The 72,089-nt window shown below is 38.4% G+C and overlaps 3 protein-coding genes and 2 non-coding genes across 5 annotated transcripts; 2 read left to right on the plus strand and 3 right to left on the minus strand.

Annotated features, from left to right (window-relative positions):
• Positions 1 to 9,597: 9,597 nt before the first annotated feature.
• On the plus strand, positions 9,598 to 16,384 carry LOC124158692 (DNA replication complex GINS protein PSF3). Its single transcript, XM_046533926.1, has 5 exons — positions 9,598 to 9,787; positions 9,870 to 10,014; positions 10,089 to 10,218; positions 11,364 to 11,547; positions 15,405 to 16,384. Exons 1-5 carry the CDS (start codon positions 9,682 to 9,684, stop codon positions 15,479 to 15,481), a joined length of 642 nt encoding a protein of 213 aa, XP_046389882.1. The 5' UTR covers positions 9,598 to 9,681; the 3' UTR covers positions 15,482 to 16,384.
• A 143-nt stretch (positions 16,385 to 16,527) lies between these two features.
• On the minus strand, positions 16,528 to 20,003 carry LOC124158691 (piggyBac transposable element-derived protein 4-like). The gene is made up of 2 exons (XM_046533925.1): positions 19,732 to 20,003; positions 16,528 to 18,775 (listed from the first exon to the last, which is right to left on the minus strand). Exons 1-2 carry the CDS (start codon positions 19,914 to 19,916, stop codon positions 17,170 to 17,172), a joined length of 1,791 nt encoding a protein of 596 aa, XP_046389881.1. The 5' UTR covers positions 19,917 to 20,003; the 3' UTR covers positions 16,528 to 17,169.
• A 1,928-nt stretch (positions 20,004 to 21,931) lies between these two features.
• On the minus strand, positions 21,932 to 27,708 carry LOC124158693 (tRNA methyltransferase 10 homolog A). The gene is made up of 6 exons (XM_046533927.1): positions 27,384 to 27,708; positions 26,932 to 27,097; positions 26,669 to 26,812; positions 25,779 to 25,925; positions 23,329 to 23,434; positions 21,932 to 22,364 (listed from the first exon to the last, which is right to left on the minus strand). The coding sequence occupies exons 1-6, from the start codon at positions 27,575 to 27,577 to the stop codon at positions 22,096 to 22,098; spliced, it is 1,026 nt and encodes a 341-aa protein (XP_046389883.1). The 5' UTR covers positions 27,578 to 27,708; the 3' UTR covers positions 21,932 to 22,095.
• A 39,602-nt stretch (positions 27,709 to 67,310) lies between these two features.
• Trnae-uuc lies at positions 67,311 to 67,382 on the plus strand. Its single transcript has one exon. It is a non-coding gene; the product is annotated as a tRNA-Glu (tRNA).
• A 1,422-nt stretch (positions 67,383 to 68,804) lies between these two features.
• On the minus strand, positions 68,805 to 68,876 carry Trnae-uuc. Its single transcript has one exon. It is a non-coding gene; the product is annotated as a tRNA-Glu (tRNA).
• Positions 68,877 to 72,089: the final 3,213 nt, after the last annotated feature.

A 72,089-nucleotide genomic window follows, 5' to 3' on the forward strand; every position in this document is an offset into this window, starting at 1 on the left:
TATCTTTTAAAATAGCTACGAAATTAAACTTTATGCAAACCACGTTTTTCAGCCAAGCCCAGCCCAAATTTTCCCAGCCGCCCTTTTAAAAATGATCGCAAAAAAAGGATGGCTTTTAAATTTTTCAAATAGTGTTTTGTGAATGTCTACTTTTAGGAAACCAATGATAAAAATATCATAATAATGAAAAATGTCGAGCAATAAATTTTATTTATATTGCGTGATTTGAAATAGAATGACCCTCATATGATATTTGATTTAATACTACCCTTAGGAATGAATCAAAACTTAAACTCCCCATATTTGCGAGTACCCATGATAATTTCCTTGATAATCGCCATTTTATCATCACAAAAACTGGATTAAAGCTTACAAGTGTTCAGAGTTGCAGCGAATTTGATTTATCTCCGGTAGGTATTAGATTAGCGGCTTATAATCGTAAGTGAACCTGTCAACTTTGATGAATACCCATTGGGGTAAGAATGCGCAATTGTTTGAAATGAATATGTGACATCGTCCCTGGAAAAAGCAACCCTAATCAATCTGAATTGCTAATAGATGCTTACATAAGGCCAGCGGAGTAGGCAGAATATTGTTCAGTATTAACACGAGCAGAAAGTAAGTTTTATATCTAATGCATCGCCATTTTACATAGGTAACGGCTATGGTCAAACATACAAAATTTCTTTTCCTTCATTTGGGGGTTCGATTGGGATAATTTTTCCACGATACCGAGCAATTGGACTCCGCAATTACATTTTAATTTAGTTTTTATTTGTTGACACACCACCGCGCTCTTTGACCTTTACATAGTGTTTTTCATAGCATTTAATAATAAAATGTTCAAGAACATCGACGCTCTACATTGGGGCAACTTACCCAGGCGGGACGCGGACCTTCGGATTTCAAAGCGAGGACTTTAACCCGCAGCCACCGAGGCCGGCCGAACTTTTTTAAAAAATTTTCCGACAAAGCGAAATTTTAGAATAACTAAGAAACATAATATTAAGACACAAATTGTTTTAATTATGACGGATTCTATTCCTCGCCACATTTTTAGGATAGTAGGCTACCATTATAAATAAAACTACCAGAGCTGCTGCAAGTTCCACTAACGCAAGATGAGAGAAGACATTCCCGGAACAAAAATGGTGATATGAGAGCACACATTAAAAATTCTTGCCAATTACAAGCGTGATATTTCTTCAAGCCATTGCAATTCATAGTCACGACAATTGGTTTTACCCAAATGATACTGAGATCAACTATCATTTAAAATTAGTTAACGGGGGATATTACTCTCAAGTATCTTACCCAATCCAAGTGCTGATTCATTCCAATGGAGCGCTAGCTTTAATTTAAATTCCTGACATACGCGACTCATATATCTAACATAAATGGAAAGAGAGAGCGAATAGATAGGAGCGATTAACTCGAAAGATAGCCAGTAGATTATATATAATATACGCAGTATATTCCTGTGATTGGGGTCATCAGATTATTTAAGACAGCCGCTCTTTAGGGACAAATCTGAAAGAAAATTATCCGATTTCAAAATTACCCCAAGTTTATTCCGGTTAATTTGGACAGGATGCCATACAAATTGATCACGCGTTGCTGATGTTTACCAAATAATTTTGTGAATATATGTATTACAAACACTAGAAACGTAAATTACATTTGTACTAATACTGAATACCTATCCTCCTTTATCGTTTATCTTACTGCAGCCAAGGTCTGTGACACGGGTTCAACGAATATGTCGATATACGCATTCACTTTTTATTGATTATTATCGATGGATTTTTCATGTAGGATTTGGTGAAAAAAGACATTCAAATCTGCCGAAGTCTGAGGGAAATATGAATTATTTCTTGAAATCGATAATAATTTCAAGATTATGTTCGTTTAGTCACTCACGGCAGAGCATCAGAATTTCACGGGTAAAAAGCCACAACCAATTTTTAAAATATTTCGATAGAGATAGTGTTTGAAAAATAAAGAGACCCGTATTTTTTTTATTTTTTAGATTCCTCTCCTACTGCTCGAATTATTCGAGGTGAAAAATCGACGAGCTTAACCTTTTCGCAGACAAGTTAATGACGTCACTGACTCATGTCTCGCGGCTCACCGCTTCTCTGCTACTCCTTTGTCTCGCGTCTCCGTCTCACGCGGTTCATTTTTGTTATCACTCTGGTGAGCTATTCTTTCTGTCAATGATCGGATATTTTCGAGAGAGTTAATGAGTTTGAACTCCAAATGACGTCACTAACTCACGAAAAGTGGGCCGCAACTTTTTCTCACTTTCAAGTTATGATATTTCATGGCAATGTTCTATTCCGTCCCGGGAAAGCTTGCGTTAACCGCACATTTGAATCGTTTCCAGAGAGATTCCTAGCGCCTAGCGCTTCGAAGAGTGAAGAGCAGCAAGAGAAATAAGTCTCGGTATATTCCGTAGATTATTTACCCTCGCGAGGAGTACTAATGAAAATTAACGATTTCGAGAGTTCATATTCGAATAAATACTTCTGTTTATAAGACGTGACAGAATCGTTCTTTCGAATTCAAAATCGCAATTAAACTTAAATAATAAGTAAATAGAAAGGAAAGATAATTGATATCGAAAAAAAGAGATTTCTTCATTCAGCCATGAAATATCATAACTTGAAAGTGAGAAAAAGTTGCGCAGGGCATAAAGCCGATTCCAACATTAAAACCCTATCGTCATCACAATTAATAGAACTTGGAATAGCAAATGAAATTCTTACCAATAGTGCATTATAGATTTGCTTCTTCTCATTCCTCGCGAGTCTCAAATGAACGGAAAATTTCAAATCAAAGTAAGCAATGAGAAAAAAATTCTTTCTTAGCAGTCAGCTAAACAGATCGATTATAACCCTCTCATGATCTCGTATTGTGCTATTTCAATAATTTATTCTGTGTGCAGCAGCGATTTATGAGCCTGAACTTGGATGACGTCAATAACTTATGAAATGTATGCTGCAACTATCGCATTTTTTTTTCATTTTATAGTTATGCTAAATGGCCCAACGAGGTAGCATCTTTTTTTCGTCGTCATTTATCTTTCCCTTCCATTTGCTGAACTTTTTAAATTAAATTGCGATCGAAAACACTCAAGTATATGTTTATCCTGATACTCCAATTTTCCATCACGTTCTGACAATTCTAAATGTTCTATAATCGTGGTTTCCCCAACCCACTTTCACGCTGGAAAGCGAGTTAAGTTATATGAATATAGTAAGTATATAATTTGTGTACGGTGATGCACTGATGATTCCAATCGTTTTGGAGCAGTGAGTGACGTCAGTAATATATTATCCGCCCCTTTTCGCGGAAGAGTTCGGCACTCAGGGCCGGTTCCAGACATTTTTTAGTGTAAGCGAAGCAAACAGCGTTCGCCCCCCCCCCCCTCAAAAATAACATGAGAGGCAGTAGGATTAGTACTGAACTTTGGACAGAGCGCTTGGGCGCCCTCTTTTGCTTGGCGCACTACGCGGCCGCGTATCGGCACTTAACTCGCTTCGACGACGAATCTGTTAAACCAGCATCGTCATCATCATCATCATTTGTCAACAATCCTAAGATTGGTTTGACACAGCTCTCCATTTCTCTCTCCTATCCGCTAGCCTTTTCATAGAGACGAATTTTTTCTCTTTTATATAACTTTTAACCAGTCCTATGTAACTTATTCGGGGCCGTCCCTTGTCCTTCTTCCCTTCCACCTGTCCTTCTACGATTATCCAACGATTTGAGCGATGGGTCTTTCTTTTAATAGGAAAATCCTCCAAAATCGTTGGCACACTAATGGCTGATGTTTTAGCTACCTCGGTACTAATTTAAACTGTAAGAACTCAATGACAGAAGAGATTAACAAGAGGATAATGGCTGGAAATAGAGCTTACTTTGCTAATATTAAGCTCTTGAAGTCAACTCTTCTATCTAAGGAGATGAAATTCAAGATCTTTAAGACACTTATCAGACCGGCAGTGACATATGGAGCAGAAACGTGGAGCATCTCCGCTGGAAACGAGCAAGCTCTGCGGATATTTGAACGTAAGGTTTTGCGAAAGATATATGGTCCCGTGACAGATGGGGTAACTTGGAGGATAAGAACAAACAAGGAAATAGAAAATATTATCCGAGGCGAAGACACAGTGAGGTTTGTGAAGACCCAACGGCTAGCTTGGCTAGGTCATGTAAAAAGAATGAGTGAAGAAAGGATGCCTAAGAAGATTCTAAATGGAAATATGAATGGAAAGAGAAAAAGAGGAAGACCGAGGAAAAGATGGATGCAGGATGTGGAAGAAGACATAAAGGCTATGAAGATTGTCAGATGGTGGGAGAAAGTGCAGAACAGGAGAGAATGGACAGGCGTCTTGAGGGAGGCCAAAGCCCATACTGGGCTGTAGTGCCAAGGAAGGTAAGGAAGGTACTAATGGCTGATGCCGGGTTTCGCTGTTTAGTCCCTTGATTTGGGCCCCAGTCGCTTCTATAGCGGCGAGGGTGTACCCCATCCCTCCCCTCCAACCCTATCCCTATCCCAGAGGCGTCGTCGGGCTCCTATCACGGCGGCGCCTCTTTCCTTTTTCCTTCCCTTCCAAACCCCTCCCCGGAAGCGCGGGCGTCTCTGACTTGGTTCTTGGCCCCGGTGCGTTGTAACCCTCAGAGAACCCCCCTTGGACCCAGATCTCTGTCTTTCTACGATTTTTTTTTATCAGGCCATCATGTCTTATAATGTGGCCAACTAAGATTTCCGTCTTCAACTTAAGGTTTTTAGGAGGCTTCTCTTTTCTCCAACTCTTCTTAGCACCTCCTCGTTACCTACACAGTTGATTCATTTTACCTTCATCATTCCTCGGTAGCACCATATTTCGGATGCTCCCACTCATGAATTCTCTGCTGCTATCAATGTCCAAGCCTTGCTTTCATGTATGTTGAACCAGCAACGGACCAAAAAGATGGAAAAATACGAATTTTAATTTTTCAAGATTTATGAAAAACGGAAACGGAAAGCATTCGTTGACTCAAAATCATCATCGAACCATTGAGTTCGAGCAGATCCAAACTACAGTCCATTGATCCACAAACCTCAATGAGTCGTTTGGTTGAATTTTTTTCTCAATGATCGACCTATACCACGCATCAAAGATAAGTGATAGCTATCTGAAGATCACATGAAAAGTGGATCCAGAAAGATGCTGAAAAATTCCTTTATCATTCAAGGCAATCAACCGATAAGAGTTGAGAAATATCCATATTTAGCAAGCAGATACCTTCATGAAAACAGTTACAGCAGGTACTTGAGGTGACACTGACAAATATATTTTTCTCCCAGTGACTCCTAATCAAGGCAGCGGCGGATACAGAAAAAACTCAAGGGTGGACGCAAAAAAATCTTGAGCACCTTTACTTTTATCTATCTAGTAAAAAAATAATCAAGTCACATTCAAATTTTAGGAAAGTTGTATTTAAACTTATTATACCCATGTACAAGACAATGCCATCTTATGATATATAAAAGCTAGAATTGTGGTTCTTCAATGTTCGGCAATGTGGGCGGCCCCAAAAGGGGGTCGCGCACCCCCTTATGTATCCGCTAATGAATCAAGCTCATGCCTACCTCTGCGATTCTCTGAAACATGATTTAAATATGTTCTCCGCTAAAACTTTAGCTGCAGGGATAGGGGCCGATGGTAATCGGAGAATGAATGGGGCAATTCCAGGGATGGCAAGTGAAATGAAACGAAATTGTTTCGTTTCGACCCGGAGGGAAACGAAAATACGAGGCCTGAGTTTAGTTTCGTTCCCGCACGAAATTAAAATCACCAAGGAGTTTTGTTTCGACCAAGGACGAAACTTTACTCCCGGGAACGAAACTAAATTAATCGAAACTCCGCTGCTCATTGTTAAGTTTCGATCCCAGAAGTTGAGTGGAGGGGGATGAGAGGCCATAGTTTCGACCCATTACGTGTGACATGAGTGTTGAGAGGTTAAGGCATTGAGCTTAAAAATCGAATGGACAGTTTGCGTTCACCGTTCTCCTGTTAGCGGTAAAAATATTGGTGCCCAATGATCTAATGACGGTAGGCCAAACCCCTACTTCTTTCAACCATTTTTCGTACTCGTTATGTGGGTCGAAACTAAACTTTTCGAAGGCGAAGCAGTTGGTCCCTCCGGTGCGAAACATTATCTGTGTTTCGTTTCGTTCCAGAGTTTCAATTTAGTTTCGACCCGAATTAGTTTTGACTCCGATTTAGTTTCCACCCCGAGTTTAGCTCATCATCATCATCACTGGTCAACAATCCTAGGATTGGTTTGACGCAGCTCTCCACTCAGTTCTCCTATCAGCTAATCTTTTCACTCCTACGTATTTCTTCTCTTTCACATCTCTCATTAATTGTTCCATATATTTTGTTCGAGGTCTTCCTTTTCCATTCTTGCCTTCCACTTGTCCTTCGACGATTGTCTTCATCAGGCCATCATGTCTCAAGATGTGGCCTATAAGGTTGTTCCGTCTTCTTATTAAGGTTTTCATGAGGCTTCTCTTCTCTCCTACCCTTCTTAGCACTTCCTCGTTACTAACTCGGTCGCCCGCGTTTAAATCCATTTCGTTTCGTTTCTACATTTCGCTGCCGGGAACGAAACTATTGAAATTTTACTAATTTTGACTTTCGTTTCCTTTCACTTGCCATCCCTGGGAAATTCATTTCCCTCCGTGTCTCTAAGATAGTATGCAATATCTCTCATCAATAATGATGCTGTGGTCTGACAGGCGTAGACAAGTTAGATATTCTCATATTATGTGGAACATTTTTATAGTGGTGAAATAAAAACTTCATTTGGATATCTACCTTAAATGTTACGATTCCTTCAAAACTTCCGAAAATTAAGGCCACCCCTCCATCTGTGTAGAACCGGTTATTGGAGTTTGAGAAAAGGGAGAGGGAGTATTAAGATCCAGAGGAACTTGGGACTTACAGCAAGGTCAAAACATATTTATCTATTTATAAATATTCCAACCATTTATATTTGCACTTCAGTGCATGCCATAACAATGAATAATACGTAATTTTAAACTAAATTTTATTCTCAATTATGATTTATTTTTTGTTTTATGAAAAATCAAGGCACGCGAGTGCAATAAATTACTCCGCACACCATAAAATTAGCTGTTTTGTCAAGTTCATGAACTTTGTGACTCGACCTAGGGAAAATTATTACGTCTACAACATTTATCATACACAATAAGTTGCAAACATTAATGCATATTAATAAAATGGCTTTTGCGTATTTTTAGAACGAATATTTTGTTGTAAAATAACGAAAATGTTTAAACACTATCTATTCCTACAGTTTACCCTAAAATAAAAAATTATATTGATAGAAACACTTCTTAATTTATTTGCAATTTTTCTATGATCCGAAAAAACATGATTTTTATGCATTATAACTTATATACGGACATTAAAAAACATCATAGCGAACGAATGCTGCGTTGCCACGTATTTCGCGCGAAACTTTGCTTCCTGGTATCCCGCAGCATAGAGGTATCTACCTCTATGTCCCGCAGTGGCCCCGAGCGGCCCCGTTTGGCAACATGACATTAATAGAAGTTATTAACATTCACAAATATCAATATTTTTATAAATTATGTGGTAATCAACCTTATTTAAGCCAAGCGCTACCTACTAACTGGGTAGTCTGCTACCTGCTAGCAGCCTCCATCGTAGCGGCGCACATAGCCTCGCACCAAGGTGGCCTCATACGGCGCCAGCCGGAACCAGAATGACGTCACAATGACTTTTCCCGGCATTTATACTTAGCCGTCGTGTTGTCGTGAGGCGAGAGATCCATCGTTCAAGGTCGTTCTTGTTCTCTAGCTTCTCCCGCTTCCTTCCCTCCCTACCCTCTTCCTAACCTAACGTCCTAACTCCCGATAAGTCTCCATCGCCTCCGTCTGAGGGAAGACGATCTTCGCCTCGGGCTGACAGAATAGTCTCTCTCCTACCAGCATGCGGAATAGGGACAAAATGCGGCAGGGTCTTAAGAGAGGGATTTCTTTCTCCACGAATCCTATCCACGAAAGCTTCTTTCAACACGAATCCTTAGCTACCCTTTCTGCTTCAGAATATATGTTGAGGCTTGTGGAACGAGCAAGTTAAAAAAAAAAAATGCAAAAACAATTCTTCCTCGCCATCTGGTTAATTCTTACAGAACTACATCAAAAAAATATACGATTTTTGTACGTGTGGTGAGCCTTCTACATATGCACTTACTCCATGGCAAAACTCAGACTCGGCACGCTGAGAAATAAAAGGTGTTTGCGCAGCATGGGGTCTACCGCTGCGTCCACGATCTTCTACATTGGCGTGCCCATTCTTACCAGATACTCGTTGTGCCCACTGACTCGACACCGCGTTGCTTTTGACGGACATCAAGTGCATCCACCACGATACGATCTGCATTGCGTTTGATTAAATTTTAATGGAAGCGGGAAGGATGCTTCTATGCACTATATTAATTTGACGTTCCTAGAGTAACAATTGTTGTGTCAGGAAATTATTACGCATTAGTATTATGGATCGGCTCACTGCCGAATTATAGATTCAACGCGAGTTCGGAAACTGGAAGGCAAATGAGAAATCACACTTCAAACGCATGAAGCGAATCTTGAATAAGACTGGAGGGAAGGAAAAACTTCTACGCTATTAATGGATCCAGACGATCTGGTAATTGGAAGCACCTTTGAAATTTGATACCATATATTTTTTTCTTAGGGCACGATCCGTCTATTTACGATTTTTTGCTGTATACATCGCAATGCCAATTTTAATGACTGTGGCCGTTTTTTCTAATCCTTCTTATTCGCTGTTGTGGGTCCATCAGTTGGGATTAATGACTTTAAAAATTCACGAGTAAAATTAATCGTTAAAAATGCTGTCAACTATTTACTTTAATCGTTACTTTGCATAAAATGTAACTTTTTATCTTTAATCCGTTAAAATTTTACATTAACCTCTTCAGACCTGAAAAAGCATTTTCCGAAGAAAATTTGAGTTTGCCTCGCTTTTCTACAGAAATAGAATTGAAAAATAATTAATCCACTTAAAAAAATGCAATAGTAGTTATAGTAACCCCTTGTACCAACCAAGATAGGTGAAAATATTGTAACAATCACAAGAAAACCGTTGTATGCTAAAATAAAAAAAATGCATATATGCAGAGTACTGATGTTATATAAGGTCATGTTATTGAAATAATATCAATAAATAATGAAATAGTACAAATGGTACTACCCTTTCTTAATGCCACTCGTTGTAGATTAACAACATAACTGGAATCTTTCGTCATTAACCACGCCTGAGATAACTGAGAAGAGCAATTTTAGTTTCAAAGACATAGTTTCTTACGCTTTAAATTTAGAGGTACACATTTTACATTCCCATATTGATGAATATGAGTGACAAATATAATTTTGACTCAACGAGTGACGTTAACACATAATTTTCAAATTTACGCCCTGTGAGCCCGCGGAAATTAAGACAGTTGAGAACCAAAAATCTTTTACGAATGTCTCTTTTTTTACCCAACATTCACGACGAAAGTAGCCATTCCTTCAAAAGTTTTTGGCGGGTTTTACTTGTTGATATTATTACTAAAATGCCTTTGTGTCGAAGCTATTATCCCAATTATTTTTCAATTGATGATATCATGGCAACCCAAGAACGACTTCCGTGCAAGTTTGAAGTTGATGTTCTTCGTTTAGGTGATTATTTCTCGTTAAGTATGGTTGGTGACGAAATCGTTTCTTTCATGGCTTTGGCATTTACTTCCTGATTTTTCTTCAGGCTTCTTGGACCCATCATCCGACAGTGAGGATATTCCTAGTGGAACAACTCTCGAGTTACCGTATTGGCTAGCTAGGTCATTGTGCAACAGAAGTCAGTCGGTTATCAGTGTAAACATTCCACGTATATACAAAGAAGCATACAGGTGATGCATTTTCCTCTTTGAAGATATTACTCTGAATCCATGTCCCTCTCATCAGTTAATTATTTTATTTTTAGGGAAATACTCAAAGCGGACGCATCGGTGGTAGACTTGCATAGGCTGAGCGTGTATTTTTACGAATTTGGTTCATATTTATCTGGTTTCAATCATCGAGATTCTGCCGAAATTGGGTCACTTTTACTGCAGGTAAGTGAAAGTAGATGGGCTCTGTGTGATTATTTCCCTTGTTTTTAAAATAATTTATTTCTTTTTCTCTTGTCTAGTGAAGTCGAAGTATTTGGACTCGAATATCTTTCCTTTCACATGGTATCAACTATTTGAGCCTCACAAATCAACCACTTATGCTACTTTAAATTATGTAAACAATTGCTCAATTTGCTTAGGTTTAATGTTAAGTATTGCATACAAAGCTCACAAAAGAGATTTGCTGCTAACTGACTTTTTTGTCACATTGTCCGTGCGAATAATTCACCTCGTAGTTAAATAAGCGATGAATTAGCGCTACTCGTGATATGGCATTAATGAACTTCACAGTTTTGCTATGCCAGTAGTCAAGGTGTAAACTCACATTGAGCACTGTCTTAGTTTTGGTGTGAGTACCGTGTCATCGCCTTGAGTATTCAGTTTGTCTCTGTAGAGTGGGCATCACACTTTGCCATTGCATTGATAAGCTCTCTGTGATTGTTTGCCAAGAATGTGGCCAATTTCTTGAGTCTCTGACATGTTCTTGATGCATTGTATACATGCTGCTGTCACACTGTCATGGACTATATTTTCGCCATTGACTATAAACCCATGGGATGCACTCATGGCAGTAACTAGTGTATTTACTGACTGAAATATCTTTGACTTGGATTGTAAGCATTAGTATCCTTGCGCTACTGTGTGTGTTTCATGCCTTTTAATTTAAGTAGGCATATTTTGTTCAATCGTAAGAAAGTATTAAAAGAAAAGAGTTGCTGTTATGGTCAGATATGGAAAAGCCCTTGGAATAATTTCTATTTACCTTATAGTGTTAATATCTTAAAGCAAGCAAATGATACCTTATTTGAATTTGGAATGATAGGTATTTGTTTTAAGTTCAATAAAGCGTATTCATATTGGTTTTTGAGTCCTAAAAAATGTCCGTTTTATTCTTTTGTATATTTCCTCGAAATATCTTGGTATGTAAATGTCAAGCAGTTGTTTAAGGTGGAATAATTTCTTCTCCAAATTTTGCCTTCATATGGACTAATATAATTGTATGAATTATTCTTTGGTGATGTCTGTATTTATCAAATATGATCCTTGACTGACATGAGTGAAACATATTCTTTTTCTATTGGGCAAAGACATTCAAGGACCGTTTTCGCCTCATTATTGACTGGTCTCAGAACTCCTCTGGTGACATGAGCATAAGGAGCACTGGAGAGTTAGGAATGGACCCCACTAGTCGCCTTGACTCGTTAGAACGTGGACTGCTGAATACTGGAAGAGCTGCCTGGATGGCTCTTGAATCTTGGCTGGCACAAGGAGGTATGAAGAAAACTGAACTAATACATCAATTCAACACAAAAGCTTTTTGTAGTGCTATTTTGTTTTTAATAGAAAGTACTTTCTAGTTTTGAGTTCATCCCTTCTTTGCTGCCATTCACCCTAGATTTACCAACGCCAATTATATTTACAGTCAGTTGAGTGAAATCCCAGTAAGGAAAATAACTAAGATCCAATATTTAAGCCAGATTTCTGCTGACATATTAAATAACTAAGTTTATGCATCTACAAGGCTATTGGTTGTCCCTCCAATTTTTGTGAGGCTAAATGCTGCATATTTGAGTTGTTAACTTATGGTTATTTAGCTGTAATTATCTGATGTTTATAGTGCCATTTATTTGTTGAATTCTTCCCAGGATTCCCTCCCTGTTATTGCTCTGTTTAAATTTTTATGGTTTTCTCTTTTTTTAAGTGGTGCATGTTCTAAGCAGGGATGGCAGTATTGAAAATAGATTGTATAATATAACCGGAATCCTACTTCTGGTTTAAATTAGAAGTATTTTGAATGAGCTACGTCTGCACTGATTTTATTAAAAATCTATGAATAGGGATTAATTTTAATGCAATTACAAATGACTAAATATCAACGGAGAAAAAAATGGGAAATCAGAGATTGAACAATATTTCCTGTTGTCATAAGTCAGCAATCCTAAGATTGGTGCTATGCAGCTCTCCATTCTGCTTTCGTATCTGCTATCCTTTTCATAGCGACTTCTTCTTTCACGTCCTGAATAATCTTTCTGACATAAGTCACTCTGGTTTGCCCTTCTTCCCATCCCTTGACAATTGTCTTCATCAGACTGTCTCAATCTGTGGCCGATAAAGTTGTCCTGTCTTCTAAGAATTTGTAGAAGGCTTCACTTTTCACCCACTGTTGATCCATTTTATGCTGTCAATGTCCAAGCCTCACTTCCATCGAGTAACTTGCTCTATGTGTAGCATCTGATGAATTGTTTCCATACTTCTATGCTTGAATTTTCAGTTGTAAGTAGGTTCTCCTTTTTGTAGAAAGCCCTCCTTGCCTGTGCTATTCTATTGATGATTTCTTTCTTGCTTCATTCATCGTTGGTTATTTGGCATTCTATGTAACAAAACTCTTTCCCCTCTTCAAGCTTTTTTTTTTTTAGTGTAATGTTTATCCCAGTCTCCTATTTTTGCTGCAAATTAATATCTTAGTTTTCTTTTTGTTTATTTACAGCTGATATCTAGCCAATGTCCTTTCCATATTTTTCCTAGTTTTGTCCAAATTATTCCGTCTCGACTACGTCTGCTATATTGTCTGCAAATTGCAGCATACTAATTCTTTCTCTGTGGATTCCCAAAGCCTTCTCTTTTATTTCTGTGACTTCTTTCTTGATGTAAGCATTACAAATTAAGGGAGACAGTGCACACCCTCATCTTACTCCTTTGACTATTCTTGCTTCTTTACAGTTCAGATTTTATCACAGCTGTTTGGTTTTTATGTGAACTGTGCACAATTCTGCAATCAATGTGGAGAATCCAAATTATTGAATGCCATACCACGGTGTCAAACCATCTCTCAGACCACAAATACTATGGAAGTATGTTTGTTTTACTCCATTCGCTTCTTTATGTGTTAGGGCCAAAATTGCTTCTGTTGTGCCCTTATTTTTCATATGACCAAATTGGTCCTCATGTAGGAATTCTTCTGCTATTCGTTCTATTCTCTTGTAGATGATTCTTGTCAGTATCTTCAACACATGTTTCATCAGACTTATGGTTCTAAAATCTTTACACTTCTCTGCACTCTTCTTTTTGGGAATAGGAATGATGATGTTCTTCTTAAAATCACTTGGTATTTATCCTGTTGAGTACATTTCGCTGATGGTTTTTATAGCTGAGTTAAAGCCTTCTCTCCTTGTTGTTTTATCAGATCTGCTAGAACGTTATCTATACCTGGTGCTTTATTCTTTCGCTGGTCTCAAATTGCAGAGTCAAATTATGATCCAAGATGCTCTCTCCCATATCATCATTTTCTACTTTACTTTCTTCTTCAATGATTTTTGTGCTAAGTTTGCTTCTGTTTTATTCCTCAACCAGGTATTATTTCCATCTCTTCAATATGTCTTAATTTTCTATCAGAATATTTCCATTCTTGTTCCTTATGATGTGTTCCTTATCTTGCACTCTGTTCCTTGATATTATTTCCTGCTATTTTATAGGCCGCTTCCACTTTCCCTTGCACAATGTAATTTTGCACATCCTCACTAAAGTTCATCATCCACTCCTCTTGAACTTTCCTCCTCCATTGATTTCTCAGTCCTTCTGACTTGTTTAATTGCAGATGGTATATCATCATCGCGAGATTATGATTACTCTTGATATCTGCCTTGCAGGTAGCTTTTGTAGTCCTTAACCTGTTTCCTAAACCTTTGCTTCACTAAAATATGGATGAATTGAAATCTTATATCTCTTGGCATTTTCCATTTTTGTCTTCTTCGCATGTCATTTTTTAACAGTGTAGTGGTAACCACTAATTCATCCTCTACACAGAATTACAGTTCCCTTTTTCCTCTTTCATTTCGATTGCCTGATCTATTTTTTGCCAGTTATTCTTCCTTCCTGTCCTTTTTCCAATCTCCTGAAACAGTAAAGTATTCCTCACCTCTTAAAGGATTGATTACTTCCTTGATATTTTTGTTGATTTCTCAATTTTGTGATCACTTTAGTGTCATTGGAAGGTAAACCTGTACTACAAGGGTATCTACCGGTTTGGTCCCTAACTTGGCCATAACTATTTTTTCATTCTACTACAGGAAGTTTTTCTCATACATTCTGGGGCTCTTTCTGAGCATTATCCCAACTCCAATGCAGTGGGGGATACAGAAAAATCTGAAAGCGGGGGTGCAAAAGATATCATGAGCTATCTTTGCTTTTATCGTAATAAAAAATAATCAAGTCACATTCAAAGTTTATGTAGGTTTTATTTGAACTGATTAAAATCATATTCAATACGATGTCATCCTATGGTATTAAAAAATTTTAATTGTGCATCTACAATGGTCGGCCATGCAGGTGGCCCTGCAAGGGGAGAGAGCATGCCCCCTGCACCACCATATGTATATACTACTGCTCCAGCATTACCATTGATAGATTCTGTGTGTATAATCCAAAGCTTCCACTCCAAAATTCTCCCTCTTCAGGCAACTTCATTTCACTGATTCCCAGCTCAGCAAGGTTCAATTTTTGCATTTCTACCTTAAGGTTTTCTAGCTTACCACAGGTCCTTAGTGATCTCTTGTTCCACATTCCCAGCCTCATAACTTAATCACAGTTGGCCGATGTACTCTCACGAATAGTCCCCACCCGGAGACTAGTTTACCTCCGTAATGTTTAACCTGAGAGTATGCCATCATGTCTGATTTATAAAAATTGGAGTGGTTGTAACTCCTCAAGAGAGAACTGTGGTGGCTAACCCTGCCTTCCACATCACAGACCTAGACCCATTAAAGTAAATGGTACCATGCCTGCAGTGAAAAGAATATTTCTATATTGACCACTGTGGTCTCCACCTTCATTCATATGAAGAGGGACTGTTGCAATATTTCCCTTGAAAACACTTCATAAAGTTTGAAATAGAACAGAAATAATTCTGTTTGCACTTGAAGGATTTCTATGTTCATATGTTTACCTTAGTAAGTTTAAATTGATACCATAAATAGAGCTTTTTCCAATAACATGTCATGATCTAAGGGTTCTTACCTTTACTGGAGTTCTTGAAGAATACAGCAGGACTGGAAAAAATTATTCTTGTCTATTTTTATGCACTATGTTTTCCATTAGGAGTATTTAGTGAACTAATTTTTTTAATATTCTAGGTGGGAGACCTATTGGCCCAGCAAATATGGTTGTGAATCATCAAAAAAGGCAACTTGCTCATGCTTCTACTTCTTGAAAAAATGATGGACAGTTTCATATTAGTTGGATCCAAGGGAAATATTGCATTTATGTGAAGATATATGGACTATGAAACATGTGAAGTTGCACTTGAATGTGCAAAGCAAAGGTATCTTGCTTGAATATTTATAACCCAGACAATATTGAAATGAATTTGGGACGTTCCTGATTATATTATCCTGAGAAGTCTCGTCTTTCTGTTTGTTAGAAGTTGCTTACCTTCAATGCAAGTAGTGATACCATCAGACCTAACTTTTTAGTGTGTTAGTTTGTAATGGTTCCTTCTCTGCTGTTTAGTGTACTGTGTAAGATGTCTTTTTCTTTTTTACTATACCATTAACATTAAAAAGCTTGGCTATGGTGTAGAATTGTGTTAGGGCAAACTCACACGATGACCACCATCCATTATAGGCATGGGACACATCCCCTCCCACAGAGTGCACCTTATGCACTGCATACTTCATAGACATAGCGTCTCAAGAGAATCCTTAAAAACTACATTTTCTCTACTCTTCCACAACTAATATCTTCCCAAAATGCCCCATTGGCATTTGTTACCCTCCGAATTCATCTTCCATTCTTGAGACCAGCTGTAAAAATTGCCATTCAATATTACTACCTCCAGTGAGGCGCAGCTGCTTTTAGGGTTAGTGAAAAGGAGAAAGAAATCCTTTGACTGGTAATTCTGAAATAAATGAAAGATTTGGGAAATGTAGGTACTTACTTATAAATGTGGCATGGCAGAAGGAGGAGCTGATCCTTCCTCCATGACATTGCTTTAAACCTATTCAAGTTGAGTTCCAAAGAAGACCTTATTTCATTCTATCTATCTATTCTATATATCCTACAATTTCTAGTTTTATTAATAAAATGATAACTTGAAGTGCTTTTCACATGATATCCTAAATTGAAAAATGATCCCTCAGGAAAATCTCATCTTATGCATCCAGCTGAGTGAGATACTGGTTCACCAGAAACTGCACAACTTCCAGGTCATTGAATCGTTATTTGGTCGCCAAAAGTAGTGGCCCCATTTTGTTAACCCTTTCATTGCGTAAAGTTTTCTAAGAAATGTTTCACGCTGGCGGATATTTGTTTTTTACTGCATTCGCTTTGTTTTGTGAAAATATGAAAGTATTTGTCACAAAAAAAAATTTTTTCTATTGATTTGTTTATTTATTAAATAATTTGTTCATGGCATCACAGTGATGCCATCCGCACCAGTGCGATACATTCCTCGGATAATTATGCAACCCGCCATACAAAAGACGCCCAATATTTTTTTGACGAAGCAAATAAGTAGCTCGGGATAATTTCTGAGATGTTGGCAGAATTGATTGGTACTATTGAATTATAAACTAAGATTAATATTTCAGCAAACGTCATCGAATACACATACGTCAAGTTTTGGGTGAATAAAAGATTTCGAATTTCAATTTTCACAATGAAATTTATTTGCTAGAAACATAGATTTCCTTTCACACATATGAAAAATATTTCGTCTTTTTGACATTTTATACAATGTAAATGCAACAAAAATCAATTAATATTGATGAAATTCTTTGAAACAAGGGTTCAAACATAGTCCTGGAACTTCTACACAACTTGTACAAACAGTTCTAACCATTTTCCTTATTCCCTTTGTATAACAAACTCGGCACCTTTTTTGCTTAGCCCCTTCTTTGCTCATGATATCAGGAAGGTGAACAGTATCTTTGGGGATATTAGACTGTGGTGGTTGAATCTTTTTATTTTTTTTATTAGTGATCTTATGACAGAAATTCTGAAATCCTTTAGTGTCATTTTCTTGCCTGAATAAATGTTGTACAAAATGTAACTGTTAATTTGCATTAGGTGAAAAACATGTAAAGCAACCTTTAAATACCACCTCAAAGATTTTCTCTCCAAGGGATAATATGCCATTAATTGGTCAGCCCTATCCACGCCCCCCATGTAAGTGTTGTATTTGACAACCATTTTCGGTCTGCTTACGGTTTTTCCTCCTCTCAAATTGACCTCTTGTAGATCACCATTAAATTCCGAGGACACCATAAGAACATCTCGTTTGTCGTTCCACTTGAGCACACATATTCCATCAGAGGTATATTGTTGCATTGATTCGCCTCTTTTCAGTTTCTTTCTTAGCACTTGAGGAGGATTATATTTTCTGTTTGACCTTAGAGTTCCAGTTGTATACGTGTCCTTTTTCAGCAAGTCACAAGATAATTCAACAGAATTATAATAGTTGTTCATGTACAAACTGTGCCCACTGAAAAAAAATCTATCCATCAATTTCCGTACAACTTTGTTGGAATGTCCCCTCCCTCCAACATCAGGATCCTTCGCCCCAGTGTAAACTATAATATCTTGGATGAGACCATTAGGCTCAGAAAGCATGTATAGTTTTATACCATGTTGGTGACGCTTGTTTTGAATGTACTGGCGAAAAGATAACCTTCCTCGCCAAAGCAACATGGACTCGTCAAGGCACAGTTCTTTACCTGGATAATAAATTTCTTTCATTCTTTCAGTGAAAAGATTTAAAAGAGGTCTAATTTTATATAAGGGGTCACTTGGTAGCGGATCACCTACACCAGGGTTCCTGCCAAAATGCATGCACCGTAAAATAATTTGAAATCTGTCCCTGGAAATAGTGCTACGAAAGCACGGAAAATCAAAGATATATTCCAACCTTTTCCAATAATCTGGGATGGATGGCAATCTCACAATCCCCATTAGGTATATCAAACCCAAAAATGTCTCAAATTCCCCTCGAGTGAGATTACGATACTCAGTAATTCTAGCTCTTGGGTATCGGTTTTTTTTAAGCAATTCATTGGCATAAAAGTTAGTCTCTTGGATGACAAGGTCGAAAAAATCATCGTTTGCTAATAGACAGAAATAATCAAATGGATCACTTCCAGGATTGCCCACCTTTAGCCCTGGATTTTTTGTGAAGGGGATTTCACGACGATCAGGAATGTGGCCCACGTACGTAATAGGGGTTCGTGTCGCTGAAGCTGGAAGAGCACTCTCAGGATCCTCTTCAGCAGGCAGATTTTCGGCTGGAGTCTCCCAACCAGCTTCATCCCCACTGTCTTCAGACGAATCGGTCTCAGCATCTTCACCACGAATATTCCAGCTTTCGTCATCAGTGCTATCAAAATTTTCCTCATCCGATTCTAGCAAATGCCTCAGCAGCTGATCTTCCGTTAATGGTTTTCTGCTAAAATCGTCTAGTTTTCTCTTTTTCTGAGTCCCAGAAGTGGAGGGAATTTGTTCATCAGACATTCTGCAATAATAAGTGATGATTTTGGAGGTTATTCATTGTAAAATTAAAGAATAAATTGTAATTAAAAATCACTCATCATCAAAACCACTGAACCGATAATCCTCATTTGCACGAGTCTTTTTACGTAAAGTAACCAGAAATATTCAACCACACAATGCGTTCACAAATATTATTTTTGATTTATCAAATAATCATTCCATACATGCAAATTGGTGCTATGAAGGTATTCTATCAGAAAAAAGACAATTGAAATGCATGTGGAGACACTTTGACAATGTGGACCAAAATATTTCAGGAAATAACTATTCCTTCAGTTACCACATACTTGCGTCATCAACGTAAACTTAAGTTAACGCCTATAAAATATATTAAAATAAATACATAACGCCAACAAAATACACAACACTGATGAGGGAGCTCTTTTGCAGTCGGAAAAAGCTGTAAGATTTAACCTTTAGAACCGACGTACAGGAAATATGTGAACGTGTACGTTCCAGATATAACAGCAACATGAAATAATCCAAAAATAATTGTTACTCTGTGGATACAAAGTTTGCTGACATTATTATCTGATTATAATAGCTGATTTGGTCGAAGTAAAATATGTGAATTGCCTCAAAGTTCAAAAAAACCATCTCGGAGAAGAAACAATTCAATTTACGCAAATACAACACTAGAGTAAATTTTTAGGCAGAGTTAGTTTCATTGCTAGGAGATATTCAAAGCACAGTTTATCAAATGCTGATACAAAAACGGTACATGGGGTATAAAATAGGAGTAAAATTTTAAATTTTTCCCACATGCCACCTAAGTGGCTAAAAATGTAAAAAAAACTTAAATAGTGAATGAAACATGGCCCTTTGGTAATATCAGAAAAATAAAATCTTGATTGAGGAGAGAAAAATCACGCAAATTCAAAATTTTATACTAAAAATAAAATTGATGAAAGCACCTACCTTGATAGTGCAGAAGATCTGGGGATGTATACAACACCAGTAGGAACGTGTACAGATGCAATCGAAAGACGCCCGCAGGAGAGACTGTGCCAAGGGGGAGATTCGCCAAAACTGCGAAGGAAGAGCTGTCCTTCTGTCCTTCTCCACGACATGCACGCAACTGAATACTTGCATGCATTTCTCATAAGAATGGCGAAAATTCTTCCAAAGATAGCGAAAGCAGGTGACACAGAGCGACTCGCAGTCTATTCCTCGGTGTCATAAAACGACCCTTTTAGCATGTCTTACCACTTGGAACAGGGGGCGACGAAGCAATAAAACAGCTGGGTCCGAACGTGTACCATGGGGTGGGATTTCGGAAATGCACGTGCCTAAAAGTGGAAACCTGCCTATTAGTTTCCTATAGCCACAATCCCTTAGCCCATGTCCCTTAGCCCTATGGAAAAATTCCTTTCAAAAGGACCGCCCTACCAATGGGTTGGCATGGTCACACCATCCTTATTGTTCCAAGGGTTGCTGAAGATGCCACGTTCAGCTGGAAACCGTAGTATGTGCCTTTGAAGCTCGAAAGATTAACTGCATTAGTTATGCACTAGTCTAAATACTCTACTGCACTCTCTCATTAACTATAATTTAAAAAGAAGACTAATGAAGTCACAGAAATAATAGCCCCAAAATCCGGTAATTATTTTTGCCAAGGATTTTCCTAATTCCACTTTCTCATTCAAAATAAAAATTGAAAGGCTTCCTGAGGAACTCCACCACTTTTGCCCGTGAATAACGAAATGGTGGTCGTAATTATTCCAACCTAGTATCATTATCAAACATACGGTAATAATGAGAAAAATGAGAAAAAAAGTATTTCCATTTCTGTAAACAATATACTCAATCCCCTGTGGAAAAACTCGTTTAGAAAATAAGTTGCAAGCATATTCTGGAAGAATATTCTGAAATATAACGGTGATTTGTAAATATTTAGTTTAAAATTGATAAAAAGAGTGATTATTCAACGGTGTTTAGCGTGTATATAGTGACCGTATTTTGTAACACGAATATTTTTTTCTTCGATGAAATGGAAGGAACATTATGACTAAACGTTGATTTCAAAATTATTAATAGGATTAAAACAGAAATTTCCTTCAAATATCATAACATTTAGTAGAAATATATAGGAGAGTAAAGAAGAAATCACATTTAAATTGTTTTGAAACGGCCAAACATCTTACATAGCAAAAAGTATATATTTATAAATATAAATAAATGAAATCAAAGTACTCTAAAAATTTAAACTAATATTCGGAAACGGAAGGTATGTCAAGGTAGCGTAATCCAGTGCGTGTGCGGGAAACCATCGTTAGAGTAAAGAGAATAGAGCGGAGGAGCGTAGGGAGCGATTGAAAGACATAGACTGGTGTGGCATCACAGTGATGCCACCCGCCTGTCGGCGGGGCCTGCGCTTGGCATCAATGCTATGCCATCCGCACTCAAAGGGTTAATAAACATAGGTGTCCTACGGGGGAGAGGGGGCACAAAGACATGATCCTTAAGGGGTGCAGAGGTTGAAAACCCAATCAATATAGATTAAAATTTTGACCTAAATGATGAGCACCCTAGATAACATAGTCTATTATCATTCATATAAGGCATTACATGTATTTATAGGGAGGTTTCTCATTTAAAAAAACTTGGAACACAAGCAAAAATCCAAAAACCTAAATATGCTAATGTATGTGATATAAAAAAGAAACAAAATAAAAAATTTCCTGGCTGTATGAGCGTATGTTGGTTGCTTTTCTAAGCTACTGAATGTGAATGCACGTTTAATGAGTTTCACATTGATATGTTTCTTTGAATAAAGAGGCATTGTATTGAAGATACTCTGAGTTACTACTTGTCAAATGTCGTTGGTTTCTTCCTGGGCATTAAAAAAAAAGGTTTTAAATATAAAAATCTACTTGTCACAGATATTACATCACTAAGATGCTTCCAAGAATTTTGAGGACATATTAATGATGAAGAGAAACACAATATTTTATTCCCTCTGATGGGAAGTCAATGCCTTAGACTATTTATCATGCATTTATGAGAAAAAAAAATATCAATTGATTACTATTAATCAGATGTAAGGGTTAATTTCTCGGCTCCATCTAATTTTTATAGCATGTGGAAGTTTAATTTCAAAGAAAAGAAACTTAAATCATTATTTTTTAATAATTAATTTAATGTAGAATAAAAAAAACACTTATAGTCTCCAACAGAGTAACAAAAACAAGGAGTTCCACAGGTTTCCACCTCAACATTGAATCGTGGAATGCAAAGCTGTTCAGTATCCATAGTATCTTCTGAAAGTCAGACCTGTTCTAATCAGCTTCCCTCACCATTTTCTATGTCAAAATGTTTGTCATCGCTATCAAGACTATTCAATCCCGGAACACTGACTTTGCTCTCTTCTTCATTTGATACAATGCTGCTCTTACTTCCTGTTGAAGCTCCCTCTTCAGGACTTCTTGGGGATTCTGTATCTTCTAAAATACTTTTATTTTTCACCTGTGCTCCTTTCCTGGGTGGAATTACTTGGAGAAGAGCCTCTTCCCATGTTTTCCCATGGCAAACACCATGCATTATCTCGAACACTGTTAAAAAACAAAAACATCTAAGAATGCATAATGGCAGATAAAATGAGTGACCATTATTTATTCACCAAACATACCCAGCTTTGGCATAGGTAAAGAAGTTAAAATGGGCAAAAATTATTGCCGCGGCAGTCTTTACAACAGTGCTATGCTTAAAATCTGAGATTATATAAGGAAAACTGATGATTATCATTCATATTTCATACATATATATTTTTAGTTTTGCATGTCATCTTGCATATTTACTGGTTAGTACTTCAAGGACCATTAAGTGTATATCCAAATAAAAGGTCATAGTTCGAAGCCTATGTCACACTGACTAACACCATGAGAAGCATACCAATATGCCCATAAAAATTCTTGGAATAAATATTTAGATGCATCAATACATTCCAGCTTTTAAAACCATTTCCCCAGTTAGGATATTCAATAGTGCAAGTTGCCTACCTTCACTACCCAGCTCCAAACGCCCCAAAAATGTTTAAAATATTACACTCAGGTATTTTCCACATGTATGTATAGCAACAATCTCAACCAGTTTGTCTTTCCAGGCCATTATCAAGGGTAAAGTTTATCAATGTAATGGTAAAAAAGCAGGTTTCATTTGAAATATGTAATTACTCTCTTCCACAAAGCACACTTACCAACGATTGACTTTAATCCACCTAAAACTTCTTCTAGCCATTACCTTGTCAACAAGGTTACCATAGAGGTAATCGACTAAATTCACACTTTCAAACAACATAGCAAATCTAACAGAAGGCCTATCATTTAACTGTCAGCCATTATTCCACACTGATAACATGTATACCCTGAATACATTTATGAAGGGTCTTAATGGAAATATAAGTAAGTAAAAATATGCCACAGCAATAACTGTAGAAAACCTTATAAATTTACTTCCACATCAATTTAAAGTTTTAATTGAATTGAATTTAGGTATTCAATGGAAGTAGTCACTTACCATGGTCAATGGTAAGTGTTTTTCTTGAGGCCATTTGTATGAATTCTCCGATGGGAAGCTGTCCATGGCTAATACCAACATCATTAGCCACTTTTAAACACAGTCCCTAGAAATAATAAGAGCAAAAAATTTTAATTGACCACATGGAATTACATTTAAACTATCCAATCTCACTGCATTTAAGGTTAAAAAAGGAATAATAGTATTAGAGTACAGTTCCTAGGGATGTGCGAGTAGTGCTTTTCGATCTCAAGTCGAGTATCGAGTCGTTGAAAACTACCCGCGAGTATCGAGTGGAGTCTGGTCATTTCTAGAACTGGTATTATGAATGTATATATATGCGACAACATATTCTAATTTTCAAATCCCTTTGTGAATTTTATTTTCTGAATGCTTAGTTCATGTAAAAAGGAAAAGATTATGAGGACTGTTGATGGTAATTGTGTCAGTATTAAGAGATGAATTAAAATTAAAGTGTCTTTAACAGTTCCATAAGCACTATTGGAATGAATTAACCTATAGTAATATGTGGTCAATTTAATTAATATATATACCTATATACGTATCCAAACTGCCAGAAACAGCCCTGAGTAAAATCATTTGCGCAATTTGATAATGCTTCATGATAGCGCTGTGGGCAGATTTCTGAACTTACTGGCCACGACAACACTGTAAGTGAAACTACTCGACTCAACATTTGTAATGCTACTCGAATCACTGGAGTCGAGTACCAACTACTCGACTCGAATTTTCGAGTACTCGCACATCCCTAACAGTTCCCCAAGTGAGTGTTTTAAAAGACACTTGCTAAAAATTGTGGCATACAACCCTTTGTCAGGCACATTATTGGGATTGCTGAGTCCAGGCGCAATGTGCCGAATAGGCAGATATGTGAAAAAACATTAATTACTCTTAGCTTGGCCCAGTAGTCCACCTTTAAAGTTTAAAGCACCATTATTAGTGTATTCGAACACTTACATGATGTCTTTCGATCTATGCATAGGACCTTTACATGCTGTCATACAGCCCCGGACCGATCCAGCAAGGTGCTCTTTAAACTATTAAGTACAGTTGAGGACCTCAAATCCAGAAACCCGAAATCCAGAACATTTGAAAATTCCTCTGCATAGTGTCACTGCACCAGTGGCGCCGACTCCATGGGGCCTGAGGAGGCCCGAGCCCCCTCAAAGATTCGTTTGGGGGGGCGGAGCCCCCTCAATAATTCAAGAAAATAATTAAGTAATATAATGCTTTGTGAAATCACAAAAATATATTGGTGATTTTAATTTCCCATGTTTGACAATAGTTACCTTTTAAAATAAATTCAACAACGTGTGCTGAAACAAATAATTATAAGGTTAACCCATTATAACCCAATGTTGCTTCAAAGCAACGTCGAAAATGTATAAATTTTCAGCTCTATTTAGGAAATATCTAAACTACGTATTATTTTGGGGTGTAAATTTTGATGACGAAATATTTATCTGCCTCAACAATTATGATCGAGTGCAAAATTTTCATCTATTCAGAATAAAAAATCTTGAAATTTGATTTCTACCTTAAGCAGCTCTGGGTTCTAAAGGGTTAACTGAATCAAGTGGAGTGAATCATAATAGTGTTTCGGTGCTGCGACACACTTTGAATTTAACCTCTTCCCGGGGCAAGACCTCCGATATGGGCCCCCCCAATATTTTTTATAAGTCGGCGCCCCTGCACTGCACTTGCCACCTCGTGGCACCACTCTCCAAGCCTTGTTCTGGGATGAGTAGGAATTTAGCACATTCAATGGACATACGCTAAGAACCTTGTCAGGGACACATAAGGATATCAAATATCAAGTACAAGAGCCTGAGCACATGTGCAAATTAATTAATTTACTAAATATGCTATGAAGACCAGAAATCCAGAAGCCCTTCGGTCCCAAGCTTTCTGGATTTGAGGACCTCAACTGTATTTTAATAAGTGATGTATTTTAGCATGTGAATTCTATAAGATCAATGTTTTTTATTTTGCTATCTTATTTGCCTACTAATGCCTTTATTTTGCTTTATCATGCTAAATAATCCGCCAATGATCTGTCGTCATAAATGCTAAGAAGTGAATGGCTGCATAGAGTACGTCAAAACAAAAAGCTACTATAAGCGTCAAGGGTCTATGCCACTTAGTGACGTGGAGAAACGAAAAAAAAACTTGTCCTGCACCTGTCAGATCAATTGCGCCCAATAAAAGGTTTAACTCACTGAAAGGATGACTTCAAGAAGTGGTGATGAAGACAGTTACTATGTATCACATTAAATAACAAAATTTTATTCACCACAATCAAAAGTACCAATATCTACAATGGTCTCAACATTTGATTTTTTTATGCTGATATAAATGAAATTTGCTTCATTACTAATCAATATGCACAAAGTGAAATATTTATTATATTTATGTAAAAACATAATTACCTTCTGAGAGTTATGGTCCACTAACCCTCCAATAATATAAACCTTTTCTTCTTCCAAAGTGGTGAGCACATTTTCAGAATCACTTGTAAGGTACACCAACTCGCTTGGTTTGAAGAGTTCAGTGAAGTGCTCTGATGAAAAATTCACCTGTAAGAATATATATTTTTAGAAGTTAAATCTCTGTACATAATTCTACCCCAGCCCTGATAAAATTTATCAGCTATAAATTGGTCAACACTTAATACAAAATTCCAGCTGAACACAATTGATTTCCAGGGATATTAAGAATGGTTCAGAAATTATTGACCCTTGCCTGTTCTTCAGTTAAAGTCAATCTCAATGCATTTTCTTTTATAAAGTTTCTAAAATGAGTATGAACTCAATCAAAATACAGTTACAGCAGACCTAGAATTCCTCATTATCATCACCTCAGCTTTTAGCCAGACTTTTCGTTTCTGGGATGTTATACTTCTAGGGAAATTTCTCCCTCACCAGAAGGCGAAAAGCAACTTTATTATGATTTACATCATTCCCATAAAAATTTAGGGATTGCAATAAATTGGTGTATATATAATTAATCTTGGATCCTCAAGAGTTCCTAGTTTGGTGAATAAATAAATACATTTTACCGTAGTAATGACTGTGGTCATTTATAGCCAAAAATGGTGCAAAGTAACTTCAATGCTTGAGAGTAGAGGTTCATTCATTACGCAAATATCACAGCAGATAAAAATGAGTAGTTAGAGACATTTTCAAGAGAAAATGTTTTTAGCATACCAAGCTACTTACATTTTCGAGCATGAAATTAAACCAAAAAAAACGTCTCAAATTCGAATATGGTTAAACAATTTAGTTTTAGCGCTAATGCCATTGGATGAATGCTTACTAACATCCCAATTCCGGAAACCGTCATGCTTTTCCATGTCTTTCTCCAATCGGCCACTGAAGCTTGTAAGGTATAGCTGCATAGGGTCAGAATACCGTCTGTTTACACTGTAGCAGTGATGAATTTGTTTCACACATTTTCCTATGTCCTATTGAAGAGAGTGAAAATTGATGCTGAAATTAATATTACTTAAATTTAGCTCAATAGCTATAACTCAGGTTACACCCCATGTGTAATTAAACAAATTATTTGTAGCAACTGACGTACTTTATCATTCATAATGTCGTTGAAAGATAAGTCGATAACTACTCTGACTTTGCACTTACTGCCAGACATTTTATTGCATTTGAGTTTTTTCCGAGATGGACCAAGCGTTACATTGTTTTCTTGAGCAATTTTTTTCTTCTCTTTCAACCGCTGTTTTTCTTTCGCCCTGAAATAATAATAATAATTCATCAATCCCAGGTCTTGTTAATTCAAACACTTAGGCTTCTACAATGAATTCATTCGTATACATCGTAACAAAAGATACTGGTCACATTTCAACCAAATGCAAATTAGGTTATGAGAATGGAAAGAGTGAAAACAGGTATCTAGAAGTAATATCAAAGTATTTGTTCTACAATTTCGCGGTTCTATACGATGCATTACCAAGTGGGTGTTACACATAATTAAGTTTGACATCCTTAATGAAAAAGAGGATAAAATTTTCAACTAACCTCTTCAATTTGCGCACTTCTAGCCATTTTTCTCGCCTGAGAAGTCTCTTCCTTTGCTTTTTAGACAGACCGTCGGCTAAATGGGGTGACCTGTCGTTTACCTGAGAGTCAGTCTCAGCACTATTTTCAAGCTCTGAATGCATATCGTTAGTTTTGTCATCACTTGTGCTCTTGCAAGCGTCGTCCTCTTCCATCTTTAGTTATTCCTATCGCTTAAAAACAAGCTTATAAAACATCACACGCCAAAACCCGCCACAAATAATGAAGTTATCCCAATACTTCCATCCCTTCCGTGAATGCACCAACTTCACGTCAGTTACTCGCAATCGAAACCTATCGAATCAGTTTCGACCTTCGAGATGTCTTTCTTCAATCGATCATTTTGTAGCGCTACAGTTAAAATTGGGTTAAATTTTCTCTGTATCAAATAACTAGCATATTTCTGTTGGAATTTCCCTAATTTGGCATCTCAATGATATTTAAATTTATATAGTGAATTGCTTTTGTCTATATCAAGAATTTAGTTGTATTTTTTGGTCGTACTGAATTTCATTATCTTTGACAAATCGTTAGACGATCTACACGGGAGTTTCTTTTTCTCGAATTACCTACATGCTGAAGTGTAATGTGAGGTAGTGAGAGTTATTTCGGAATATGTTTATTTACCTGTCTGTGCATGAATATGATTTGTAATGCTAGTAATGAATCCTGTCGTAAAAGCTCCCACTTAATTTGGAAGGTGATTCAATTGATGTTAAGTTGCTCTTCGCTAAGCCCCTGTTTTTCGAGTTGTCGCCGCTGTTTGTGGCTAGAGACCTAGCCTGTAAATATCAAGTTACGGGGTGAATACAAGAGGTCAATAATATTCACTGGTGTGATTTAATACCTGCTACCTTTTTTAAATTTTTTTGTACTTTTACCTTTGAAATTAATTTGTCTTTTCTACTCATGAACATATATAGGTACGTAGCACTATCTGGGGGTATGTATGGGTTTTATTAAATAATGGCAAGATTGTAGATTTCGTAACAAGTTTCTTTTTCAAATGATGATTTAGAAGATATGTGGTAATGCATTAGATGCAAAGTGGTAGCGTCCAAAAATTTTGATGTCGACCCAATGGGTCTTCCTCTTATTGTCCTCCTCTCAATAGTCAGCTTAGCCCCCCTTATAGGTCAGCCACTACCAAGTATAACTCTCTGTATTGGTGAAGATTGAGAGGATAATTCTGGTGCAGGCTCATTAGGGTGTATGTTCAAGTTTGCTTTGACATCCCAAATACCTTGGTTGGCCCCTGTTGCGGTGCATAACCAATATTTGCATGACAGAGATCCTCTCCTCTTGATGCAAGCATACCTTAGTGATTCTGTCTAGCCACCTTCACCTCACCAGCCTCAAACGAGTCACTTGGTTTCTTTTGTAGCATCTTTTTCTGACATAAAATGAAAATTTATGTTCCATAGATTTTGTATGGCTCAGGACCTGAATGAGCACCAAAGTTATCTGCCAGGATACATTCATCAGACCGAAGTTCACAAAAACAGGAAAACCCATCTTTTTTTCTGGATATTTCTCCTTGAATGCATTGTAGATTTCTTTCAGTTTCCCCAATACCAGTACCTTTTTATTCAACAGTCTCACCCCATTTGCACCTTTGACTTTTTTATAGTATTTTGTCTCAGGAAGCTCTCAACTTATGTCTGACTCTCAGTAAAAGTTTGCCACAGCATTGATAATCTTATCTTTTGATAATTTTTTGCCATCAACTTGATTAGTGTATGATGAAATGACCTCCAATTCGACACATTTGTGCATCTAGTTGACCATTTGGTGGGACGTACCAAAATAATCCATGATTTGTCCCTAAACCAGCTAGGTGGACGCAAAGTGATAATCATAATTTTATCCGCTATTGACTGAATTTCCATACACTTATCTCTCATTTTCTCTAATATTTGCCAACTAGCTTTCTCAATATCTATATCATTTTCATCAGACTCATCAGGTTTAGCGAAGAGAATCTCAGTGCTTTGAAAATTTGAAATTGTTACACATGAAGAAAACAATGATAAAAAAAAAGTTTGTCACTGTGTTCTACTTGTAACTTTCCAAGGTTTGAACTGCAGAAGCTGTATTTACTGTTACTTGTTTGTAGAGATGTCTTAATGTCTGGTTGGATCTTGATTGTAATAGAAATAATGATCGGGAATAATATTTTTCTGCTTTTAAAACTAGAACGACAGAGTGAGTCAGGGAAATTCATTCCTTCACTCTATTCAAAAAATTTCTTTAAATGATTTTGGCCTTTCCTAATTTTTCATCCACTTTAAAGATCTTTAGGTTAGTATATGTAGTCAGGTTATACTTAGTATATCAGTTGTGCGAATGTTTTATGGAAGCAAGTGATATTTTGTCTAGAACGGCAGTATGCCACAGCCAAAATGGCTCTCTCAGTCATTCTAGTGTTAAGTAGTTAAAGTGAAGTACTATTGTGAATCAATTCACAACTATTTAGTGGAAAACAATTATGTGGGGGAAAAAAACACGAAATGAGCAAAATATTAATCAATTTTCTTGTTGGATGCATTTGAAAAACAAACATTTAAATAGCATTTAAACACTCTTTAATATTTCATGATATTTTATCAGAGCAAAATAATGGACCGATAATTCATTTTCCTGGAATTTAGTGGTCACTCGTTACTAACGGCTTCCGGGTGCAGCTGCGTGTTGCGCGTTGTCGTGCAAGCTTTCGCGACCGTTGCAGGACGCATCATCAGGCGATGAATGAAATTACGGAAATTGGTGGTCAATTAATATACTCGTCCAACCTCCCCCATCCACCGGAGTAGTGGGGGAGGAGGGCGGAGCTGACGTCAGCAGAACTCTCACCCCTGTCCTTACCAACAAGGTTATTCGCTAGATAAGAAGAGTCCGCTCGCCGCCAAGGACAGGGGTGAGAGTTCTGCTGACGTCAGCTCCGCCCTCCTCCCCCACTACTCCGGTGGATGGGGGAGGTTGGACGAGTATATTAATTGACCACCAATTTCTGTAATTTCATTCATCGCCTGATGATGCGTCCTGCAACGGTCGCGAAAGCTTGCACGACAAAGCCCCACACGCAGCTGCACCCGGAAGCCGTTAGTAACGATGCCGCTCGCTGTGAAAACCTACGTTCAAAGCTTAGTGGTCACTCGTTTACCATTTATTGCTCTCACTCCTGTGGCCTCCCTAGTCTTAGCTGATTTTTGGCCTCGTCAGCAAAATACCTCCCTGTTTTTTTTTTCCTTCTTTCTTATCTCAATGCCACCTTCAATTTTCGGACATCATTTTTGACTTGATAGTAATCTTAAAAATTTTATGCATACGTATTTACTTTTCAGCTTTTGTGGATGATGTGGTGCTAAATTATGTTTCAAACAGCTTGGAGATGGTTGAGAGTGACATTTATTTGGTTCTAAAATTTTTAAGTCAGTGGTTTATGTTTATAATGGACTACTCTTAAGCTAATTTTAGTCATGATCTTTGCAACTCGTGCAACTGTAATTGGAATATAGGGTATCACTATTTAGACTACCTTGAATCTAATTGTGACTGTGCAGAAATCAAAAGAGTTAGTGAAGTAGAATTGCATTTTTATTGCACTTTTTCTTTAGAGGAACATGGCACAAAATGCTTGATTATTCCCTGTTTCTTTAGAATTCTGTCACAAATTATTTTAAAATGAATCAGTAATCATATTTTGTAACAAGCACATTCTGCAGAACCAGAGTAATGGAGGGTATAATTTCTATAGAGATAACTTTTACTAGTTGCATGCATGTGAAATGAATAAGTTTGTGTGTCTCTTATCATAATTTCAGTAAGAGTGAGTGATTAAATGAGATAGGCTCACTGCGCCGATAATATTCTATTTTCCAGCTGTGAGCACTCAATTCTTTCTTTCAGTCAATGGCTCACTCTTTCTGTCCCTTTTTTTGCCCTCTTTTTTTTGTCCTTCTGACACTTTTTTAGTTCCATGAAATAATTATCTGCTATATATATTTTGTTATATTTTTACTTTTAAGTATTACCTTGTGGCTATAAATCCATCCTATATGATGAAGATAAAATGGATTGACTGAGTAAATAATGAGAAAGTGCTAAGAAGAGTAGTTAAAAAGAGAATTTTTTGAGAAACCTTAAGGAGAAATGGAACGACTTGGTTTTCAAGGCATAATGACGTGATGAAAACAATCATAGGAGGATAGTTGGAAGGGAAGAAGGGCAAGGGTTGGCCCTGAATGAGTTACATAGGACAGGTATATAGGTTTTAAAAGAGAAGAAATACGTCACTATGAAAATGCTAGCGTTTAGGAGTGAGGACTGAAGAGCTGTGTCAAACCAATCTTAGGATTGTTGTCTGATGATGATGAATTAGCTGCATTTTTGTATCTCTAATCATTATTTGTTAAATATCTATTTTATGAAGTAACTCACCAAAATTATTCTATTTTTTGGTAGGCTTAGATGATTATTTGGAGAGTCAGAAGCAGGGGCAGTTTTTAATTGTTTGAGGGAGGGATGTGGAAGGTTATAGCCATGTAAGCTTAAAAATGGCCAGTGCAAAAAAAATGAGTAAAAAATAGGAGCACCATGGTATATATATCCTGATGGGTGCATTTTAGGACTTTTTTTATGACTAACACCCTGGATGGAATTTTGATACTGGCTCCCTGGTTACAGTCTTACAATCCTATCGCTTTCCTATGCCTTGCGTATAAAGGTTGCATAATTCAATCAAAATAATTTTCAGTACACGTGTAATCGAGACTAAATAGTAGTAGGTATGTCAAGAATGTGTATTGGGAATTTGAATAATTTTGTAACGATAATTTGGGATATCAGCAGTATGTATCTGGTGTGTTGTGTACACATGCGCATGATGGTTGTGGCTGTAATGCAAGTGAGCTGTCACAGGCAGTCACTCACTAGCCATCGGTGAGTAAACTTGTTGAAAGATCAAAGTGATCTTAAGTGTTGTGCAAGGCATTTTTCTTTCATTAAGGAAAGGCAATCTTTAGCTGAATTTTTTCTGTTATTAGTCCCAAACCATACCCTTACCAGCATGTTTACTACTCTTTTTTTATAATTTTTAATTCAGTAAATTGCTAATGTAAAATTTACTATCTGTCTTCTGTGCATCTGTACTAAATGATGATGTGCCATGCCGACACCTACGTTTTACTTAAAATATTTATGTGGAATTTTAAAGTTTTCTTTACTTTTCATTATAATCTAAATTTGTTCAAATTGCTAAACCCATGAAGCCCCTGGCAGCCTCAGTGTTTGCTATGTGTTAGAATTGACCCTGTGTTATTACACCTTTTCTCATTGCTGGATCCCCACTAAAAAGTGATAGGAATACCTGCTGAGAAATAGTTGATAATTGATTTCTGATAGTTCATTGTGTCATTGTATTTATATGCTATTGTTCTAGTAGTTGAAGTAGCGAATCATTAATGAATACTTTCATTAGCAAGGATATTGTCACAAGCAAAGCTATTAAAAACACAACCCCCAAAATCAATATTTTGACAGTTTCGTCGTTTAAAATAGCGAATTTGTGCATTTTTTTGGTTGAGAAAAATGAATATCTAAATGAAATTTTTTTATCAGCTTTTGCTTTTAAAATACACTACTACTCATCCAAGACCAAGCCATTATAACTACGACCGTTTCATTGAAAACACAGCGATGGCTATAACTTTTAGCATCATGTAAATGAAATTCATAGTTTAAACAATGAAATTTATGATTTTCTGATGTGTATGAAATGTCCATGCTGAAATTGACAAAAATAACTACTGTAGGCAACCCGAAAAGGCAATTGCTTCAGCGGGAGCTGAAGCAAAGGCATTTTTGCTCCTGCTGAAGAAGATTTTTCTGGCTACGTGCCTGCTCACGATAAGTGGTTATAGGATTGATATTCTGAAAGTGGGTTTACTGGATTTAATCTTAATTCTTAATTTAAGTCTAAATTTTATGGAAGGCTATTTAGAGCGATAAAAATCCAAAGATCAAGGGTAGAGTAGGAGAAATTTCCCCAAATTCAAGGGAAAAAGTTTTTTGATGACATCGGGATCTCTTTTGAGTTTTTAATTTCTTAGTGCATTAAGATCTTGCAAGATTAAGTGCAGATCATGCTTGAGATGCTTTAGAGCTTAAGTTCGGCCGTTTCAGGGAAGGGAAAACTGGGTATTATAATTCAGCGCAGCGCCGGCATTTTAAAAGTGTCATTGTTCTTTCATATTTTATAAAACATGATTTCTCATGGTGACTTTTATTACAAATTTTAAAAAAACGAAAGTTTTTGGTTGGGATATGGAAGACTTATATTTGAAGTGTGGGTATGCATTAGGGTACCTAAAATTTTAGAAATTAACCCTCTGAGTGCGGCGAGCCAATATATTGGCTCTTACATTTTCCATTATGTAATTTGCTATAACTCATAACAATGTTATAATCTATTTCAGTAAACGTAAAATATTTTTATCACTATTAACCAGTTTAACCTCATCAATTTAAACAAAAACCTCATATGGATGTGTAATAAAATAGCTTTGTATGTTTTTTTTGTAGTTGCTACATTTTATTAAAGTACCCTCCTCATTTCTTGTCAGTACCCCAGGGAGAAGGATAGCACTAATTGTAAGAGCTGCTTTTGCGCCAATTAACTAGGGGACGGGTTTCTTTCCCCAACCAATGACCACGGGTGCCAAACAGTACTCCTATAGGCGGATTTAGGGAGGAGGGGGGAAGAGAGGGACGGGCACCCCCCCTGACGCATAATAAATAGACAAGAATTTTTAAAAACTTAATTTCTTTAGGTAGATCTGCTGTTGATGTAAGAACAGATTTTTGACAAAAAATTTTCTTTTTCATTTCGTCACGCGTTCACCGGTTATCCAAAAAAAAAATCGCGACACTAACCGCCCGTGTGAAAACTTCGTGGTGTCATCAGGAGAGCGATTGATTGAGATGGGCACCTATATAACGGTAGGAAGCGAGCCCCTTCACCCCTACCCTCCCAGAAATGAGGAAAAATTGCCTATAGTGGTTTGAATTAGTTTAATGAACCGTGAATGGAGAGGCCTGCCTTTCCCCTTTCTCCCGAAATGGGGTTTGATCCCAGATCTACGTACTCCAGTGGATTGGGAGTGCTGATCCAGGATTTTTTCAAGGGGGGCACAAGCATAGGCGGATCCAGGGGGAGGGCACGGGGGCACGTGCCCCCCCAGACCCCCCCAGACCCTTAAAAATATGCTAGATTTTTAATACGGTCCCATTATCATTTCGTTCGTTTTGTATGACGAGGTATCCTTGTGCCCCCCCCTGATCAAAATCCTGGATACGGCCTTGCTTGTGCCCCTCCCAGAAAGAAATCCTGGATCCGCCCCTGGGCACAAGGGTCTGACGGGCAAACGATCTTCTCGTATTTGAGATTAAAAACAGCGTACAATAATTACTTTACGAAATATTCCCTTTATTTTAGTATGAAAGTTATGAATATGATATTAAAAAATTGAGACTCCTTAATACATAAAACAATACGAATGTAATAATAACCGTATAAAAAATCTTGTCTTATTATTAAGCCTCTGGGGGGGGAGGGTGCCCGTCCCTCTCTTCCCCCCTCCCTAAACCCGCTTATGGGAGTACTGTTTGCCACCCGTGGTCATTGAATGGAAGCATCGAGTGACGTCATTAATCCCTTTCCATCAAACGATAAAGACGCGTCTCCAATCACTCGCGAAGTGATCTTTTTCATTCTTCAAACCGTAGTAGAGTCGTCAGTGAAATATTTCTGACAAGCACAGGATGATTTTATTTCCCATCCCGTCAGGAAAGCTTTCCAGGGGCTGTAAATTGCTGGAATTAACCAATCCAGTAGAAAATTTGTCGTGGACTCTGGAGAATAGATAAGGGAAAAGTTTGTAATTGGCGCAAGAAATCTTTATAAGAAAGAGGCCATTTTCAACTTTCTGTGAACAACTGGGATCTGTCGTCATAAATCTTACCATTATCGCCGCCTCCTGCGATATATCTGGTGAATGCTGCTGTCTTTGGCGATAAATTTTCGTCTCCTTAGATTTATCTCGTGTCTTTTTTTTTTGTGTTTTCTTGCCGGCGTAGTTTTGGGGTTATCATCTCTTCCAATCCTTCTGTAAGTTATTGGATGACCTGCCATTCTACTGGTCCATTATTAGATTTCAGCCGTATATTTTTCTTTTTTTCGTCAGTAGCGAGCGAAAACATGGTAAGTATGTATCCTATTGACACGGGTATTAATGGGGGCCACAAGGCTCTTAGCGTAGTTTCAGATGGAAATTGTGTGAGAGGAGGAGGAGAGACTTAAAATATATCCAAGGAGGCTTCTCCATAATTAAAGTAATTAATTTAATTATTTCATATAATTTAGTGGATACATATCCATGCAGCTGTATTGAAATCCTACGACATCCTAAGGGGTCTTATGACCCTTCCATGAGGTTTAAATTAAGCCACTTTCACTAATTGTAAGTCAGAGCTATCTCCGTCCAAAATAACTCTTTGCTCACGATCGTTCAATAAATCTATAATCCATCTTAATAGGATCGTATCTATTCCATAAGTTTCCAATTTTACCATAAGTAAAATTGAAGATGTTACAACTTTGACGTGAAGACGCCTGCTGGAATCCTGGCGAGATTTGTCGTCAACATCTGACAAACAACGCGGTGAAAACCCGGAAGATGGAGAGATCCAAGAATCAAGAAAGCCACGGAAGACTACGAGAGAACACCTCAGAGGTGGCTCGGATTGTATCAAGCAGGTGTAGGTATTTGATCATGAAAAACTTGTCGAAAGAATGAGATCCAAGCTGTGGTCCTCCGGGGGATTTTCGAAGGCCCACTCAGTCGTCAAGGCTACAGATGGACACTCGGCGGATGATTATGAAACTCGGGGGTCCGTGGAGACCGCTCCCTCCCCTCGTGGACCTCTCCCTCTCTCCGCCTTCGGTACGCGACAGTGACGTCGTCGACTCATCCACCACTCGTCCTATGGCTGCGGAAGATTGGTGGATGCCTCATCGACATACCCTTTGAATGTCTTTCCTCTCCTCCCACAAATGATGCAATTACGTCTCCCCATCTCATGCGATCGAGGCCGTCTCGTTTGAGTAGAGATATTGTCATTGTCCCATGGGAGAGTAATGCCCGGGACGGGCCTGGACCGCTGGATTCCGGTCCATTGGTGATCAAAGCGTGTATGGAGAGGCCCAGATCAGGCCTTCATTTTAAATTTTGGATGCAATTTCGATGAACGATAGGGGAGAGCGGGGTAATACCGTACGGCGGGGCAATACCGTGCACTATAATTTTAGATCCACTGGAGTATGTAGTGAGCGCTGGGAAGTACTGCTGCATAGCGGAAGGAAAGCGAAACCGATTAAGGTAATCTGGGAGCTTCTGCCTTAACGCACGTGCATGTGACGAAAGTTTTTCTGTTTTGTCAACTTTTCTTACAATTTTAAAGATTAACTCGAACTGAGGTAAGGCAAACGTGTTATTAGTGACTATATTCAAGCTAGTGGTTTTTAATAGTTCATAGCATGGGCTATTTTTTATACCAAAAACAAGTCCTCTATTGTTCTTATTTTAGGTTAGGGTTGAAAATGCTGCGTCATGTCGTTTCGGGGCAATTCCGTACACCTTGAATGGGGCAATACCGTACCAGGCGCAAAGTATACGGTATTGCCCCGTGTTGAACGACAATGCCCCTTATAGTATTATAACTTTTCTGGGGCCGTATTCTGTATTTCGTCGGTACCGCACCGGTCGGTTTCCCTTCCCAGCCCACCGACAGCACATCATTCCGTACCGACGACGGTTTCCATACCGACGATGGCTAATTCAGCGATTCAGTATGGTCGTCGGTATCAAACCAGTCGGTACGGTTCCCCCTCCTTCTCAAACAGGGAAAATCCGAATATATCCGAAGTTAGAAGTCATCTAACGTGTTTCCACCAATGAAAGAAGGGTAAAAATAAGTGAAGACTCATTGGCACAGTTTGTTGTCGTCATTCTCAATCTTTTTATTTGCGGAACTTACGACTTATTGCTAGATTAAGATAAACGATATTGCATAAGTTGTTAACAATGCTAATATAATGTGTGGTAGTAATGCTGTACCTACAGAATCGAAGGAAACAATATTACAACATCACAATAAAGTTTGTATGTGATGGAGATTGTTGTTGCTGGAATGAATTATTGAAACTATCCTTGAGATCGTAGTTTCTTTTTTTAAATATTGGTTCCGTATATTGCTATTTATTCATGATTTGGTAATATAGTTGTCATTAAGTAAGTTCCGTCTAAATGTTATCAACAGAAGGTTATGCCATTGGCACCGTAGCAGACGAAAATAACATACCATGGAACGTGAACGTAGGATTCAAAAGCAAATGTAAATGTCATACTAGAGGAACAAGTTAGGAAATTGTTATAAAAATATGGAGCTGGGTGTAATTAAAAGAAGTGTAATGACGAGGAAGTAAATAAATTGTGATTGGGTGAATTACATATGTATAAGTGCGCATTCCAAGTGAGAGAGATAATATTGCGGTAAACCTCATACTTATTAACAAATATCTTCTTTTATCGTCAAGGGAATCAATGGCTGACGATGAAATGAAATATAGTTGCCTGTTACAAATGAAAGAAACTGATACCGTTGTGGCAAACTTCATACTTAAATAAAAAGATCTTATTTCTATACCGAGAGAAACGCCAAATGATGATTGAGTGAAATAATAGTTGCCTATTCAGAGTGAGATAAAGTGATAACATTGCGGAAAAACTCATATTTAATCAAAATTATCTTTTTTATGTCAAAGGAGCAAATAAATGATGATAGAGTGAAAGAAATCCTATTACAAGCGAGTGAAAGTGGTAGCATAAATGAGAGATAGTCATTATATAGTGGCAAACCAAGTGGTTTATTAACCAATATCTTATATTTATGTCAAGGTAATCAATATAGATGATGATACAGTGAATTATAGTGGCCTATTCGAAGGGGCAGAAAAAGATAACATTGCAGCAAACCTCATTATTTACTCGGTGATGAGATAAAAACAAAATAAAACGCACAATGCGCACCGGGGAGTTGATGAAACCCACTAGTCGGTGGCCGCACCGACACCTTTTTGCTGTCGGTACGGGTACCGACGATCTCCCGTCCTCTCGTCGGTGCCGCACCGACCGGGTTCGTACAGAATCGCACGACTTCTTACCGGGAGTCGGTGTGACGTCGCACCCGACGAATCGGTGCCGCACCGATCGGTTTGGAGTTACAGAATACGGCCCCTGAGCAACTTGAACATTAAAATGCGTATGTGAATTATGAAGAACCTTTAAATGTGTGAGCTGCTAATCCTCCCAAGTATAGGCGAACCTCGATAGTCCGAACACACGATAGTCGGAGCACCTCAATAATACAAACGACCTTCATCCGTCGTGTCGTCAGTTTGTCTGTAATAATTATGGATTTTCATACTTTAATGCTACATAAAACATTTAATATTAACTAGAAAATTATTTTTATATTTTTAGGTTTTTGTTAGCTCGCTTTTATTACAACTAAGTTGGTATTATTTTAATTTTAATGTAAGCTATTAAGCAATGTTTTACTTTACTTCGATGATGGAATAAAACTTTAAATTGCATTCTCCATATTTGTTTTCCCCCCACAGTCTTTGCAATATCGTTCATCATCGTTATCGTTTGGGTCAATACCGCACAGAGCGTTATTGCCCCGCCACTCGGGACAACACCGAGCAGTGTAAGGATTTTGTAAAATAGGTGTAGCACTCAAAAGTAAGTTAAATTTTCCAAATATGAAGCACAGAATTGGTGGGATATCGAAATTACTTCAAAATAATATTTTTGCTGATTGTCTCTTTAGTTGAAGTTTTCAATTGAAAGATATAAAATAAAAATGCTCAAGTGTACGCTATTACCCCGCTCCCTCCCACAGGCGTCTCCATCTGTTTTTGACTCGCTCATTTTCACATGGGGATGACTCGTACTCAGGAGCATTATCGCTTTTTCACGATTTCAGGCTAGGATGAACGAATCTTATTACACATCAAAACTAGTAGTAGTATTTTTAGCAATGGTAAGATTGGTTTGACGCAGCTCTCCTCTCAATAGGGTAATTTCCTTCATCAAAGAAAACGAAAGGCATTTATTGCGATTCGTTACCCACCATTAGTGTATTCATAATATACATATTATTTGGTTTTAGAAATACCTGTTTAGACGGATGGCAATGGTCAATTTTATCCTCATTTGAAAAAGGCCAGATTGGCGCTCATGCGATACCACTAAACGTGACGTCACAGGGACCTAGTTTCTATACGAGTAGATGGGAGTTTTACATCGTCTGACATTACCCATGCATGCATGAGGCACAGAGCTCAGGGAAACATGTCTTAATAATCACCTATTAAAACTGGCTAAGGTCGGAAAGTTTTCTTTGTTTGATAAGGTATTAACAATCCTTATTTAAGCCAAGCGCTACCAGCTAGCATGGTACTCTGCTACCTGCTAGCATCCTGCGTCGTATCAGTGCTCAGGGCCTCGCCCCAAGGTCACCTCACTTGCGGCAGCGGGAACCAGAACGACGTCACACGGAGTGTTCCCGGCATTCATACTTAGCCGTCGTGTTTCCGCGCGCTTGAAAATTTTCACTTTTCATTTAATCGCGAAAAATAGATATCGTCATTTAAAAATCTAAAAGCGTGAAATACGTACTCCAGGAGTAATAATCTTTCGATTTAGGCAATAAAAAAATAATAGGAAACCACCCTATTCTCCTGTCAACTAATCTTTTCACATCTACGGATCTCTTCTCTTCCTCATCCTTCTTTGCCTGTTCCATATATTTCATTCGAGGTCCTCCTTTTCCGTTCTTGCCATCCACTTTTCCCGGGACGATCGTCTTCACCAGGCCAATCATGTTTCAAGATATGGCCTTTAGGGTTATTTCGTCTTCTTATCAAGATTTTCATGTGGTTTCTCTTCTCACCTACTTCTCAGGATTTCTCCATTATTTAAATCGATTCGATCCCCCTCATTCTTCTTAAATCGAATCTCGGAATCCTCCACTCTTGAAATGTGAGTACTGATAAATTGTTGACTTACTTCTATGCTTAAATTTCCCGATATATGTAGATCTTTCTTTTGGCGGAATGCTCTCTTCACCTAGAATATTCTGCTGATTATTTCTATCTTGCTCCTGCCATCGCTAGCTATCCTGCTTCCCAAATAACAGTATCAATCCACCTCAACCAGTTTTTGTTTTCCTATTTTAGTGTCAGCCTTGATTCTTCTCTTCTATTTCATACGAATATATTAGTTTTCTTAATGCTTATTTTCATTTGGTATCTAACCTTTATCATTGTAATATTTACCAAAATCTTACTCTATTCCTTCTCTGCTATGACTGCTATTTCATCGGCCAATCATATAATTCCTGTCCGTACCTGCGACGGCCGATTGATCGCATTGAGCCACAGTCATAAATGTTGAATGAAAAATTAATGCCACAATTCTGGTAAAAGATAATAGCAGTGCAGTGTTACGCAAAGCAATAATATTTCATATTTTTTTCGATTTCAATCATTTCTTACTACCAAGTAGTTTTTGGGGCTTAACCATACTTTTGTGGCTTTTTCGACGATGCAGGAAATGCAATCTCGACAAGGCGTTGCAGAACGCACCCGTTTTGATGATGAGTGGTGTCAAATTTTTACGGCCATTGGAGATACTTTCTTTAACTGTTACGGTTAACTTATCGCTGTGTTTTTTCTTTAATCCGGCCTCGAGACTGTAACACTTACATCGTTACATTGACTGGAAGCATGTCAATCAATTCATCCCTCATTTTCATTAGTCATCGCTGCACAATGGCGGATAAAGATAAGGGGCGCTCAGGGGGCGCGCGACCCCCCCTTGCGGGGCCACCCATATTGTGAAACATTGCAGAACCACAATTGTAACTTTTTCATATCATAAGATTGCAATATCTTGAATATATGTTTAATCACTTTAATTAAAAATTTCCGAAGCTCTGCATGTGACTTGATTATTTTTTTATTACGACAAAAGTAAAGGTTACCCAAGATATTTGCGCCCCCCCCCCCTTTGAGTTTTCTCTGTATCCGCAACTGTCGCAACAATATGTATTCGTCCCCTTTGAGTCAATGGTGTGCTCTTCATATTCCACGAGCGAGCGTTGGGTCCGAAGTGGAAAGTTCATTTGGAGAGGGCGTCGCAGTGACTCAGCTTATTCGTCCTCAAGCGGATTCGAATGCTTCCTTCATATTCACGTGGCTTGCTCGAATATTTGCCGACGTGACTTTGGTGGTGGTTGTGAAATTGTAAGCGGTCGGAATCGCGCAAATCACGGCATTCGTGGTCCGACTACAGCGTAGCTTCTGAAGCCTTGCCTGTTAAATTTCCCAATCAACGGTGGTAAATGCTAAGTGGAATTTAATTCAATGACGGTGGAAGTTTTTAGTGAACGCTGATGGAATGTATTGGAACAAACAATTCGTGCGATGTTGGTATGTAAACGCAAATAAGAGACCTCGTAGGCAGTGACGTCATGGCAAAATTAGCAGTGCCGGAACGCACTTTCCTTAACTTTTTTAGAAGTGATCTTAATAATTTAAATTTAATAATTTAACTCTTGTTTGTTTTGTTTATTACAAGTTATTATTTACATTTTATTACAAAATTTTTGTTTTGGTGACGAAAATATTAGAATTTTGAATCAACAAAATTTATTAAAGCGTTCTTTGACTATTATGTCTTTTATTAACCAGTGCCGGAACATCGTCCCGGCACCATGACACCACTGCTTGTCGATTTATCATGAGGTTTTCTGCTTCAAATATTCAAATCAGGTCGCGCCCTTCAGAGCATGATGATAACATTGTGTAACATTTAAATCTAGTCGTATAATAGTATGTAAATGTAAGTGGGCTCAAGTTGATCAATCAATCTAGAAACTTGCTAAATAATGCGAATAATGAAATGCTCTGTTTTTATGGCGATATCGTTCTCAACGTATAGCAAAATTTCATTCCCATTTTACTTTATTTCATTTTCCCTACCATCTTCATCTACAAGTTAACGTGAAAGCCACCACTAGGGTGTATGGCACTGGGTGATTCCACACCCGCCATGCAGCACTCATCCTTAATCAGAAACGCGCTCGCTTGCCGGACACAAGCCAAGCACTCAGGACAGCAAGATGCGGTCAGACCAGAAACAGGGAGAGTGCTAAGGACACAATCGTGCTACCATGCTAATAAAGCTTAAAGTTGGTAATAGAAAACGAAAATTTAGCGTAGTAACTCATTCATGCACGAGTTACAGCATGCCATGAAATGCATATGGATGGCTAGTACTTACAAATGTAGTCAGTTATTCCAGTGCTGTAGTTGGGAAAAAAATTTAGGCGTTACCAAAATTTACCACCAGCTGAACGTGTATCATACATCCGGCCGCGATTGAAATGTCAAACTCCAACTCTTATTTTAGTTCCAAGTTGTACCATGAGATAACTCTGAACAAGTAAATAATCATTTCCGATTTTCCTTTCTGAAATCTATCGGACAATTTACAGTCTACATTTTACAGACTTAAAAAGGTAGTTTAACCGGTACGCTTATAACGAGTTAGAATTTAAGGGGGTGCGCCGTACCGACCCAACTACGGCACTGAGTTATTCACTTTACATGCGGAGCCTATCATACCTATTCCGAGCCAAGCTATCATTGAGCTTAAACTATCGATGGTATTGTCAGGGGCGTACCCAGGATCAAAACTAGAGGGGGGAAGCCGTGGTCCTTCGAGTTATAGCACAGAAAAGCTTAGGGAAACCAAAATTTGTAACAGAGCCTTATTGGTTTTTAAAATTATTAGCCCGAAAAAAAATATTTTTGTTTTACACTAATATCACTTTTATTGGATTTGATGAAAATTTGTTCAAAACTTTCGTTTTGAACTAAATTTACTTGTTCTTGTAGAAGGGGGCAGCTGCCCCGCTTGCCCCCCGCTGGGTACGCCCATGGGTATTGTGGTCCCTTATTTTACGCGGAAAAAACGATAGGTATCTTAAATCTAGCGGTTCTACCCCTGGAAACAATCGAATAAGGCCAATCCCTATGGAAGGGTGGCTTTAATGTTTGAAAAATCGAGTGGAAATAAATTATTCTGGCCTTATGTTGGCATGAAAGTGTTGTCAGACCTTTTGTTGCAATTCGCTGATTTAAACCGGTGTTTCATGTAGCACCTGCGTTAATTGCTCAGAATCGTTTTTGGAGGCCTTGAGCTCTGAGATATAAATTATTTTGAGACCGCGAAGATAAATCAGTTTGGCTTAAGAATTCCTCGGTCCAGAAGCTGATCTTGAAGCGTCCGTCTTTAGAAGTAAATTTTTCAATGTTTTAAACGTAATATTTCCAGTTTTTTTAGTGTTCTCAAATTAATTGTCGTTATTAGAGATTATAAAAGTAGGGTTTGGAGAATGATTTTAATTTTTATTTCAGTTTTGACTCTATTAATATCATGTAGATAAAAACTATGAGAAAATGTTCATGGGTAGGAATTGGTAATTCAGCGTACACATTGCGAGTTACTTATTTAATAAATAAATAAAGTCTATTGACCTGCGGAAAAAAATTAAGAACCTAGAAACATGGAATGTAATGAAAGAATCTTTTCTTCAAAATTTGCATTGTGCACGTTTAAATAAAATGAATTAAATACCTGTCTGAAATTTAAGGTGTAGATACATGCACAAAATAGGAGCCTTAATCAACGGGGAACGTAGTACATTTTTTATACCGCTTTGAATTGAAAATGAATTTTGTATAGGTAGATATACCTATTCAATATCTTAAGAAAATTTCCTAATTGAATGACTTAAATGTTCGGAGATTTAGCGCTTTAAAATTTGCACGTTTGCAGCTGCTTAAGGCCGTTTTACACGGGGCACGGAATTGCGCAGGTTAGAGCTGCATTAATTTCTAAAATGGCGCGGAATTGCACGAATGCATGAACGAAATTAGAACGGGCTATTTTGACGTCTCGCATCCACGCATTCTCGCATGTGTTTTAGCAATTCACCGCTTTACACGACGCAATTTTGATTGCATGCCTTCGCACGTACGTCAGATTGCACAATTCCGTGTACCGTGTAAAACGGCCTTTAAAAACTTAAGTGAGCTGAAAGTCCGTTAATAATTGCATATCAATAAAATTATTCATCGATAACTATTCAAGCCTATTCATCTCTTCGTTCTTTCCATTTATGCGATCTTGCTTTTCGTCCGTCATCCTGAGCGGACGTATCGTAAGATGGTATGTCCATAAAATTTATTACGCCCTGGATGATGGATTCATATCTGACTTAAGTGGAGCGGCAAAAGGCAAGTTTGAACGTCCAAACCAGTTTATATTTCACCGTAACGAGGTTCATTTATTTTATCCGGCATTAAGCTGCTCGCTTCCTTGCTGATAATCGCGCCACCTTGTTCTCCAACCGTGCTGTTCGTCTTGGTGTCCGAACTTGAGCTGGCTTGAAACCGCACCATCAACTTGGTTTGCCATCTTACTGTTACTTCATGTCGTGTCAGTCGATTCCGTTAGAAAAAGTCGATATTTTTGCCCCAAAAATCTGTAATTGCATTACATGTGCATCGCATGTTCCTCTGTCTCTTTTTTCAGCGGAGTTGTTGTGCTTGTAAAGTATTATTCGCTTTCTAATTTTTCATAATCTTTGTCGTAGTTCAACATTCAGTTGTGTGAATAGAGTATGCGTAAGGTAGGGAAAAATATAGGACTCAGTATCAGAAAATTTTCATATGGAGTAATGAAAAGCTTGCTTGTTATTTCGGGATGCGCATGCGCAGTCGGAAACAGCTAGCTGAAAACTACGGCATGAATGGGCTCTTCAAATGAAAGCATTTTTTGTGACCTCAGAGGTTCGGATTGTCTTTGAGGCCGGCAGCATCAGTGCTTAAGTGCATTAAGGCTAATCTATATCTGTTTACGTTTATAATCGAAGGGTTCAACCGAGACATCAAAGCTTAAAGTTTAAATTAACTAATTACTCGGGATCATATGATTATTGTATTTTCCTTTGTGCGGTAAATCCAGTGGAAATGCAATAGCCCAGAGTTGAAGAATTTTCCCATAGTGTAGATGAACGGAAAAATTAAAGGAGCACATTGGAGTTTAGGAATGAAGGCATTATGTATTTGGAAAAATAAACTGACCTGACATTTAATGGCGCATATTTGGCGCTAAGAAATCCTATAGCCTATGTAAATGGATGAAAATTCTAATGGAAAAAAAATATTTAAAAAAATGATCCATTGCACTAGAGAATAGGTTTTTTGAGCAGTTGCCTGAGTCATTTTTGATGTAGCCTCAGAGGATACGTAACTATTGACGTATAATTTATCTCTCGTTGCCACTTGGAATATTTCTCTCGATATGCATTGGTATGCAGATAATTCAAAAAGCAGATGACTCAACGAGGAAAGTTCGAAAATGGCCGAATAATTAATTGAAAATCGTTTCAATGACGCATATTCCGACGCGCATGAGTCCAAAGCGTATTTCGTTGCACGCATAAGTATGTAATTTGTCACGCTGCAAATTGCTGAGTCAAGAGGGGAAGTTTCTGTCCGAATCGGCATAGGACATTAAGAATGAGTCTTTCCGAAGATAAATGAGAATCACTTTATTTGTTCCCTATTCCAATAACATGTTACATTATTAAATAGGAAGACGTAATATGCACGCATTTCAGAAAATGAAAAGTTATTCGGTTTTTTCATTATCGATGAGCCTTCAAGCCGTAGTTTATTATATTTGTTCTTATGGATTTTTCCTGAGCAATAAATATTTTTTATTCATCTATCTGTTCTATCTACTTGGAATGATACATATTGGCGAGCATCATGCGCGAGGTTATTGGCCCAGATGAGGTCTTGGAGAAGAGACGTAGGCTTGTTTTATAATTGGCGCGGGAAAACCCTAAATTGCTCATTCTCGGAAGTATTAAACAAGATGGGGAAGCTTCGCTCTCATATTTCGCTACAAATAGTTCTTTCCTTCAATAGGCCAGCCAATAGTTTGCACATTCACCTTTCTTAGGTAATTGTATCAAAACAACTGCGACTCATAACTAACCTTTTCCAAATCATCATCATCACTGGTCAGCAATCCTAAGATTGGTTTGACGCAGCTATCCACTCGATTCTCCCATCAGCTTATCTTTTCACACCTACGTATTTCTTCTCTTTCACATCCTTCTTTACCTGTTCCATACATTTCATTCGTGGTATTCCTTTTCTGTTCTTGCCATCTACTTGTCCCTCGACGATATTCATCAGGTCATCTTATCTCAAGATATGGCCTATATGGTTTTTCCGTCTTCTTATCAAGGTTTTATGAGGCTTCTTCCTCTCCTACTCTTCTAAGGAATTCCTCATCACTTACTCGGTCGATCCATTTGATACTCATCATTATTCTGTAGCACCACATTTCGAAGGCCTCTACCCTTTTTTCCTCCGCGGTTGTCATTGTCCATGTCCCACTTACGTAGAGATGCATTCTCCAAGTATAAGTTCTGATTAATTGTTTTCTTACTTATATTTTTTAATAACCTGCTGAAGTATATTTCTTTTGGTGGAATTCTCTCTTCGCCTCGGCTATTCTGCTGATTATTTTTTTTCTTTCTTTCTACTCCCATCGCTAGTTATCCTGCTTCCTAAATAACAGAATTCAACCACCTCCACCAGTTTTTGTTTCCCTACTTCTGGATGGCTTCCGATGCCGAAGAAAATTCCATGACTTTTCGGGGTAAGCGCTTTGGCATCGCGCTGTTTCTACGTTTTATGATTCTTGTCAAAACGGCTTCATCAATATTATGCTTTATGAATGTATTAACTTTTAAGCTCTGGGCAATTATTTATAATTGGTAGTCAAGATAAGATACTCAATTACAATCAAATACCAAATCTTGGACCCTGTGACTTAGCCAAGAATTTCGTTCGTGGGAGTGGGGTTCCAAAACCAGGGGTAGCGGGGGAAATTTTTGAGAAAGAGGGTACGAATTGTAAGTAGAAGATTTTAAACTAATTTTAACACTTATCATAATCGAGAAAATTTCAATTTTCAAAATCTCTAGTAAATTCTTGATTTTTCAATATTTTTTTGTGTTATGTAGAAGCAAAGTGATTGTGTTTTTATACTTCCGGGGGGAGGTGTGGTCCGAACCCCCCTCGCTAAAGCACTGCCTGGGTCCTTCCTATTCCATGACCTCCTCTGTTCACCCTTGGACAAATACTTAATACTTTTCCAAATGTATGCCACAATACTGCGATACCTCTCCGGCCTGTATGCACTTCGTATCCAGGGATGGCAAGTTAAACGAAACGAAAATGTTTCGTTTCGTCCCGGAGGGAAACGAAAATACGAGGCCTGAGTTTAGTTTCGTTCCCGCACGAAATTAAAATCATCAAGGAGTTTTGTTTCGACCAAGGACGAAACTTTAGTCCCGGGAACGAAACTTAATTAATCGAAACTCCGCTTCTAATGGTTAAGTTTCGATCGCAAAAGTTGAGTGGAGGGGGATAAGGGGGAATAGTTTCAACCCATTACGTTTGACAAACGTGTGGAGAGGTTAAAACATTGAGCTTAAAAATCGAATTGCCGGTTTGCGTTCACCGCTCTCCTGCTACTGGTAAAAATATGAGTGTCCCATACATCTAATGGCAGTAGGCCGAACCTCTACTTCATTCAATCATGCTTCGTGCTCGGGACATGGGTCGAAACTAAACCGTTCGAAGGTGAAGCACGTGGTCTTTCCGGTGCAAAAAATTATCTGCGTTTCGTTTCGTGCCAGAATTTTAGTTTAGTTTCGACCAGGGGTGCCGGCATGCAAAAAATATTGGGGGGGCTCAAACCAGGGATCTTGCTCCGGAAAATTTTATAAGTAGTGAGTTTTAAGTTTTTTTAATGATTTTAGAAGAGTCATATGATCAACATTAGAACCCTGATAACTCGAATCTCGATATCTGGACATTCCGGGGAAAATCGACAAACCTGACACATTTTTTCCTCACACTCATAACAAATTTTTGAGGGGGCTCACGCCCCATGGAGTCGGCGCCACTGATTTAGACCAGAAGTAGTTTCGACTCCGATTTCGTTTCGGCCCTGAGTTTAGCTCCCTGCGTTTAAATCCATTTCGTTTCGTTTCTTCATTTCACTCCCGGGAACGGAACTGCATATTCAAATGTTACTGGTTTTGACTTTCGTTTAGTTTCCCTTGCCATCCCTGTTCGTATCTCGGACCAAGCTTCTTCAGGTCATTCTGTTTCATTAAGGCAGTCTCCCGGCTGCCGTGTCCTGTCTTTTTATTTCCCCTTGTCTCTTGTGTACATACTGCTCTCACTCCTCCGAACTCCTCTTTGCCTTGTTGGCCCCCATGGCTCTCTCAACGGTACAGTTCAAAGCTTCGGAGGCAAGGCCCAGCTACCCCCTCCTTTCCCCTCCCCCTTTTAATCTACCCCAACGCCCCACCCTCCACCCACTCGTAAGCACACACTTCGCTAGCTCCCTCTCCCCACCGATCTCCCCCGTTGACTTTCGGTGGCTCGGAGACACAAACTCACATGCACATAAGACCCTCCGACCAACCCCACCTAAACCAACCACCGCCCCAATCCTCCCCCTACCGCCCCCTCCATTTTCCCCTCCCCTCCTCCACCCACCCAGCCATGCCCTCTCTCCAAAATGGCTAGACAGGATGTGACGTCACAATCATTGCCAACACATCGCCCCGTGCTTCTCTTCCGCTCTCCTCTCCCCCCCCCTCCCTTACAATCGCGTCGTATGTATGTCCCCCTTTGAAAGCCCGAATCTACGAGCTGGACACAAACCGTAAGACGTGTGTGGCTTCGTGGAGTCAACTCCGCGTATACTTTGAGGCTACCATAAAATTTCCTGGAGTTAACCCCTTGCGCTGTAATGACGAGTCTAGCTCGTCATGAACTTGCGATGCCAAACCGAGCAATGACGAGTGTATCTCGTCATCGAATTTTCATAATTTTATCACTATTTAGAGGAACAATGTAATTATTTTGAAATCTGAACGATGTTAAAACATGCATAGTATACATAAATAATTCATATTTAATGAAACATGATGCATTTGAAGGATTAACATGATTTTATTCGAGTAGCGATAGCTGTGTTCTCCATGTTTTATAATAACATTTTATTTCACGCTTCTTCGTTGATTACAAATTACAAAATTATCATTTCACTACCTACAATTTGAAAAAGAACCACGGAAAAAATAAAAAGAGAAGAGGAGTACGATATTCGGAAAATAAATCGAAGTGGAAGGGGATAATTGCTTGTATTGGTGAACTTTGTTTCGTGGGGATCTTTATAAATTACAGGCGATAATCATTCCCAAACAGTCGAAAATTTGCTGTCTAGTGTTGTAACCCAAATCAGGCATTAATAATCTACTCCTCCAACGTGTGAGTTGGTTGATCATCGAGTTAGTACCTCCCCAAATTTCAGCTAATGTAGTAGCATGTGGTATTTTTTTAATGCTGTAAAAATCGACGACATCTTACACAATGTTAAATAAAAACTTTTGGGCTATGTCGCCGCGTCAATTTTCGGATTTCCCCCAAAAATTGACGCAGGCCACCCAAAAATTGACGTGGCGCCATAGCCCAAAAGTTTTTATTTAACATTGTGGAAGATGTCGTCGATTTTTACAGGTTGCTAATGTCGCCACGTCAATTTTTGGGTGGCCCGGCGCCCGAAGCAGGCCACATAAAAATTGACGCGGCGACCTAGCCCAAAAGTTTTCATTTAACGTAACGAGTACCCGCGAAAGTTTTAACGAAGACATATCCCACAAATTATTAACGAAATATCAATTTTTATACTGACTTACAGGATATTATAGAGATATGCGTAAGAATGCCGAAACCTAAAAAAAGTTTTCCCGCATATTTCACGTACGTGGGAATCACGTGCATTAAGGAATACATAAGTTCGTTAGCTGCAATACCTGTCAACTAACCTATTTGTAATTTTAAGTCCTAACATTGCCGCTATAGTATAGTCTCTTGGTGATCGCGGAAAAAAACAACAAATGAATAAGTATGGTATGGTATTTGGAGGAGGCGACCGACAGCTGAGGTCATTTGCGCCATGAGGGAAGGGTTAGGAAGGAAGTGTGGAGAGAAACCCGGCGTCGGCATTAGCCTGCTCCTGACGAAAGCTGCCAAAGGGACCAAGGCTTAACGTCCCATCCGACGGACGGAGTGTTGCGCTTGAATTGTCCTCCACACAACACTCAAGCAGGGATAGGGCAGTCTCTGAAAATTCTCTGCCACTGCCGGGATTTGAATCCGAGCCCGCCGGGTGGGAAGCCAACACTCTAGCCACCACACCAACCCAATTCCCCACAAATGAATAAAAAAACTAGGCGTTTTCTGCTATGAAGTCGTCAAAAACTGATTTTCCGAGATTAAAAACTGGCAACAAAGTTTCTTTAGCGCGTATGCATAGTTATTGCATATACCTATGTTGTGGGTTTTCTTGCTAGACTGGGAATCCTTATCTTGAACCGCTGCATTGTTTTTAATTTTTTTAATTTTGCCATTCCCTCTGCATGAATCACCTACCTTTGTTGCTTGAAATTTTTCTCCTACATTTCCTTGTGCCTATGTTAATCACCGTGGTGCAATCTCTGTGGAGTTCTAACGCTCTCAGGCCTCTTTCTCGATGCTTTCAACCGGGTGACAATAACAGAATAGTCCCGAATATGAATATGAAAATCATCATATCATGCGTGGCTGCTGCATATATCGCACCGGAAGCGCTATACGGGTGCATCGTTATCCGTGTCAACAGACATCTTTTCTCGTACGCTTGAATGGCTTAAAGAGTTCATATAAAAGATTTGAGCACTATAAATAAAATGAGCGTACAAGACGGTTTGGTACACTCTTGCATCAGCAAATTTAAGAGCTTCAATGTTTACGAGGAATTTCTGAAGAGTTCCTGCTCCGTTTTAAATGCGAAAATTATCTATCTACCTATGAATGAAGACTTCCGAATATATTGGTAGGCCTCACAATTTATTGACCTTCTTTCCGAACTCAATAATTTAAATTAACTTCTTAAACCCTGTCGAAATAATTTAACGTTGACAAAGAATGCTACATTAACGTTTCATTGTGTATCAGTCATTTGTTAAATTAAATAATATAACTATCCTGTGCGTAATCAAGCCTTGATGAGACAGTTCAACTGAAGGAGGTTAATATTGAAAATTGCAAAATATTACGATAGCAGTTCTCAGTGTATGTAGTAAATACGTGAACTGCTACTTATTATTATTAAAATGCCGGCCATGAGACTGTAAAGAGCTTGATAACTGCAGTCATTCTGCAATAGAAACAACATTTTGTTTCTTTCGTCTCAGGATTGTATCATTTTCATGCTTAGAATTTGCATGGGTTGAGTAGTTGAACGGTGCATCTGAATTTTATTTATGGTTCCAAAATTTAATAAAATAGGTAATCGGAGAAGAAAATCCTCTTGTTGACAACACCTACCGTACTGATTTTTCACCTCAGTTTGAAGTCACAAGTTATTGAGGAATTATCTTATGGTAGGTCTCGGAAAAATGGTAACATTTTTATTTTCTCTTATGATCCATGTAAAAATTGAGTCTTTGTGTAGTGTTTCTCGGAAGTTTTACCGATCGACCTATCAAGCTTTTGTCATTTATAATGGCTCCAAACGAAATCTTTTAATTGCTCAAGTAATTAAACTTTGATGGATGTTGACCATTGGTATTTAATTTTGATATGAACATAGTCAAATTCCACCAAATTCAATCCAAAGATGTTAAATTTGATATGTTTATACCTCTCGCGATGACTGCGATATTAATATCTTTTGGTTGAAACCAGACTGAGTATTATTACTCACACCAACTTACCGATCATCTTTGTACTCCCGGAGTATGGATTACTGCTCTCCATTGCTAGATGTCGATGAAGATAACGAGACGGAAGATATCATTCCGTTCCCACAGAGATTCAAATCCTGGAAAGGAATTAAGAATCGACCTAAGGTTGCCAACTTTTGTGTGTGTGTTTTTGATTATATAAATAGCATCGGAACAGTGCCTGGGAAAAGAGTTCGTCCTATGGCCGCCGCAGCGTGCCGAAAAACCTCGTGAAAAAAAAGGTCCTCCATTAATTTTCCATCGTCCGTTCCTATAAGCCCTCATGGGACTAAAAACGGTCTGGTTCGGTCTTCAGCCGATGCGTCACGCCACCCTCATAATCTTCATTCCATTAGCTGAGTGGTTTGGACCTCATAGACCCTTCTCCGTCTATCATTAAATAGTTGACCGTGCAATTTACACCCCCACGATCCTTTTCACTCCTCCCTGATTCTCGCTAACCCGCATGGAGGATGGATATGGGCTATATAAGTCCGGCGGTTCCCGTCCTATTGAGAGCATTTCGCCGCCGACAAGAAAGGCGAATTTTTTTTTTAATCCCGACACGTGCTAGGGGATGCGGTCATGCCGTGTTTTCCTTTGCAGTGGGTGAGCTTCTGAAAAAAAATATTAGCCACCTCACTTAACCGATTAAAAGAGTCCTTCATTCTGGAGCCGTACGGCAAAATATCATCAATTACTTGTATGAAAGATTTTAATTTTTTCTGGCGAATAATATGGAAGCATTCTTATCGGGTTCTAAACCGGGTTAATTCAGTCGTATTGACTGACGTTTCGGAAAACGACTTTTCTCCCATTTTTCAAGGCATGTTACTCAATAAATGTCCGATTTCACACACAATTTGAGAGTTAAATTGGACATTCATTGAGTTGCACGTCTTGAAAATGGAAGACAAGTAGTTTTCCAAAACGTCGACCAATGCGATTAAATTAACCTGGTGTAGATCCCGAGAAGAATTTCTCAATTACTTATGCGTCTGCCCGAGGGTATGAAGCTCAGGGATTATCTATTTGTTTATTTATTTAACACCAAAAACAGCGCTAAGGCATTGAGTTACATAAAAATAATGAATTATGAAAATATGGTGAAATCAAGTATATAAAAATAATCTCATAAATAACGATGATGTTTGGCAAATGCAACATACGAACCATCTACTCAGAGCGAACTTCAGAATGAATTTTACAGAACAAGGTGTTGACGCCATAAATCCTCTCATTGGAACATGGGACTAAGAGAAGATGGACCTGGTGGTGCAATTGGCTAGCACAGTGCACACCTTACCGGCAATCGGGAGATCCGGGCTAGATTCCCGGCTAAGCCAAATCCATTTTCAAGGTGAACTACATCCTTGGTGTATATAAATATGCACCCGTCGCGTGACTGCGCACAAAGTCATTTGTTTCATGCATATCATTGAATTTAATAACTTATGATGAAAGTATATTTTGGTAGTATTCGTAACATTTTTATGACCGCATGGTGTTCATGTGGGAATCCTCTTCTATGCTAGGGATTGATTACCCCCTGCCAAAAACCCTAGAGGTGTCTCGCAGGGTATTATGTAGATGTAGACCCTGGCCGTGTGGCTGTCGTGGCATGGGCGTACCCAGCGAGGGGAGGAGGGGGCAGCTGACCCCCCTCCCCTCCAAGCAAAAATCGCAAAAGTCTTTAAGGAAAATCAGGACTGTATTGAAACGAAAGTTTTCGGCAAATTTTCTTTAAAACCTCGAAAAATGATGTTAGTACTTATAAGGCATGTAACTAAAATACTTTAGTTCAAGCAAATAATATTAAAACTAATAAAGCGTTGTTATAGTTCCCTTAAAATATTGCTTTCATTCACCTTTACAATGCCATGTTTAAACTTGAACAACCATGACTGCCCCCCCTCCCCCTAGTTTTGATCCTGGGTGCGCCCTTGTGCCGTGGCAGCGGATTCGTGGGTCGGGTAGTCAACGGGACCGAAAGGAGGCAACCCCAGCATTGGATGCGCCATTTGACTCGACTGGCCGTTTCCAGAACATTCGATACGCCATAGAATCGGCCTACCACGTACAGTATATATGCAGGAGCTGTGAGAGAGCTCAGGAGAGCATAGCGAATCGTTCAAGCGAGTTAACCAAAATACCCCGTATAGTGGTAACCCCGTCGAAGCGCACAATGGCCGATGAAGAAGATGTCCGCGCGAAAAATATAATATACTTCTGCAGCAACCGTGCGAGGCCCTCAAACAGCACCTACGACTGCAGATACAGCACCAGCAGCAACCGTTCCAAGAGCAGAACATATCCCGAGTCGATCGCGTGGCCGTTCGCCTCCCGCCCTTCTGGCACGAAAATCCAAGGTTATGGATCGCGCGAGTTAGAGAGTAAATTCGCGCTGCACCGTAATCACATCAGACCTAAGTAAGTTTAATCTCTTTATTCCTCAACTTTAACCTCGGTACGCGACTGCAGTTTCCGATATCATTACGAACACTCCGGTCGAAGGGGAGTTCGAGAAAATCGAAGCGGAATTGGTTACTCGTATACCTGCGTCACGGGAGGTGCGAATACGCCAGATATTCGCGCAAGCCGAAATGAGGGATCGCAAAACATCCCAATTACTGAGCTGCTTGCGTGGTTTGGTTGGAGCGGAAACCATACCAGACCCCCTTCTGAGGACTCTTCGGAGCGGACGCCGCCGGTCCAACTCCATCCGGATGGTGGTAAAAACGCAGCATAATCTTCCCCTGGATGTATACATCTACAAAATACCCTGCGAGCCACCTTTAAGGTGTTTGGCAGGGGGTGATCAATCACCAGCATGCAACTGGACAGCACGCAAGAAGTCCCGGCTGATGAAGTGTTCGAAGACATTCCTGCGCCACCATTCGCAACCGTGAGTACCTGTTCCACTGACATTAATACCCAAGCAACAATCAATATCCCAAAAGAATCCAGACAACATTGTCGGCGTTAACATATGATATCAGTGCAATATCCATGTTAATCCTATTAACATTGTATGGATATCTGTCAAATATCCTAAGTACCCGCCAAACAACATTGCAGCGATGTCCAACGGTGAACATGAATGTCCATTTTACAGCATCTCTTAGATATCTTCACAACATCTAATGAGGTAATTATGGGTGTGCTTACTATGATTTTTGGTAATCCTCAAACGTACAAGCGAAAAATTTATTCCCTTCGATTCAATACAGAATATATGCTACCCATGGATGCTGTTTGGAATAAAAATTTGTTAATGTGACGGTCATTAAAACTTGGATATCTATGAAACGTTATTTTTACAACTTGTCGTGAATATTACAAATAAGATCCATGTAGCGTATAAAATATCCATCGTGTAATAACAACGTGTTTTTGATATATCAACCTTATTTAAATATCCGATGGATATCGTCTGCTGCTTGGGTAAGCGTCTCGAAGTAGGTACTCTCTCAGCTAGCCAATCCCTTACTACTAAATTTGAAAAGATATGGCAAGATCGCTCAAGGTTTAGGAGTCGAAGTTGACCTCCCAAAGTAAATTTATTCCGGCATAGATCTCCTTAACAGCTTGAGATCGGGTTGGTGTGATGGCTATAGTGTTGGCTTCCCACCTCGTGGGCTCGGGTTCAAATGCCGGCCCTGGCAGAGAAGTTTTAGAGATTGCCTGATCCCTCCCGGTGTGGAGGATATTTCAAGTGCAACACTCCGCCCGTCGGATGTGACGTTAAGCCGTGGTCACCTTTGCGAGAGAAGGCTAATATCGACGCCGGGTTTCTCTGCAACCTCCCTTCCATACCCTACGCACATGGCGCAATTAGCCTCAGCATTCGGTCGCCTCAAAATACAATACAACAAATCCTTCAGAGTACCCAAAGCCAAACAGCGACCACACCTGCTGGTACCACAGACGTTACGGCGCGGGGGCAAAGAAGTCCATTGCTCCGTGTGAATTTTCCCCAAACAACCTAGGTAGCAAACCGTAGCGGCGTCGTTTGACTGCCACAACGAGTCGCCGCGACGCTTGTGTGTGAAAGATCGGAACTCGCAGCGCTTTGTGTAAAAGGCAGTGGCTCCGATCTCTCTATTTTCCTTCGATAACTAGTGCGAAAAAATCGACCTAAAGCAAATTACAATCGATCCGCAGCTAATGACGGTATTATTGCCACTGACGTTACCAATCTTAATTAATTAAAAAGTTGGTATTAATGCGAACATTAAAGTTGGACTTCGACGAGATTTTTTTATGCGCTCTATCGTCGCTGACGAGGCAGAGCCAGAATTGGTATATTCCTTCGCATGTCTGACGACGCGACGCCGTACGGCGATCCCTAAAGCCACCATGCAGCGGACCGAACCGGGTAGTTAAAAGAAAGGACAAAACTAGAAATGAATTGATTCCACTTTTTTCCATTCCAATTTCGATTCTTTTAAATTGATTCCGATTCCATTGATTCTTATTCATACTATCAGGTGGGATATTGATTTGTTAGTAACATTGCTGTCATTAAAATTTAAGAATCGAATGGAATGAAATAAAAAAGAAAATTAAATGGCCCAAAAAGTATATTTATTAAAAATAACGAATAAGTATTACCGTAATTATCTGGTATCTGGAACTGGTATCACAGTTATATATCCTCAGCTTTATTAAAATAATTAACACTGTAAATGTTTCAGACATAAATTGTTAACTTAATAATGTACAGTGCACAATTGAAGAGCACGATCGAAAATTCGATTCCGATTCCGTGCCCAAGAACAGGTGGAATCAAGAATGGACATTTGGAATTGACTTATCCCTAATATGTGTAAAGGATCTGTGTGAGAATAAAAAAAGAGATTGCCTCAGGAGAGCATTGCGAATCGTTCAAGCGATTGACGAAGAAACCCCGCAGCTTTTTTACAATCAAACATCAGTTGAAATCGTAAAAATAATATGCTGGGAAAACAGCACCTTTTTTCCAAAAAGGAAAGAACATTGTGTCCATAATAATGTGTCCGACAAAACTGGGATGCTTAGTGAAATAACTTGAAGAGAGTCATAATCAAACTTTTTTTTAATTGGGTCACATTTCGAGGCAGGATGGCCTGATGAAGACAGTCGTTGAAGGACAAGTGGAAGGGAAAAAGGGCAAGGGACGGCCCCGAATGAGTTACATAGGACAGTTTATAAAGGATGTAAAAGAGAAGAAATACGTCGCTATAAAAAGATTAGCGGATAGAAGAGAGAAATGGAGAGCTTCGTCAAACCAATCTCAGGATTGTTGACTTCTAATGATGATTATAAAATTGATGCACTAAAGCTATTTACGACACCTCAAGGGTAGGGACGGTAGGGACAAGGGTTGAGGAATCCCTCGCTGTCACTGGAACGACGCCGGCTACCACCAGCGAAATCGGACTTACTGTTCCTTGATGAATGGGAGGTCGTCCTATGAAGAGGATGATCTACAGATTTTTCTCTGGATTGGGAAAACTTAATATTTAAACCTCCTCCCCAAAACATCGTTTTAATTCGTGGATATCTCCGTCTTCCGGGTTTTCGCTGCGTTGCCTGTCGTCAGAGGTTGACGACAAATTCTTCGGGATGCCACTGGGCATCTTCAGGTCAAAATGCGAAAACCCGAAAGATGGAGAGAGATTCACGAATTCAGAACGCCACTGAAAACTACGAGACAATACATCGTTTTACTTTTTTAATGAGATTCTGTTTTTATGAATGCATTACCAACCGTTATTACCGTTGGCTGAATCTTCCATTCGTCTTTGATGTTGGAAGAAGGTATGATTGTTCATTGATACCTTTAATTAATAAGCCAAGCGGAAATTAGATTTATTTTTATTGTGTCGGAGGAGTAATGAATTCCAGCTTGATATGGTTTTTATGTTTCCCAACATTTTTATTCATCCGAAACATCTTTCGGGAAAAACGATAACGATACCTATTTAAGAAGACAAACTTAACGAACGCTGCGCGTGACTCAGCGACAAGGGGAATTCATTGTTCTTGGCGTGTTGTTTGACGCTGACTTCGGTGATTATATCCTTGATTCTTACCCTCCGGTAGCGAAGTTTGAACTTCCTGTTTCTTTACCACCCTTTCCTTTCAGTAGTATCCCCAACCGTTTCATTAAAATCATAATGAGCTCAGTGAAGACGAAAGACAAAAACTTTCCTGCTCATATGAGCAATCGAGTCACCGACGGAAGTTTCCATATTCAAGAAGATATTTTATTCATAGAGGAAAGTAATAGAGTATCCTTGAGGCTCATACGAGGCTTATTTTGGGGTCTAACTAAGCTAGTAGGAACTTCCTTGTGTGCTACTCTGACCGGGCAGATTATTTCAGCTTTAGCATAATCCAGTTGTGGCTTAAAGAATAAACGATTGCGTCGTGTAAAAAAATGTATCCTTCAACGAAAGCTGCTAATAATTTTCCATTCTATTTTCATGGATTATAATCATTCGTTATATGCTGATTAGATAACCTATCGTTGAAATTTTTGATTAAAATTCAGTGTTTGAAGGGTAAAGGCCAAAAAAATTACCTGACATCAATCGTGATAGATGGATAGCAGAATTCTTTTGAAAGCAGGTATGGATTTTCTTGGCAAAAATTTAGTGCTATATTGTTGAAATTGATTGGTATGAATGAACATATATCCAAATACATTCCTGAAACCAGTATCTCCGGACGTTATTGCAACGCTTCGGCATCATATTTGATTTACTAAGATTTCCGAAAATTATATGCATAAATTTCGGTTTAATTATTAATAATAAGCGTGCAAATTGTAGATAGAGTAAGATAATTGAGAAGTTACGGGCAAAATAAAGGAATTGTTGAGATTATATTTAATGTTGGAAGATTGGTGATTTGGTCCCACGTGCATTCTGTGATGATACTCTCGCCGCAAAGCAGAATTTCAAACAGAAGGTGCGGAAAGGTCGCAGAACTAGAATTAGGGCTTCAAAAAGAAATCACCTGGTAATTTATAAAGCTACAGTATTCGCAAACCGTTTGTCGTTAAAGGATCAATGTTGCAGAAAAATTAACTAAATCCTGCTTCGGATTGCTGCAGTAACAATACTTGAGCTACAGTGGGGTAACCAGGAATTTTGTTCAGGGTGGGGGAACCAGGGTGGAACATTTTTGAAAAACAGGGTACTAAGTAGAGGGTTTTAAACAAATTTTAACACTTTTCGCAATCGAAAAAACTTCTTTTGTCAAAGAAATCTTTTGCAAATTCATGAATTTTCAATAATTATTTTTCTTTTACGAAGGAAAGTAATTGTGTTTTCATATTTCAGGGTGGGGGGTCCGGACCCTCAGGACCTCCTTCTACGCTACGCCACTGGTCCCTGTTCATTCTATGATGATACACTCACCGTAAAGCAGACTTTCAAGAAGAAGGTGCGGCATCGTCGCATAACTAGAATTAGGGCTTCAGAAAGAAATCGCGTGGTTATTTCTAAGACTTATGCATTCGCAAACAGTTTATCGTTTAAGCATCAATGTAAAAGAAAGATAATATACATCCTGCTTCGGATAGCTGCAGTAACAATACTTGAACTATAAGAGGGTGCGACGTATCTTACAAGTGACTTGCTGAATCAGAAGTGAATGGCGAAAGATCCAGTGAAGATGAGTGAATGGTGTATGGGTAACCTATAAAAATAGGAAGTTTTTTAAAGTATTGTGGTTGACGATCAGAGAGTTAGCATTTAGAAATCAACTTTATTGGACGTAGGATCATTTTTCTTTAAATTTAAAGGTTATCATGTTTCGAGACTGCTGTTTTGTTTTTAAGGCATACTATTATCGAAATTATCACTGATTGAATCAGAGAGGCCGTGAGTGATTAGCCGATGCACTCAACTATTGATAATTTCAGCCAAAGGTAGAGCCTTGGCGAGTGTGAAGTCCAGGAAACTTCGTGATATCATTGAAGCGCTTCTTGTAGCGCATTCTGCATTATAACAGTGCGATAACTATCGATAAATAGTTGATGGAGAATCATGATGCTCTCTTTGCATATTGTGCGACATGGAGCTAATTTTGTTATCCGATGAGAGATTAGTGCCTTGTAAAATATGATCGCTAAAATCTGGTATAGAAGGTGAAAAAGTTAATTTGTTGCTCAAGATACTTAATGAAACCATGATGGTCTAACGAGAGGAAGTAAACCTAAAAATCTTAATCAGCTGATCTAAGTTCCAATTTATGACAGTACAAACCTGAGGAATGTCAGCTTCAACTCGCGAAGAACTTCTCTCAGTATGCAGCATTGCTGCTTACGCCGTCTTTGGGTACATTATTGAAGTGAAAATCAATGTTTAATTTGGCTACCGTTTAATACTTCATATTTAAATAAAAATTTTAATTCATCTGTGAAAAACATTACATCTTTCCGAACTAATATTAAGCTAAAATTTATTTGAGATAATTAAGTTTGAAAACAGCGAAACGATGAAGCAACAAAATTATATCTACGACAAAAATTTATCGTTTTTCTCATAAGCCTCCATCTATTAATCTTTTTCATGTTGTCAGTTGCAGTGAAATCGTTTGTTTTTTTGATTTATGAAGCATTTATGAAAAAAGCGGTACATTGTTTTAATTTATGTAGTTCTTATTACATGGCATGTTTTTAGAATAGGTTTTACTAGTCAACAATTCAGATTTGCAATCTTGTAAAACCTGTACGACAACCTCATGGAGGCAAAACATCCATTAATTTTCGTACTTTTTTGAATGTTTGCTTTCCCCTCCTAGAGTATCTATTCTATCTTCCGTTTTGGATTAGATCCAACCAATTTTTTCTACATTTTGATTCAAAAATTAGCTCCTAGTGTTTATTAGTTCCTTTATATGGCTGTTCAAAAATAGGAGATTTATAAAACTTGCTTAAAATTACAATTGTTTAAGTTTAATGGTTCACCAAGTTTTTGTGTACACTGTGGATGATCCTCCTGTTATTGTAAATTGGAGTTCCACATCTACATTTACATAATACCCTGCGAGCCACCTCTTGGGTGTTTGGAAGGGGTGATCAATCATCAGAATGGAATTTGCAATAGGATTCCCACAAGCACACCATACGGTCCGAAAAATGCTACGCACACGGCCGCACTCATTTAAACGCAAAACATGCCAACTACTCATTAAGGTTATTTTCCAATAAAGCTAGAACACACAAAAAATGCTGTTAGAAATAATAATAAAATTCAGAAACATCCACTAAGTTTTATATAAGTTAGTAGGCCACAATATAAGTCATCTAATCTATTTGTGAGTTCTAACGCCACCGTTATAATCTCTTATTGATCGTGGAAAAAAGACAATCTGAATCTAAGTTCTTTACAATGAAAGGAGAATCATCCACAGTTTACACAAAAACCAAGTAGCGGTGATAAGAGCAGGACTCAGGACTGTACCAATTACTAAATTGTACTTACCCTATACCGGAAAGGTAGAACTACGTACACTGAAAATGCATCAGATCTTGTAAATTTTAATTGGTCTTAATTTGATTTTATCTGCTTGGGAATGGCCATTATGTGGCAGCGTCACTTTTCTTGCTTCTTTCCGGCTGAGTATGCTTATACGCTGATCATCTTTGAGGAGACAAAATTTTGAAACTAGACACTTTTATTGAATAAAGACCATTTAGTTCATTAAATTCTTTTGTTTCAGACAGTATTTATTGTATTTCAGTGCCTATGAGGTTCAATTGTTGCTACCACCAATTTCCACCATCGCAGATTCTATTCTCAGTGTATTTCTGATGATTTGCATCGCGTCATCATGACTATTAAATGATAATTCGTTATCTCTCTCTCTCTCTGTGGATAAAATAATATCGTCTCTTGATAAGCTATAATATACTTCAATCCAACTTTCAGGTGTTTAAACGAGAAATTCATACATAAGTTGGTAGTTTATATAGCTGATTTAAACGAAGTTCAATAGCAAATCCACATCAGTTGTTATCCCTTCGCTGTATAATATGATCAGAACAGATTTTTTTCTATTGATCGATACTCAAATTAGTGCTACCAATACAATTTTTTGTGTGTTGAATTCCCATCCCGTGGGCTCGGGCTCAAATCCCAGCGGTGGCAGAGAATTTTCAGATACAGATTGCCCGACCTCTGCTTGAATGTTATGTGGAGGACATTTTAAGCGAAATACTCCGACCGTCGGATGGGCCGTTAAGCCGTGGTCCCTTTGGCGCCTTTCGCAAAATTGCAGGCTAATACCTACACCGGGTTTCTCTCCACCCTTCCATACCTACCTTAGCCTCATGGCGCAAATGACCTCAGCTGTCGGTCGCCTTTTCTATATACCATACTATACCTAATTGGCACGGTTAGTTCTACATGTTCAGCCTTCTTCGCCGCTGTACAAGCCGGCTTCCCTCTACCCTCATGCAGTACTTCCCTCGTTGAATGTGAGCCCTTATTCTCCGCACCTCGGCGTCTAACCCATTTCCGCCCACACTTCATGATCCTCTCCCTTAAGCCCTTCATCGCCCCACGCATGCTCTTATTCACTCCATCGCCAGGGCTCTTAAACAGGCCCCTGATGAATTATGTCAGTTGTCAGATCCTTGATGATGGCGAACAGAGAATATGTGGTAGTATCTTCGTGAAATGTTCTGGGGATCGCCACCGGGTCAGGAACTGCATAACTGTCGACGTTTCGATGTCCGACTCGGCCATCGTCCTCAGGGGTGTGAGTGAAAATTATCTTCCGTCTAGTATTTTTCATTTCCGGAGGACGATGGCGAAGTCGGACATCGAAACGTCGGCAGTCATGCAGTTCCTGACCCGGTGGCGATCCCGAGAACATTTTACGATGTCTATTCGCCGGGAAAGCACGAAATCTTTCTTCAAGGGGTAGTATGCTAATATCTACCAGCGAATTGGCAATAATAGCAGCGGCTAAGTTGTGGGTATGTAGGAGAATTGAGAAGGTGAATTGGACAGAGAAGAAGAATAACGGCGAAGTGAGGAGGAAGTGCTGGACATGGTGGGTGAGGAGAGGCAGTTTCTTTATTAGCCACGGAGGGGACGGGAGGTTTGGATGGAGCGAGTACTGAGCGGGGCGGATATGTTGAAAACTGTGTTAGAGGGAAGATTTTTGGGTAGAATTTACGGGGGTGGGTCTTATTGTGAATGGAGGACGGAACTCCAAGTCGGGAAAGCGTTTTATTGCGGATCCACTGTGTCGTTACTCACCGTTTCCGCATGGAGCGATATCCATATAGGAGGAGGAGAGAAAGGAAGAAATAAGACCTGTACTGCCATTTATTTGGATATTTTTTAAGCTTATCAATCCAACCCAATAACCTTTGAAATCGTAGGTAAACATACAGAGAGAATCAATAATTCAAATATCTCCGCTGCTATGCCATAGAAAACTTAAAATCTTATCGGGGAAATCAAACAGGCTTGTCGTTAGACAAATAACACAAGCATTAAGTACCAGCAAAGGCTGCAGAATGGTTGCATTATTATCAATGACTCGAAAAGTACCTATAGCTTAAATTCAAGGACTAATGGAGTAAGAATAGGAGGACGGTATTTGATACCATTGTTATTGTTTTCATTATACAATGAGGAAGATAATCAAGGATAAGTGTGCGATGTACCTATGATTTGATAAAGGATGATTTGCGGAGGGGCCCTACTCGATGGGATCTGCGACTAAAATTTGTAGTGACATAGCCTCTTTGAATTATTTTGGCTAGATGTGAGTTTTTCCATCATGATCTTCGTTAGAAAGTAATTTCCATGATAGTTTAGGGGAAGGCGCGTAGTTGAAAAGCATGCACATTCGTTTTAAATTCAGTGTCACTAAAAAGTAATTTAAATGTTTGATCCGCAACGAGTTTGTATCTTTTGCCGAAAATAAAATTATTTTGGAACCCATCTCGACTGTGCCTATATAAAAATATCTCCAGAAATCTGTTAAATTATATGACTCTTAGTCATATTCATTCACGGTTCGGGTGAAAGGTGGAACTATGGCATCATATCACAGCGTATAAACATGAAACTGCTTCTTATCACGCTGTAAAACCCGGAAATCGCTGTAGAAGGCAGCATCGTTCGACAATGGTAATCAACAAGATCCCTAAAAGACCTTTACTGACCTTTATTTTTTATAGGTACTTTGATAGGTTATGGCCGTTTTACACGGGTCACGTCATTGCGCAGTTTGGAACTGAAAACATTTTTGAAATTGCGAGAATGCGAGCTTGGAATTTGGGCAGGGGCTGTTTTGCATCCCCTCATTCTCAATGTGTTTCTAGCAATTCACCTCTTTACACGACGTAATTTTGATCGCGCTTTCGTACATACGTCAGCTATTGCGCAATGACGTGCCCAGTGTAATACGACCTTTATAGATGTCGTGTGAATGCACATTTTATGGCTACATCTATATAATACCCTGCGAGCCACCGCTAGGGTGCTTGGCAGTGGGTGACCAATCACCAACAGGCAGCATGCAAGAGGACCACTACGTACACACCGCATGGTCATGGAAATATTACGCATATGAGCGAAATATACATGCATATTCATACAAAGACAAAACTTGCCTATCGCTAGTAATTCCTATGGCAAATCCATGCGAGGTTAGAGCTATGGAAAAATAAATACTTGCAGTGAGTCGTCCTGTCGAGTGACGCCATTGATTTTATTAATTGAGACACCGTTGCTGTACTTAATGGCAAAGAACGTCGCGTGTGAACGGGAATTATATCGGAATATTATTGTAACCCATGACTGAAATCCCCTCGTACAGCTACAAAGCGTGAGACAGATGAGATAGATGACGGATTTGCTCTCGTCTTGAGGCGAATTTTTTTAGTGCCGCTCTAAGCGGATGAGAAGGATGTTATGAGAGTGAAAGGATTGCTGCAAAGAGTCGTGCGCACGAGCACAGCTGTTCCCCTTGCCTGTCTTTTTCTTGCGCATTCACATTTGTATCCCGACGGCTCTGCTAAAAGAGTAATTACCTCCATAAAAATGAACGCTTGTAAAAATTTCCTCTTGCTCTTCCTCCGTAAGTGATAAGTAGCTCATATAATGTCATGCGTTATCTTTGACAGAGTACCCGTTTGGAACTCCTGCTATCTCATTGCGATTAAGTGTTGATGTCATGACATTTTTGCTTCTGGAATTTCCGTAGACCACAATAACTTGTCAGCGGCCTGAATGAGATTTAAAATTAAGAATTTTCTCTAACATGGTGTATAAAATCAACAGATTTAGGCGTTACTTGGTGGAACGATGAGATATTCATGGTGAAATAAAAACACAGTAGTATTCCACAACCTTATATTTTTGCAGTCTACTAGTTTCAACTTTTACACCGTCATTATCAAGACTAACTGAGAAAAGTATACAACATCCAGCCTTATTTATCCAACAATAGTGTGAGGGAAGGAGAAGGGGGGGGGAACTAAATGAGGAGGAGCATTGAGCATTGTTGGTTGGGCATTGTTGGTTGGATAGGAGGTTCAAAACAAAAAGTATAAAAGCTTGGGGAGGTGGGGTGGGGGCAGGCAGATAAAAGTCAGGTGGTAACGAGGTTAATGAGAAGGGGAGGAGGAAGGATTGTCAAGGAAGAAGTCAGATTTTAAAACAGTAGATAAAAAGTTAGAACATTTGAATACAGTCATATCATTAAAAATTTCGATGTTACGTGCAAGAGTGCATTTGGTGATTTCTAAAATTTCTAAAATATCCAGTTTTACACTTTTGTCATGTACATGTAAAATTTTAATATTAAAATCACTGTTGTGGCCGGATTCGGACAGGTGTTTAGAAAAATGGGAAATGGAGTCTTTCAAACGAGCACTTCTTTTGTGTTCATCGACACGAGTTTTAAACTTGCGGCCCGTTTGACCAACGTACACACCGTTGCACTCGTCGCATGTCAGGGCATAGACACCACTTTTGTCTTCAGGATTCACTTTGTCCTTGGAGTTAAAAATCACTTTACCAAGGGAGGTCGGGGAGTAAAAACACACTCTGTATTTGTCTTTGGGTATGAGGTCGTGAACACTGTAACATGGTGTATATTTCCTTATTGAGACGCCCTTCAATCAAACTCACAATTTTTCGTATTTTTTAAATCAGGGCTGTTTCAAGCACGTATGAGCACCTGTAGTAATGTGGAGTATGGGTAGCCAATCCAGTTACCCAATCCAGATGAACTATATGATTCATGATCTTTGTTCATTTTTTTAAGATATGGCTATAATTCAGACGTAGGAATATATAGCTTCTTTCATTGTTAATTTTTAAGTATCATCCGAATTTTGAACCAATAGCATATAACCTCGTCGTCAAGATTGAAAATTGTTCACTTTCGAAATTTGAAAATAGTTCTCTAGTCTTAATTCAAAGCAGTGAAGAAATAAAGTGTGGTGGTGGGATGTTTTGCGAAGAAAATTCAACGTGAAACTTACCATCGGCCAATTTTGTTATTGCATTTATTTATTATTGAATGAAAGTGGATGGCAAACTTCAAGGCATAGGCAGGCGTAGCGTTATTTGAGTTGAAAATTATCCCTCTTACTTGAGCAGAGAAATCCCCGATACGGAAGAATATACTATATCAACTGATTTTATCGATTTTGCTGTGCATTAAGGTTATTTAGACGGATAATTTGGTAATGAATAAGGATAATTGCATCTTTCAAATCTCTATCTACCATATATATCCCATATGGTCTAGTGGCTAGGATATCTGGCTTTCACCCAGAAGGCCCGGGTTCGATTCCCGGTATGGGAACATTTTGCTATGATTTTTAGTGTGTTTGCCAATTTTTAGTTGCTTTAATTATTGAAAATGGTACCGAAGATTTAGTGCTGCGACTTGTGTGGCCACAAGGTGTGTCCAGAACATTCCAACATTGTATGCCGTCTTTGCCTAGACCGTCAGTAAAATAAGATAATACATAACACTTTTTAAATATTTTTTCTTCTCTAACAAACATCAATAATTCAAGTTTCATTTTCATGCAAATTGCGCAATGTTTTTATTTTTAATAGTTATTAGGTATAAATATGGAATTTATTGTTAACATATAATACTATATGTATCTAGCAATAAATTTTGTTCATTGTAAATATGGTTTTTATGATTCATATCTTGGAAAAAAAATTAGTTTTACACAACCAAAGTTAGGTAAATTTTTAAAGCTGAAAATGTCTTAAAATCATGCTATTATTCAATGTTTTTTTAACATGTCAAATGGAAAAAATATAGTAATTATTAATTTTTCACCTTAAGTAATGTTACAATGAACGTAAAAAAATAACTTGAGATAAAAAATGTTGCATGTGAGGTAATTGAAAAGAAATTGCATTGGGCTACAGCTGTATCCCGCGCGTGTATTCGTGATTCAGCATACCGCGCGAGTGCTGCAGGGTTAATTCTTCCTCACTCCCTTATTTTTAACGCTAACATACCAAATATTCAAGCGTGAAAATGTGAGTTGGGCTAATTTTAGGCAACTGACTTTTTTTCTTTGCTGTTACAGTTATACCAAGTATTTCCACACTTGGTTCTTTACCTGTGATCAAAGTAAATGAAATTCTCTCGTTCTCCATCGGGTTAGTTCTTCCATCGCTGCCAACGCAATACTTCAACCCGGATGCTGATTCTCTCTGTATGGATAACCTAAAAGAATTTTAATATAAATTAGGCTTTTTTATCGTCTGATATACCATAAGGTTATTTAACTTTTGGTATGTCTGAACTATTGCTATATGTTCTAAAACATTTTCTAATAACTTATGCAGGAACTCATTGCGGAAACTTGGAATAGGTGATTTTACACAGGGTATTTAGAGAGAAATCTGCAATATTTCACGAGTCGGTAGGGGGAGATCATTTTAAGCGTTTTTTTCCCCCATAAACAGGGTCGTAACTCCTTAGTTACTTACCCGAGCTATGACATCGAAAACATTTTTTTGGATGCACTTTGCAATTAGAATGAAAACGATCCCATATTTAGCGGACAAAACATTATTTAAGCTTAAAATTGTCTCCCGTACCACGTCCTAAAGTATTGCAGATTCACCCTGAAACACCCTGTTGTTGGTTGGAGTTAGAAGTAGGGACTATTGTTAATTAAAGTTGCTGTGGTACCATTTTCGATAAACGGTTAACCAAAATTGGCAAACTGAAAACTAAAACATTAGCTAAAAGTTCCCATACCGGGAATCGAACCCGGGCCTTCTGGGTGAAAGCCAGATATCCTAGCCACTAGACCATATGGGATGTGAAGATCGAAAGGTGTTTAATGATAACAGATTTTCCATCTCCATTATCACTCGAATTTTTGAATTATTAAATTTCGAAGTGGGAGTGAACGACGCCAATTTCTCTAAAACTTTTTGTATTCTGTATAGGTTTTATCAGGTCATTTAGCCGATATAAGGAATGAAGAATGGTGCGCATGGAATATACATTTACCTTTAGCAGTATCGAATCAATTTCATTGCGTGAAGATTATATTATTTTTATGTATTTTAATCAATTAAAAAATATATATAAATACTGCATTGGAAATAAGAGGATTAGATCGAATATGTAAGCACAATTTTCACATCTCTTTACATCATGAAATTATACAAAGTGATAAAGCAATCGTTGAATGTAATTAAGAGATCTATACATATTTTCCCGCACTGTAATGACGGAAGACGAGAAATTGAAAATTTTTCCTCTATAACTGCAGTAAACCATCATCAGTAGAGTATTTTCAGTTGAAAATTTCATTTACTTTGGTCGGGACTAAAAAGACAATTGCTGTGAATAAATTTGCCCTTTCAAGCATGGATAAATATTTACGAATGGAATAATATACTTTTCTAAGAAGATAATATTCCCTGAAACGAGAAAGAATGGCCTTGTCGTTTCCCGGTGAATGTTGTCTTGAAGTTGAACTCGGGCTGTCCACCGGGTGAAGTTCTCCATGGATAGTCGTCTTCTTTGCGAGTGACGTGACAGTATATTTCACATTATTTGTCGCGCAGCCAGCGCGTTAAAGCTGTCCGGGTAACCCTTGCTCACCCTAACCAGCCAGTTAACAATTTAATTAATTTTTTACGGATTTTTCTGTTGTGAGTGCGGTGTTTGGTTTGTGGTAGCAGAAACTTAATATGTGTAAATTATACTGGGACAAGATAAAGTGAGTTTTCACATTCAGAAAACAGATTTTTGAAGTATGTATTAATCAACTTTTTTCCTCATTATTATTGTACATATATATATATTTCGTTTTCTCTTGGTCATTGTTTATTTTTTCAGTTCTTTTCATTTTTTTTTTTTTATTGCAAGTAGCAATTTTCATCATTTATAAGTTTCTTTTTTTGTTTTCTTTTCCATACAAGTAGGATTGTGTAACTGGCCTCTTAGATAAACTGGGATGGGAACCTCTGTCAGACCGTAGTTAAAAACTAGACTAAACCTTTTAGATAAATTCAAGAGCAGTGTCTTTTCTAACGAAGTTAGTCATATCTTACGGACGCCAACATACTAATAAAGATCAGATCATATAAATAAAATATGAGAGATAGACTGTAGAACAGACATATTCAGAATGTCTTTTTTTCCACGACCAATACGAGATTATAACGGCAGCGATAAAAGATTAGATGACTTGTTGTGAAGCGAACTAACCTATGTATACTATATGGCATGTTTCTCAATTTTATTTTTATTTATAACAGCATGTGGTAGTACAATTTGTTAGTATGCGTGACGTTTTTTGGCCCGTGTGATGTGCATGTGGGAGTCCGGTTGCACGCTGCATGCTGGTGATTGATCACCCCCTGCCAAAAACATCCTGGAGGTGGCTCGCAGGGTATTTTGTAGATGTAGAAGTAATGTGGCCAGAATATATAGGCAGAGGCTGAATTTTAGCTGGCTACTGATTTTTCGCCTTTTTCTTTTCTCTTCCCTCATTATTAACCTCAAAATCCTAGGCGGTGCTTAAGTTGTAGAACTTTTCTCGGTCGAAACTTCAGCTATAATGGAGGCTTTTTCCCGGTGGACACTTTTTTGCAAAAATTGTAAAATATAGAACCACAAATCTCCGCGAGGCACCTGCTAATGAATTTTCATCCTCTCCCTAGTCTCTCCCGTCTCCGACTTAAGTCAGACATAATTTTTATAATTATGTAAAGTCAGTATAATATTTTGAAACATTATACTTATGAAACCTATATCTGACAAAAACTTACAATATACAAGAACAAAGTATAACTTATGGACAAAATAAAATAAAATTCTAAAAATATAAAAATAATATACAATAATATGTATGTATTCACAAACACATTAATAAAGAACATTTATATTATCAGGACATTTGCATTATCTAAGTGATGCATGTACTTTGAATGACCAACATCACTTTTACACATGTTTTTATTTAAGTTTCCGATCTTTTTATGCGTTTCGTTTTCTGAACTTCATTTTTTGTTTGTTGTATTTTCTCTTTGATTTTTTGGTGTTTTGAGTTGGCGCCTTGTTTACGGAGAGAGAAAATAGGGATTGTTGTGGAAGAAGCCGTATTGGTATGAAAGGGATAAGATAAAATGGAGTAAAGTATCATTGAAGTTTTTATTTTATGTAATCGCTTTGAAACTGTATACTTACGCGTAGATGATTCTCTCTCACAAGAACAGAAGTCATAAGCATGTTAAGAAGTCTTCAGATGTTCGAATCAAAAGTTCAGAGTGAAGCTAAGAGAAAAAATCTTTCCCGACTGAATGTGAACAGGATGTTTTTGTGACCCGAAGGTTTTTTATTTGGCGCTGGTGCTCGGGTGGAGCTTGCAGAATCGTAATCAGTTCCCTAGATGGGTATCTCGATACCATCTATGTGCTCCGAGGTGCATCGACGATACTTACAAGGAGAAGGGATACTTCGAATTAATCAAAATCGCCATTGTCCTTCACGATCACTTTCCTTCTTGGGCCTCATATTTACGACTGCTGAACCTCAGCTGATCAATCTGTTACCAAATGGGGAGAATGTGACCATGTGGGATGCCGGCACTATCTCGTGTCTGTAGTTTGCAATAAATTCTCGTGCTCATCGTAAAAATGGCGCCAAAATCAGAGGCGTAACTGTGGGGGGAGATGAGGGGGTAGATCCCACCCCCCAAAGCCTCAGAGAAATAAAAAAAATATTTAAAACTATAGTCTAGTTTTGATGCATGTTAACTGCATCTGATTGAAGTTAATTTTTTGTGCCAAAATGATGTAAACTGTATTTCCAGGCACGTCACTTTTCAAAAATTCCCCCGTTGCCTGGGGGTGGGGTCGTTACCCCCTATCCCCCCTAAAGGATATTCATAGTCACGCCACTGGCCAAAATTAAGATTGATTTAGAAAGATTAGTGGTGAATCCATTGTCCAGGAAAAGGCACAATGCCTAAAATGAACTATTATAATTACAAGGAATATCATTCCGAATTTAACG

The sequence above is a fragment of the Ischnura elegans genome, chromosome 5 (genome assembly GCF_921293095.1).
Source record: "Ischnura elegans chromosome 5, ioIscEleg1.1, whole genome shotgun sequence".
NCBI lineage: Eukaryota > Metazoa > Arthropoda > Insecta > Odonata > Coenagrionidae > Ischnura > Ischnura elegans.

Coding starts and splice junctions, on each gene's coding strand:
- LOC124158692 (XM_046533926.1), top strand. CDS start 9,682: ATGCCTTTGTGTCGAAGCTATTATCCCAATTATTTTTCAATTGATGAT. Junction 10,219..11,363: donor TTGGGTCACTTTTACTGCAG/GTAAGTGAAAGT, acceptor TATTGGGCAAAG/ACATTCAAGGACCGTTTTCG. Junction 11,548..15,404: donor ATCTTGGCTGGCACAAGGAG/GTATGAAGAAAA, acceptor TTAATATTCTAG/GTGGGAGACCTATTGGCCCA.
- LOC124158691 (XM_046533925.1), bottom strand. CDS start 19,916: ATGAGAAATGCATGCAAGTATTCAGTTGCGTGCATGTCGTGGAGAAGG. Junction 18,776..19,731: donor AGATCTTCTGCACTATCAAG/GTAGGTGCTTTC, acceptor TTATTATTGCAG/AATGTCTGATGAACAAATTC.
- LOC124158693 (XM_046533927.1), bottom strand. CDS start 27,577: ATGGAAGAGGACGACGCTTGCAAGAGCACAAGTGATGACAAAACTAAC. Junction 27,098..27,383: donor GAAGTGCGCAAATTGAAGAG/GTTAGTTGAAAA, acceptor TTATTATTTCAG/GGCGAAAGAAAAACAGCGGT. Junction 26,813..26,931: donor ACGACATTATGAATGATAAA/GTACGTCAGTTG, acceptor TCTCTTCAATAG/GACATAGGAAAATGTGTGAA.